Source organism: Vanellus vanellus (genome assembly GCF_965231255.1).
Source record: "Vanellus vanellus genome assembly, chromosome: 1".
Classification (NCBI taxonomy): domain Eukaryota; kingdom Metazoa; phylum Chordata; class Aves; order Charadriiformes; family Charadriidae; genus Vanellus; species Vanellus vanellus.
The window spans coordinates 54,863,753-54,932,690 of NC_138905.1; the positions used below are offsets into that span (position 1 = coordinate 54,863,753).

At 46.3% G+C, this 68,938-nt stretch overlaps 4 protein-coding genes across 4 annotated transcripts; 1 reads left to right on the plus strand and 3 right to left on the minus strand.

Annotated features, from left to right (window-relative positions):
* Nucleotides 1-1,217: 1,217 nt before the first annotated feature.
* On the minus strand, nucleotides 1,218-5,584 carry HEBP1 (heme binding protein 1). The gene is made up of 4 exons (XM_082479193.1): nucleotides 5,499-5,584; nucleotides 5,175-5,313; nucleotides 2,822-3,002; nucleotides 1,218-1,479 (listed from the first exon to the last, which is right to left on the minus strand). The coding sequence occupies exons 1-4, from the start codon at nucleotides 5,574-5,576 to the stop codon at nucleotides 1,308-1,310; spliced, it is 570 nt and encodes a 189-aa protein (XP_082335319.1). The 5' UTR covers nucleotides 5,577-5,584; the 3' UTR covers nucleotides 1,218-1,307.
* Nucleotides 5,585-7,846: 2,262 nt separating this feature from the next.
* Nucleotides 7,847-17,511, minus strand: LOC309670756 (uncharacterized protein). The gene is made up of 4 exons (XM_082481837.1): nucleotides 17,408-17,511; nucleotides 11,834-11,971; nucleotides 11,300-11,429; nucleotides 7,847-9,484 (listed from the first exon to the last, which is right to left on the minus strand). The coding sequence occupies exons 2-4, from the start codon at nucleotides 11,934-11,936 to the stop codon at nucleotides 9,262-9,264; spliced, it is 456 nt and encodes a 151-aa protein (XP_082337963.1). The 5' UTR covers nucleotides 11,937-11,971; nucleotides 17,408-17,511; the 3' UTR covers nucleotides 7,847-9,261.
* A 7,320-nt stretch (nucleotides 17,512-24,831) lies between these two features.
* Nucleotides 24,832-46,312, plus strand: FAM234B (family with sequence similarity 234 member B; the record flags this gene model as incomplete). The annotated part of the gene is made up of 13 exons (XM_082484493.1): nucleotides 24,832-24,868; nucleotides 31,725-32,117; nucleotides 33,073-33,171; nucleotides 35,753-35,941; nucleotides 37,453-37,583; nucleotides 38,261-38,408; nucleotides 38,750-38,891; nucleotides 39,534-39,677; nucleotides 43,153-43,234; nucleotides 43,469-43,624; nucleotides 44,225-44,342; nucleotides 45,487-45,713; nucleotides 46,109-46,312. 13 exons carry the CDS (start codon nucleotides 24,832-24,834, stop codon nucleotides 46,112-46,114), a joined length of 1,872 nt encoding a protein of 623 aa, XP_082340619.1. The 3' UTR covers nucleotides 46,115-46,312.
* A 2,622-nt stretch (nucleotides 46,313-48,934) lies between these two features.
* Nucleotides 48,935-56,491, minus strand: GSG1 (germ cell associated 1; the record flags this gene model as incomplete). Its single annotated transcript, XM_082498239.1, has 5 exons — nucleotides 48,935-49,373; nucleotides 50,451-50,562; nucleotides 50,686-50,838; nucleotides 53,602-53,649; nucleotides 56,173-56,491. 5 exons carry the CDS (start codon nucleotides 56,489-56,491, stop codon nucleotides 49,058-49,060), a joined length of 948 nt encoding a protein of 315 aa, XP_082354365.1. The 3' UTR covers nucleotides 48,935-49,057.
* Between the last annotated feature and the right edge of the window lie 12,447 nt (nucleotides 56,492-68,938).

The following is a 68,938-nucleotide window of genomic DNA, read 5'->3' on the forward strand; positions in this document are numbered from 1 at the left end:
CCATCTGACAGATCTCTCTTTCAGCTCCAGGGGAAAATTGGCTTTGGGGAGTGCCTGAACTTTGGGGCACTTAAGCACCAGAGGAGCACACCTCTTTTAGCGGAGGTGATGAATTATACAGGCACCCACATGGTGTGCAAGGGTGTTCCCACCGCAGGCATTCTGCTGCCTCCCTGGCAGAGCTGATAGCTAAAATGCTGGTTTGATGCCTAACAGTTAAACATTGCCAGTCTTCCTAAAACAAGACCCACCCTTACTATTGTATTTGAAGTTTCTGAAAGGCTGCTCATTATTGGACATAAATCCCTGTTCTCCAGAACAGCCAGGTTTTCCTCCTCCTTTAAAGAAGACAGCTGCTCTGAGTAGCCCTTCAGAAACTAACGCCATTTAAGAGAGGTTTTTTTAAAGATCTGCACCCACAGTAGTTCCACCAGGTGCCCACCATTCTTCAAATGCACCCTCAGAACACAAGTAATTGGCACCTGCTTTTTTGCACAGCCTCTATTTTTCTAATTCAGTTAGATTACCACACACATTTCAGCTTTGGCCCTTGTGTAGGCTACTTTTAAAGAAATGTTAGTCACAAGTAACAGGAAAGTGAGGAAATTATCTTGGGGTCTCCACATCACATTGTCCAGCTGCTAGCTGAGATCCGGACATAATACACCCCAAAACGTCTCACCTCAAACAGAAGGACACCTGCAAACAGAAACCTGGATCTTCCTCTAAATGACATTTCTCCGTCAGATGACAGAAGCGTTGCTCTCCTGCACACACTGAGTCAATGTAAAGGATGGGTATTTTCACCGTGCCCTGTTGGTAGCAACGCCCATGTCCCTTTAGACTGCTTTTGGAACGGCACAGATAAAAGCAGCATTTTACAGCTGCAGCAAGCTCAAGAAGATAAAAAAGTCCCTGTACACACTTTCCCCTGCCTGCTTCAGGTGAGACTAACAGTCTGCCAGCACTTGGACGCGACTCTTGTCAAGCACCAGTCTTGCTAATTAAGTACTTTTGGCTGTCTCAGCATTGAACTCTGGGAGCAGGAGGGAGATAAAAGCAAGCCAGCGAGAGATCTCGAAAGTCTGTGTGGTTGAGGACCTGGTCCAGAACGAAGGAGCAGGATCATCAGGGGGCTCTGCAGCATTCTTCTAAAATGGTTGGTCGATAAAAGACCAAGGCATAGGTGTGGAGGGAGGAAATTACCATTTTCTGCCTCTGCCAAATTGTTAGTTTATTTTGAAGAGGACAGGAACATAGTGTGGGGAGGTTATCAGTGCAAGCCAGCACCACAGGAAGCCAGATGCTCACTCTTTCACAAACCAGACCTCATTGCGTCGCCCATAAGGCTTCATAGGGGGGTCGTACCCATTGCAGAAGTAGAAATCCTTGCGGTATGCAGCTTCGCTCCCCAGAGCAGACTTCAGCTTGGCGGCATAGTTCACGTAATCCACCTCTTTGGCATAGCCACCAAACTGCCTGCAAAGAAATCAGACACAGAGAGGTGCTGAGCAGTCCTGGCAGAGCACAGAAAGGACGAGAGGGAGAACAATATACAGCCACGATATATTTAGCCATGTATTTTATATCCAGGTCCCGGCAGCGTGCACTCACGCAGGCGCTCTTCTTTGTGAACCAGCACACTTTGTCTGTGACAGATTAAATCTCAAGGGTTACAAAGCCAGGGTGCAGTCAGCCATTGGCAGACCCCAAACAGACACCCCCCCCCGAAACAGACCCATGTATATCTGTCAGCAGAGTGGCCCAGCCCTTTGAATCAATGCCAAATCAGGGGAACAGCTTCCTCGAGCACCAAGTTTTCTCCAAGTCTGCTCAGCCCACAGTTCTTACAGCGATGCTGTCAACAGCCATGTTCACTGTGGTGTGAACAACCATCTGCTGGAAGCCAAATCATGAAGGGAAGCCAAACTCTAGTGAGCCCAAGGAAAAGAAGGGGGGGTGGGGTGGGGTAGGAACAGAGATGTCAGCAATTACAGCCCACAATGCTCTTTAAAAGGGGTGGGCTGTAATTGGTCTGTTTTATGTTGACCTCCCATCAACAGGAACTGTTTCCACATCAGCCTGCACCTCCCCACCTTGTCTTAGGGCCAAGGTTTGAGAGAAAACAGCCTGTTCTTGCAGAAGGAGCCCACACCCGCAGCAAAGGCCAGGCAGCAGTCACAGGCAGGGAGGAACCAGACAGTTTAGAGTCAGCCAAAACAGTTCAAGCAAGGAGGCAGGGGAATATTCAAGGGGTTAAAAACAGGGTGAAGAGCTTATCGCTATTGTGATGCTGGTTTGAGTACAGTTTGTCAGTCATCAGCCAAAGACATTCAAAGGCTCTTTGAAGCAATGGCTGCTTGTTTCCATGATGGACTATGGCATGAGTCCATCTAAATCAGGCTTCAGCTGGCACCTGTTGTTTGATGCAAACCACACCAAAGGACCTTCTTGATGACTAAGAACCATCTTGATCCCAGAAGGTGGGGAAAACAATAGTTTTCAGAGATTAGGAATGACTTATTACCTTCATATTCACCCTCCCTTGCTCTTCATCTCCCCACGTGAAACAGGCTTTCGGAGCTAACATGTACACTTGTTTTCCCAATGAAGAAAAAATCCATATTCCAAATGGGTGCAGCATGACCAATGATAAGAAATGCCATAAAACAGCTGTCTTCAGTCTAGAAAGACCCCTCCATTTCCTTCTACAACATGCACCCATTATCCAGCAAGTCACCTGGTAAAACCAATACTGCTCTTCAGAGCACACTAGAGACCTCAGCACTTGGGATTGGAAATCCCAGGATGCGTTCCTTACGTGGAATAAATGGTCATCCCCTGTCTCTCTTCAATCTTAATGCTTTCATCGCTAGGACAAGGAGGGTTGGCTTGATACTGGCTCGGAATCCGCAGAGAGACCTGAACTTTCTGCTGTAAGGAGCCATCTTCAGCGGGAAAAGCAGTGATGGAGACAGGAGCAGTCATGCCCATTCCAACCCCTGAAAGAGACACACAGACATTACTAAAGAAGTCTAGGTTCTCGGGAACTCACAGAATTAACAGGGGATTCACAAAAGCTAATTCTAGTTTCCAAAAACTCCTCACACTGAAGTCCTTGTATAGTCAGTCAAGAGTAGGGTCCTCTGGGGCATGCAGAACAGAACATTAAGCTTTCGCTTGGGCCAAACTTCACTCTCCACACAAGGACTCTGGGAGATAAGGGCCCCAGATGACTTCTGGATGTCTTTTTATTAGTGGCCCTGTTTCTGTTGCTCTCAACCATATAGCTCATGCCACTGAGACACTCTGTTCTTCTGACAAAAGACCTCTAATACAACAGGGTCTATAGATCCGGGGCAGGTCAGTGGCACATGTAAATATATATCAGTATTTAAATTGTCATCATCTGCACTTAGTGGTGAGCTCATAGGCAAGACTGGGTGACAGAAGCTTTCTCCTAAAGCATTCCAAATGCTTCCAGACATCCTACAAGTTCCAGTGCCCCAAAACTCAGAGCTGCTCTGGCTTTCAGCAGGACTGTCCATGTTGTCCACCACTCCAGAAACAAATGCTTCTTTTCTGCTCATTACTGCTGAGACATACCCCATGGCAGTGAAGAACATTTTTCTTCCCTTTTCTTCTTTCAGCAGTAGGGAACCTCCAACCCTCAGGATCAGGTAGCCACAGAACCAGGTGGGATTAAGCCATCTTTCTCATTTATTTTCCTTTGATATGATACCTGTCTCTGTGGCATATGTTATAGAATCATAGAATCATAGAAAGGTTTAGGTTGGAAGGGACCTTGAAGATCATCAAGTTCCAACCCCCCAGCCACAGGCAGGGACACCTCCCACTAGACCAGGTTGCTCAAAACCCCATCCAGCCTGGCCTTGAACACCTCCAGGGATGGAGCTTATAGAAGGCACCCTTTCTCCTACAGCAACAGTGATCATCACTTTTCCAAAACATGCTGCTATAAATGCCATTTCCCTCTGCATCCAGCTCCTGTACCCACACAAACTATACAAGTCCCTTTAACAGATGCCTGAGAAAGGTGTGAAAGCAAATGTATATGCCTCAGAACCACTCTGTGGTCTTCTCCTCTTGTCACGGATGATTATCGATGCGCATACTTTAGTAAATTCAGAATTAGAAGCAATCACCTGGAAGCACCCTTATAAAACATTACAAAATACCGTTAAAAAGGAAGCTCATTGTTCATTACCCTTTCATGAATAAAAATAACCAGAGTATATGATAAAATATCAAGGTCATAAAAGTTGTTTCACTGTCTATAAGGACACACCACAGAGCCAAAGTGCCCCAGATGCCCTGGATTTCATCAGCCACCGCTCACCCGGGGAGCTGTGATAGAATCATAGAATCATAGAATGGTTTAGGCTGGAAGGGACCTTGAAGATTGTCGAGTTCCAACCCCCCTGCCATGGGCAGGGACACCTCCCACTAGACCAGGTTGCCCAAGGCCACGTCCAGCCTGGCCTTGAACACTTCCAGGGATGGGGCATCCACAACTCCTCTGGGCAGGCAACTTGTTCCAGTGCCTTACCACCCTTAAAGTGAAAAATTTCTTCCTAATGTTTAATCTAAACCTGCCCTCTTCCAGTTTAAAGCCATTCCCCCTCATCCTATCACTACATGCCCTAGTAAAAAGTCCTTCCCCAGCTCTCCTGTAGATCCCCTTTAGGTACTGGAAGGCTGCTATAAGGTCTCCCCAGAGCCTTCTCTTCTCCAGGCTGAAAAACCCCAACTCTCTCAGCCTGTCCTCATAGGAGAGGTGCTCCAGCCCTTGGATCATCTTCATGACCCTTCATGATAGATATACTCATGACCGTCCTCACGTTATCCCAGCTGCAAGTTAACCCATTCCTGCAAGATAACCCATTAAACACATAATTTTTGAGATTTTACAGCGATGGGTTAGGAGTGGACTCATAGCATGACTTGGCTGAGCACGCTCTAACAGGTGGTAAGTTTAGTTTTCCCAGCACGGAACCATCCCCATCACGGACCCCTGGTGCTGGGACCCGCAAGCCAGGCGGGCCCATGATGCTGTTGCTTCCATCCATCCATCTGGCTTTTGCCAAGCCTCTGCCAGAGGCAGTCAACCACAAACATCCGCCAAGCCCCGCGGGACGGGCAGCACCTCTCACCCTTGTCGTTGGTTCCTCCGACGTACTTGAGGAGCTTGAGCACCCCTTCCTTCGAGGCTTCGTCGAACGGCTTCCCCTCTACCTCCACCACCGCGAAACACCCACCCTCGCACGCCCTCTCCTCGTAGCTGAGCTGCTCCTGGGGAAGGGGAAGATGGGGATGGAGAAGCTGCAGCTGCCAGGCCGGGCTGGGAGGAGAGCGCTGCCCGAAGGACACCGGCTCCCCCGGGGCAGCCGTTCCCCACCTCCCAGCGCCTTATCCAGCCCGGCCCCCGCGGAAACCTGTGGGGGAAGCAAGCCCCGACCGCCCACCCCACCACCTACCTTCTCCCCCTTGCTCAGCACCCGGTGGGGCCATGCCTCCACCGTGCTCAGCAGGGAGTTCTTGATCATGCCCAGCATGGTGCCGCTCGGCTCGGCTCGGCCTCGCTCGGCTCGGCTCGGCTCGGCTCGGCTCGGCTCGGCTCGGCTCGGCCCCGCTCGGCTCGGCTCGGCTCGGCTCGGCCCCGCTCGGCTGGGGCGAGGTGGGAGGGCCCGGCGGGCGCCCCGCCGCCTGCAGCGCAGCGCACTGCCCCCAGGGGGCGCCCAAGGGCCGCCGGCGCGGCGGCGGCGGGCGGGGGGGGAGCGGGGCCGGGGGGACCGGGCCGGGGGTGGCGGGGGGGAGATGCGGCGACGGCGGCGGGGTGTGGGAGCGGAGAGCCGGCGGTGAATCATGGATGGACCCCGGGAAGTGTGAAGTGTAGCGAAGGTGGTGTTCGTCTGGGGGAGAGAGGAAATCCGAAGGAAAGAAAATCGCAGGGAGGAGAAGTACGGACAACGGTGTGGAATACACAGCGTGGAGGGGCACCGCTCTCCTGAAGTTGCAAATCATAAAGTTTATTATTACTTAATTATGTTAATTATAATTATTATTATCCCCCAGCTAAAATGGGGGGTCACAGTGGCTTTCTTTTAAGACCCTGAATTTGAGGCAGTGCTCCGTGGCTCTGCGGATGTTGTACCCCATCGGGAAGGGGCAGATCTTAGAAGCCACCGATGATATTTGCTCTCCCTCCGCTGCCCTCTGCATGCGTTCACAGCCCAGCCCGTCCAATCCATTTAAAACTCCAGCCAGGTCCCTTCCCAGAAATACATGTAAAAAAGCACAACGGGCTTAGGCAGCTTATATAGGTGGGTCTATCTATGGGCATGGAAGACTTGGATCCTTCGTGATCACCAGTGGGTTTTAGCTGTATTAGCCATGTCAAAGGAAAAGTGCCAGGTAGAGAAAGATCATTTTAAGAAGAGGGTAGCAGAGGCAGGAATGGAGTACCGGTCCCTGGGGCAACCATGGACCAGACCAGCCTCCCCAGGGTAGAGGAGACAGCGGCACCTCAAGGTGCCTGCTCAGCTGGACTCCCGCCTCCTCAAATAGAAGGTGAGTGGCGCAAAAGCACGGTGATGAATAACTTTCCTATATTCTAAAAGAGCAAAAAAAGAAAATAATAAAAGAAATGTGACATTAAAGCGTTTCCATCTAGAGAGAGAGGGTTGCGCAAAGGCAAAGAAGTTAAAGCAGCTGGCCATGACCACCTGATCAAACAGGCCAAGTTTGGGCTGGGGAGCAGGGCTGGAGCCTGACACGGACTTTCACAGAGTGAATGACCAGGGCTGCTATCAGTGGGGACAAGGCCACAGACCTAATCATTTATTAACCATTTATATTATTTGGTTTATTCACCGTTATGCAAGAAATTGCAAAATTGTAATATACATTGTGTGCTGCAGCTTATTTGTTCTCTTTTAAAACAAACGGTGAGTTTCTCCATTCAGCCGAGGAGTTTTGCCAAAAATACCAACTTGCACATATCAGTATAGGAATACATGGACTGGGTCAGACCAGGGGTCCATCTTGCCCAATCCTCTGTCTTTGGCAAAAGCTGCTGGTGGACATCTAGATAAAAAGTAAAAGCATGCAGTGATCTGGTCTAGCGTCCCACCACCAGTCATCTGTGACTGGGGGAAGTCTCATCTTTCTGTTTCAACTGATTTTATACGAGTTCAGGTTGCCTGATAAAATGTTCATGTCTAAAATATGAACATGAAAGCTGACATTTCTGTTGTATTCTTCCTCCAGATAGGCCAAAATGACCAGCGGGCCCTACAGCCCCAAGCAAAGTGTGTAAAGCATCCCCTGGAGGGACCAGCAGCCTTTGCAAGCGTGCAGCTGATGCTACAGCACAGCCTAGTAGCTCTGAATGCAGAATAACGAGGAGGAAGTTGATGGGGCCTTTCTCTCTTGCTATTCCTTGTAATTTAGGTAAATTTATTCTGGGATCAAAATACATTACATTTCCTGAGAAATTATGATGACAATTTCACCAAAGGCACAACTTTTTATACCAGGCTTGATTTTTCCCTTGTCTCGTTAAGCAGTGTTTCAAATTCCCAAGCAAAAGCCAAAGAAAGACCTTCCAAGTTAGAGTTTTGTTGTTTTCTGAAAACCTGAACTAGGAGATTTACATCCGGGAAATATTTATCAAATTGTCTCATACGCTCCTCATACCTCCCCCACTCAACTCCCAGATAACAGCCAAAATGCTGACTGTGTTACTTCTTCTGGTTCATTTTGCAAGATTTCAGATGAAACTAGTTTTTCCCCTTTCCCTCTGGAGGTTATTGTAGTGTCACTGAGCTTCTTTCCATAAACTCAGGCCTTGGGAATCCTTAAATAGCTAGTCTGCATCCTCACTGTTTATGATTGAAGAGTGTTTGCAAAACAACAGTCATGCCAGCCTCCCCCACAACCATTTAGACATAATCCATTCTTTATTTTTGTTCTCATAGATTGCTTCATCCAGACCTTTAAAAAAAGAGGTTATTTTCCTCTCTGACTTTCCTGCCTATGTTTCAGCAGATTTCAGGTACGCAGTTGGATGCAACGTTGGATGGGAATCTCTGTATTGGATTTACCTTTAGAGACCTGAAGGGCAAGCCCACTCTATCTGTTATTGCAAAATTTGATTTCTGTACTGTTTTTTATCACCAGGTCTACCATCAGGAAGCCACAGGCAAAGACAAGCCAAAGGCAGAGCATTCTGGGTACTCCCTGAGGCACCAAAGTCCTTGAGTTGTGTAGTTATTCTTTTTTGACAGATCTTAATTGTGCTAAAGGATGCTGGAAAATGTCTGGAGGTCAGTGCTTGCATCTGGAGAAGATACTGTATGAATTAGACACCAATTGAACTATTACCTGTGATTTTGGAGACTGAACTGTCTCTTAAGCTATTTTGGAAAATCCTTCTAGACACCGATCTATGCCATTAGGTATCTAAATAGTTTTGCAAAAACATCCCCTGATTTCTAAGGGTCTTGGCAGAGGTCAATGCGATGTCTTTCAGAGTGCTGGAAATTCTGAACCTATCTGCTGGATAATGAAGTTTTGAGTGCCCAGTTCCAGGCAGCTGAAAAAAATCTCTTTGCAGAAGATACATGTTCAGATTTGGTCCCTAGAACCTGACACATCTTCAGTCTTGAAACATGATGTACGGACTAAGGTTATCAACCCTACACACCCTCTGAACATGTGAACGGGGCATTCTTTGTGCTGATGGAGAATAGGTTAAGGCTGTATTTTAAAACATAGCTCTCTCTCCCTATCCCTGCCCAGCTGGAAGTGCCAAGCACTAATCTATCTTTCTGCATTCATCAGGCGTTTAGCACTTTTGAATATCAAATTCCCCAGCTGTTTCAGATAGAGTGCTGTAAAAATAGGATAGAGAGAGAAATTCACCTGATCTTTATAGAAAGAACTTCCTCTGGCAAGCAGAATGAATGACTGTATGGCCTGAAGGTATTCACACTCAAGTAGACTGAGCTTGTCAACTCAGTCTGCTTGGGACACAAAACAGCCATCGCTGAAGAACGGGGTCAGATTTCGCCTACTGACCTAGGTTTGAAAGGCAGCAACAAAATGCAGAAGTTCCGGTCTCCTTAGTAAAGCTGACTTGTATGTGCTTTACTTTATTCTCTCTAGCAGCGTCCCATGGAGAAAGGCTTAAGCAGATTAAAAAAACATAAAGATTTCTCTTTTTTTTCTGGTAGAGAATTAACTCCTCTGAGGTCTCCTGCGAGCATACAACCTTCTCCTATGCATTGGAAGTCTCCGCAGCTGAGTATTTCCGCGCCTCTGGCTCTGCAGAGCATTCAGTCGGATGGGAAGGACGGTTTTGCTGATGACATTGAGGCGTTCGTTCAGTTCTTCGAGCCTTTTCCTTATTGACTGGACTTCCCTCACAAGATTGTCCACAGCTGCGGAGACAGGGCGGAGACTACAGAGAGAGTAATACAGGAGAATAATTCAGTGTGGGGAGTATTCCTGAGCACGCAAATGAATTTACCATGGCCTTGTGTTTGTTGGTGGGGAAGTTGCAAGGAACCATTAAAAGATGTTTCCAAAGCCACCATGACCCTTGGGTGGTGGGAACTCATTGGAGATCACAGTATCACAGTATCACAGTATGCTAGGGATTGGAAGGGACCTCAAAAGATCATCTAGTCCAATCCCCCAATGTCCCCGTCTGAACCCAGGAAGCCATAAGCTTCAGGGCCAGCATGAGCAACACACTCTTTCCACCGCCACCAAAGCACAGCTGGCTCGGTATAGAATGACAGCTGGTTTATGAGCTCCCAGAAGCACTTCACAGCACTCCTGCTTTAAGGGGGAGAGATGAAAACCATCCTGCGTGGCTGAAACCAGCAGGGGTAGAGAGGAAAGCAGCAATGCGTGGGATCGCCTACGAGGACTTCCCAACGAAGGGCAGGCTGCTGCGCGCCATGGTGCGGCTGTGGTTGCAGAGCTCTCTGGTCGCTCCAGGCTGTGTCTCTGCCTGAGCTGAGGGACGGGGAGACCCAGATTGAACATCAGGATTTGGCAAGGCGAAGGCTGCACTAATGCACCAGTGTGCTTGGGAGTAACCACATCCCTTCCCTTGCAGGGCTTCCTCTCCTCTCAGTCTCCCTTTGGGTGTTACGAAGCTCTGGTGATCATTTCATTTTACCTGATATTAATTAGTATGAATTAGCCTCACTGTTAACCAGGAGCAGACATGGAGGCTGGGCCAGTGGTTCCCATGGATTACTGTCAGTCCTCAGTATTTCTAATGGACTGGCCTGTGTCCTTACCAGCAAACCCTTAATTCACAGCCCTATGCAGGAAACACGGCTGGATAGTCTCATTACATCTCCCTGGACTAAAGTTAGAGCTTTCCAAATACATGACTTAATATCAGCCCTGGTAATCTTAGGCACCAATGAATTTCTGCACTGGCAGCGTGAAAGTTGTGATGAATTCAGCAGCCACCATGCAGTCAGGGAGAAACCCACTTGATGCTAAAGGCCAGCATATAATCTATCAACTATATCCTCTTGAAAAACTAATTAGTATATTATGTGTGATATTGTGTGACCTTCTGACTAGTGGCATTTTATTCTCCTAGCCTTTCCTCCTCAACTGGTTCAATGCTTAGCAGTTGTGGACAGATATTTTTTTCTTTTTCCTAAAGAGAAAGCTGAGTTATAGAAGAGGACCACTTGCTTTAGGAACAACTCTGATTTAAATGATATTTAGGTTTCTAGTATTCCCTAATCCTCTCTCTTTCGTTGCCTTTCCCACTGTGTTTCTGGAAATTTCAGATTCAATTAAATTTTGTGAGTGTGCTCAATTGTTAATATTTCCTGTAATGCAAAGGGGGAAATATGAGGACATGGACTACTGAATAGCTTTCTCTGATCTGGATCTTACAGAAATTGAAATCAAAAACATGACAGGCCAAATCAGCTGCTTCTCCCTGCTCTGTGGCCAAGTCCATGTGTGGATTTGTAGCACAATTCTCACAGGCTAAATTTTCTTCAGGATAATTCTTATAATACAGTCACGGCAATTGAGAATGTTTCTCAATAAACAGTCAGCAGAATATTCATTTTACAACAGTAATCTGAGTTGCTAGCACAACAGATACCAAGACAGTGGGATTCATCTCCCCACAACTGAGCAATCTGAAAGTTCATCTTAAAGAAGACGAATCCTGCTCAAGGAAGGATGCCCAGGAGATGACTGAATCCCACCTCCAGATGAAGGGAATTACCTGGAGAACTCAGGCAGTAAAGCATTCGGATTGTTCAGCAGGGTGTGTTTCATTTGCCAAAAGATGCCGTTTCCCCATTTCTCAAGTGTTTGAGTAATGCTGTTAATGCCTTCTATGTTGACGTTGTCAGCTAGGTTAGTAGGACATCCATGGAAGAGAGGAAAATAAACATGACAGAACAAGAAAACATGAGCCAGTGGTCTGAATTTGATTCCACTCCCATCACTTGAACTGAGTTGCAATGAAATGCCAAATATTAAACATATGGAGGACCTAAAATAAAAAGCGGATAACTCTCCCTCACAGTGTAATTCTCTGTCTCTGGTTGCCTGAATTTTCTTCTGCCACTAGATAACCCAGCTGATTATTCCTCAAACTGTTTTTCTCTCCAAAAATCTCAGCAGCTTCCCAGGAATCAAGAAAGAGCACTCATGAATGAGCGCTGTGTGTCTCACTCCAAGGACACAACAGGCAAATCTTCATCCCTGAGTTAGTGAACGGCTCCCAGACTCACACACCACCACCACCTCTTACCGCCTTCTCTGTAGTTCCATTTCTGGTGCTGGTCCAGAAAGTCCTCCCGGGATTTACTGCAGGGCAAGAGGACGAAGAAGAGGAAAAGTGGAAGAGTCACCATGATGGCTGTTCGTAGGACCTTGACTTTCCCTTGTTCTGCAGAGACAAAAAATGTGGCTAACTGCTTTATTTCTCTTCTTGCTCTCCTTCTCCACCTAGCACCTGTCACCCCAACACAAAATTTCTTTTTGATGATGTAATTCTTTAAAATGTTGTTTAAGTTGCTCAGCCTAGCTTTTACAGAAGCACAGGGACATTTCTTTTTCACAAATACAAGCCTCCTTAATTTTTTTCAAGCCATCGAGTGATACAGTGATGCTTCATCAACTGGCAGCAGCTAGGAAAATAGCTTTGCTTCATATGTAGGCATGTTGGGGTAGAACCTTGCAGCTATAAATGTTCTATGAATGTCAAGAGGAGGTACTATGAAGTACAGAAATAGCTGCATCCCCACTTTGCAATTAGAGAAAGCAAGGTGCAAACCAGTGAAGCAATTCATCAAGGATTTAATAGAGGCCAGAATAGGAAATTGTTCTTTTTGATCTGATCCACTGACCAGTGGTAATAACTGAGATGTTGCCCAGTGATGGAGCCTCAAAGACAACCCTACCCCCTCCATGTACTGTCTGTACCTTGCCCTGGTGTCAGGGGGGGCAGTAACTCCTGAGCAAATCTGCAGAGTAAGCAAGACAGACATATGAACTGGATGTGAGCATTTACCTAAGCTCCTCGTCTTCTTTTGAGTTTACCATCATTCCCAAGCCAATGAAAGTCAACCCTAACCTACAGACCCTCCTGGACAAGTATCATCTCTAAATGTAAGAGGATAGATCAGTGTCTCCACAGCTTACTCATGCTAATTTGTTATTCTGTCTTAATTAAGTAGTCTGTCAGTGTTGAATCTGATATTTTTATTTTTTTTAAATGTCATGAACAGCTGTTCTGGTAGAAACTGGCTGGAAATATCAATTATGCACATATTGCGCATAGCAAACAGAAAAAATGCATTGCCAAGTTCATGGGTTTTAGTGATGAATTCAGTCATCTGTAGTCACAGTGATAGAGGGGCTCATGTGAGAAACAGGCACATTGAGAAAATCCAAATTATTCCCCTGTTCAAGTACATGCATCAAAAGTCTCAGACCTCACTGCAAAATATGAGGGCATTAAATTGTTTTTTGAATATCATATAACCCTCATCTCCTAACCATCTGGGAAGAATTCAGCCACCTCAACACCTACTAGGAGCTGTAGCAGATAAAGCAGTACATAAATAAATCCTTTCACTTTGTGCCTTTTTACATTCAATCTCTAGTGTATTTTAATTGCAACTGCATTTATTTTTCCATATATTTAAAATAGCAGTATGAATATATTCATACTGATGGGAAATGTCATGCTACTTTAAAAATATTGCTTTCCACCTGTCAGGAGGTATTTTGTACTCAATATTCTTCTTCTAATTGCACTATTCATTTAAAGGGAAAAAAATAAATTACCTTCTTCCTATCTCACACATACATACACCTCTTCTTCCAACCCAGAGCTGCCAAAATGAGGATCTCTAAGGTTTGATGATATCACCGAGGGACATAATGAAAAGGTCTCCATGGACTTTCTTGAAACTATTTGCATTGACACCACAGCTCCTCTGCCTCTCTGCTTTTCCAGATAAATACTCCAGCCTTTAGATCTTTCTTTTTTTTTTTTTCCTCTTTCTTTTGATGACTGTGCAATGCACATGCCTTTTTAACCTTCCCTGATGGGAAAGGACTTAACAGCCGCCAACGTCTCTAATTGCAAATAATTTGAAAATGCTGCCAACATCAAGGAGGCAGTGTGGCTTCCCAGCTCATTTTAAAACATCCTGAAGAGATTGTCCGTTCCTTACCCTTTCCACCTCCCACCTGTTTCAGTACCCCAGGGCTGGGATACTTTGATCTTGCTGTATTTGCTAAAAGGAGGGTGGTGATAAATTCCACCTACATCTGATACTGAAAATCTACCCTACTTGATCTCAAGTCTTTTAAAACATCAGGTGTCCAAATGAATTGCAAGACCCACATGCTCTATTTGCAGGGCCCCTCACAGATCAGTTTCTTTGTAGCTTTGCCCTCTACATTCCTGAGGGCCTATTGTAATTTGTTATAGTAAACATCAGGTTATAACCATCTTTGAAACAGATTCCCATATCTCAGACACTTAGACAGAAACTGAGAAATCTTCCCTCTCTTAGGTGGAATTGTAGAAGGCAAAAGAACATTCACTAATTAGGTTTCTAGCAGAAAAAGTCTGCAGGGTCATCTGTAATAGGAACCAGATCCCAAGCCTGTTGTAAACGTGTCTTCAGATCCATTGCACTGTTGCACGGAACGATACTGTCAGGGTAGAACACGGATTGACAAGCAGGGAAAACTCTCTCGCACCCTTGGATGAAAGCTCTTTCCTAAATCTAGAGAATAACAATAACAACCTAGTAGCTTTGATATTGTTACTATTAATTACAAGAATATGGCATGCTCTCTGTCAGAAAATTGCATCATACTCTCTGCCCTTGGAGCAGGGTAGGCCCAGTGATTCACCAGAGAGTCCCTTCATCTGCAAGCAATGAAGACAGACATGTTTGTGTCATTATTATACAATATTTTTCTTCACCTTTTAACTTCTCAGTCCCTCGTTCTGACACGATAAAAGAGCTCTGCTAGCTCCATACCCTGAGCATCAGGTTGGGCGGTTGTGCCATTCAAGCCTGGATCCCTGCCCCAAAGCAAAGGAGCGCTGACAGGATTTGAACACCCATATCTGTCCCTCTCCCGTTCACCCTTTCTGTTTCTTGCTGCCCCAGCTTACTCCATTTCCAGTGCTTATCCCTCCTTGCATGCAGTGGGAAATGACAACAGAGCACTGAGATTTCACTGGTACCTGCCCCAGATTTTGCCATGCTGAAGGAAAACAGGTGATGACTTGAGTTCACAACTGCCCATGGGTTGTGCTGCCTGCTAGGATATCACAGAATCATAGAATGGTTTAGGCTGGAAGGGACCTTGAAGATCATCTAGTTCCAACCCCCCTGCCATAGGCAGTGACACCTCCCACTACACCAGGTTGCTCAAAGTGCCATCCAGCCTGGACTTGAATACCTCCAGGGATGGGGCCTCAACAACTTCTCTGGGCAACCTGTTCCACTGCCTTACCACCCTTAAAGTGAAAATTTCCTTCCTAATGTTTAATCTAAATCTACCATCTTCCAGTTTAAAGCCATTCCCCCTTGTCCTATCTCTACATGCCCTTGTAAAAAGTTCTTCCCCAGCTCTTCTGTAGGCCCCCTTTTAGGTACTGGAAGGCTGCTATAAGGTCTCCCCAGAGCCTTCTCTTCTCCAGGCTGAACAACCCCAACTCTCTCATCCTGTCCTCATAGGAGAGGTGCTCCAGCCCTCGGATCATCCTCGTGGCCCTCCTCTGGACCCGCTCCAACAAGTCCATGTCCTTCTTATGTTGAGGGCTCCAGAGCTGGACGCAGTACTCCAGGGGAATTGCCTAGGTTATCCTCTCCTAGTGCCAAACACAGCTTCATTTCAGAGAGTCCTCCCTCCCCTGAAGCCTGAGAAGAACACACTGTTCTATTGCAGACGTGTGATTTACTGCATTACAATTCAGAGCTTGCCTGCCCCTTATATATCAAGAGGGCTTGAAACCTCTCCCTCCACTTCTGACTGCTCTAAACACATACACTCTCCTGATGTACATGTACTTCCCGGTGTGTTAGCACAAACCTATACTTGCTTTGAGATGAGGATTTTTTTGATTAGAGTTAGCAATCACGGTAGTGATACCTAAAATGAAGGATTTTTTGCTGCAGTGTTGGACTGCAAGTGAATCAGCTTTGTGGTTTTCATTTGAGACTCTTTCTCCTCTCATAATTTTCCCAAGTTCCTTTCAAGCTACTTTCAAACTAAAGCTGAAGAGTGATATTGGGTTTTGGGTTATTTGCAGAGAAATAAAATACGCTTTTAAATGAATCAGGGAGTTTGGTCTCAGGTAAATCATAAATACATAAAATGTAGCTCTCACTCCAATGCTAATGGATATTTAAACATCAAAGTCAGTTTAAGATTCTCAATTTGGTAAAGGATCTCAATAGATAATAAAGTTATTTTTGCAGACTGTTGGAATTTCTCTGTCTTTATTTCCATATGCAATATTTTAAGAATACTTTAAGGTTACATTAGTTACACCCCCCCAACCAAAATGTTGTGTTTTATGTATAAAATCAAAGAAGGTTTAGGTGCTATAAACCAAACAGCTTCGCAGTAAAAAAACATATAGTAGCTGCACACAATTTGTCAGTTAATGCCAGTTCTGCCAGAGCTCCCAGGCTGGGATCCTGAGAAGAGTCTGAGCTTTTGGACGAGAAAGCTGCCAAGACTGCGAGTCCAGAACAATCAAAGAATTTGCAAGCTCTACTTGCAAAGCAGATGGCATTTGTTAGCTCTCTGAGCAAAAAATAAAAATAAAAAAAATCAGGGTAATATAAACATTAGCATATGTTTGTAGTATTATGAAATGGTGGAAAGATCAAGAAAAATGCCAAAAGCAATTTAAAAAATTAGATCCTACAGTATTAACCCAGTCACAGTGGTACAGCTAGAATATCACCTGTTTCAAAAGTCCTTGTTAAAAAAACATTGTATTGTATTATTCTTCAGTTCATATGTGTGTGGGTACAATGCTATATGTTGGTACATGCATACACCCAGCTTTGGGTTATGTAGGAATAACAGTATCTTGACTTTTTCAAGTTTGGCAACATATTCGAGTTAAATAGTGCTTTTGCATATAATTTAAGAGTTACACTGCTCATTTTCTACCTGGATGTTGTGTGAAAGCAAGGAGCGCCTCAATCCCTCAAATAGCCCGACCGTCCTGCTAAACAAAGGGATCTGATTGACAGTCCCGATGACTGACAGCTTGGGTGATGCTGTTGCCAGCAGGCAGGCATAGTGATGCTAAAGAAGGAGGGAAAAAAAAAAAAAAAAGCCATCCAGATGCAAAGCACACACCTACTGCAAATCACAACATTAGTAAAGTACTGTTGGTTTTGAGGAGGTAATATACACCTTCTGCCTCTTCTCCAGGTGTACCAGCTTTTTCAGGATATGTTTTATCTCCATCTGTCTCTCATTTAGAGCTTGGTGCTACCTCTTAAGAAGTTTCCTCTCTCTCCATGGATAGGCACCCATGGACCTTGCACTCTCTGTGTCTGCCTGTCTCCAAGGATTTGCTCACTCTTCCTTTCTCCCTCCTTCTTTCACTCTGCACACCCCTGTTCTCTGGAAATGTAGATAGCAATTCTCCAACCTCCAAGTCCGTGCCAGTCTGCATATGTTCCCTCCTCTCCTGGCTCTTCCCACAGGTGTCTTTAGAATCCCTCAACCCAAGAAGCTCTTTCCGAAGTGTATGGATGTGTGTCCTCCAGAGGAAGAAACAAAACATTCCTGGAAAAGAAGGCAGAGAATTGCATACAAGCATTACCTGTGCTCTTGAGGCCAGTCCTTCTGAGATGAGGCTTCCAAATCTCTGCCTCCCTGCTCCTCTTCTCACCACCCCCTCTGCATTTCAGCTCGCAATGAGTGACGTGTCCCTCTTCATTTCCCCGTTTCCACAGACTTTCCGTGGAGCCTCCTCCAGCTGTACCTCTCCTACCCCTCCCTCCCACTCCTGCGAGCGAGCCATCTCCCCCCACACATGGGAGCCTTATGGAAGGAGAGCCTGGGTGATGGAGCCCCTCTTGAAAGCAGCTCCGTCCGCAAGGACACCCGTATATCTTTGCCCCCGGTTCTTTTGGGCAGCTCTCAACCGCTGGCTCTCCCACACAGCTGTATGACTTCTCTTACTAGTCACAGTTTCCACTATGCAGCACTCCTCTCTGGCTGCTTGAACCCTCCGGCCATCCAGCCATGAATTTGTTCACCGCGTTGTTCCTGCCTTTTAACAAACATGCCAATTAATTCCCTGCTGATTAGTTCATTCCTGATGCGCTCTGCCAAATCTATTTCTGGTGGAATAAACAAGGAGGGGATGAATCGGCTGCAGTGTTGTTATTTTTTTGTCCCCCCTGCCCCCCTCCCCCAGGTCCGTGCCTGCCAAATCAAACAGGCTCAGGTCTGGTCAGTACTCGATAAAGGGATTTCTGAAGAAACACAAGGTGTTAAAGGGATGATTTTTTGTGAAGCAGGAGGTGGACCCCTATTTCCGTGTCAGACTGACATTTTGCCATGCTTTGAGAGGATGTGCAGCCGCCACAGCCCAAATCTGCACAACTGCTGCACACCCAGGCTCATGACTAGACCCATGGCACTGCTTGTGAGTGCCTTGGCCAAATCTGCATTCTTCCTGATATTACTTCTCCAGTATCAGCTGGCAACAACACCCTCTCTGTTTCCTGACCAGCCTATTCTTATTTAACTCCATTTTCCACGGCCAAAACGTCTGCACTCAACAGTGAGAAAAAAAGATGCTTCTCTCACAGGGCTGAAGGACTGTCCAGCCGCTCAGAATAAACACAAACACCCAGAATGAAGGAGCCAGACGATACGCGCAAGTGTCACAGACAGCGCAGTTACAAACACAGTATTATGATTGCAACAGAGCGATGCTGGTTTGCCCCAGGTGAGGAGCCGATCGGGAGGAAAGCTGAGTGGCATCCTTCTAAGCGCAGCCCATAAACATCAGCCAGCACTGTCATTTGGTCAGCCACTTAAATCCACTCAAGAGAAAAGTCCAACTGGGACCACACTCAGGGGTATCTCATTCTCTGACACCAGAAGCATGTGGTTTTGGCTGCTCCTGCTCCCCTAGTCCCGCTGGCTCTGTGGCAGGGAAATTTCTGAGAAGACCGCCTTGTTTATGGAGCCTTGCCACTGAAGCAGCAGGACACTCATTTGCAAAGTTATAAAACACCAGTTTTCAAAAGCAGCCCACAATATACGGGCTTAACACAGACCAGCCTCCGGAGGAACTGGAAACCTATTTTTTCAGGGCTCAAACAAGCAAACAAAATGTCCAGGCAACAGGCATAGAACCCAAACAATCATCAGTCTCCAGCTGTTCCCCATTCAGCACGCAGCAAAGAGTCCTGCTACGCTGCCGTCACAGCTCCCTGCGAAGAGGAAACGAACTGCTGATGGTCAGCGTGGGATGGGGGATGCTGGATAGGAGAACGCTCCGAGCAAGAAGCTGTCCACAGCATGGCCCAGAGACACCAGCTTAGCAAACCTGACAGGGAAACTCACACAGGCACAGCAACGCACTCCTGAAACCCCGGTCCAAATCCAACCGGTGCTGGTGAAGGGTCGCCATTGCGGACCCGATGTCCGGGTTTCGTGCTTGCGACGTGCTACCTCAGGAGCATGTACCACAGAAATTCCCCATACCCTGTGCCTCCTCCGGGATTAGTAGGGGGGGCAGAACAGGAGGGAGCTGTAGCACTTCTCTTCCCTGTCTCCTGCCTGCTACCATCCACATTCCCAGTGATGTGAAAGGAGCACTTCCCAGCTCACCATCACCACCGTGGCTGCAGATAGGGATGCCCAGAGCCCACATGCCATCACTAAGCAGAGACCGGGAACTTTAATACAACCAAATAACAAGAAACTCCCTTTTTTTTTTTGTTGTTGCCACATCTCCGTGACTGTGTTGTAAGCAACTGCAGGGTGTTCGATCTGCTCTCCTGCGTGAGGACTGCTGCTTGCAGTCCATTTTCTAAACTTGAGTAGCCTCAGCACAAAGCTCGCTTGTCATATGCAAACAGCATATGTCATATGCAAAAAACATACGTCTGTCTGTGGCCATCTCAGGACACACAAGAGTTCCAAGACAGCAAAATCCCCCTGGGCAAGAAAAACGTCTGCAGAAACTGTGCTCATTTTCCCAGACCCCGGTTTATCCTGCAGCCTTTGGGCAGGTGCAGATTTAGCGAGCTGAGGGCAAAAGGGGCGCAAAACCTCCCTGTAACCCCTTGTGCCTTGCAGGTTGTGTGTACCCAGGGCCATGTGGAATTGCAGCAGCTGTGAGGGTCTCCTCAATGCTGCTGCTGGGTCGGGCCCTGGCTGCCATATACACACTGAGCCAAAATACCCGCAGAGTGCAAAACTGGGTGCTGTGAGTGAGATGGAGCTGCAGAAGAATTCCTGACACCTCCCAGGGACAAGAGGGCAGGCTGGCTCTGAGATGTTAACAGCTGTAGGGCTGGAGACCTTTTAAAAGTACACACATGAGCCACCAGGGATTTCAGTAAAGCTCTGAAGTGCCACAAATGCTCCCGTGCAATTATTAGGATTATCAGTCTTTGGAGCTGCCTCACGAATGCTTCAGCCCCATGCACAAGCTGGAGAGCAGCCTGCCTGAAAGAGCTCCTCTCTCCCCAGCCTGGCCTATGGGGACGGTCACCTCCCCCACCACAGTGCCCGTTCCCCTGCCTGCCCCTGCACAAACTGCCATTGCTTCGAGGTCTTGCCCACGTGGCTGCAGCTACTTCTTTCTCACATCACACCAAGGCAAGCGCTGAGCACCTGTGAAGGTGCCTTCTGGTACCACCTCGTGCATATTCTGGGCTGCTGCAAATCAGCAAGCGAAATGTCTCTGCTGCGTGACGCTTCCTTCCTGGTCCAGCCGGGATGACACCAAGGGCTGTCTGTGTGTCACTGCTCCAGGCATGGGCACCTGAAGGAGGACTCAGATCGCCCGTGGCACGGCCATGAGCTCACGCGGGGAGGCAAAGATGTCAGGGGAGCCACAGAGAACAACAGGGGACACAGGCCTGGCACTGAGACCCTACACAGCACTTCACCGCACACATCTAACCAGGTGTAAGCCACCTGGTTAGAGGGAAGAGGTAACTCCCAAGGGTGCACCAAGGTGTATGGTTGGTGCTGGGCAGTTTGCAGGACTTTGCAACAGGAACTGCCTCTCCTTGTGCGTAACATATCCTCTCGGTATCTACCCTCTCCTCTTCATTTATTGCTCCTCCAGTTCACACTTCCCTCCAAGCTCACAGCCACAGCACTCCCAGCGCTGGCAGAGCAACACCGGGACTGGAAGAGTCTCTAGGGATGGACCCATCAGGGGTTTGGTTGGGGCAGCCCCCGCCATAGGAACTCCCTCAACTGACACACAGCGTGCCTGTCCTGTGACAGCACGTGGGCACACCACACAGCCTCGGGACTGCACAGCTGAAACCTTTGCAGAGCTCCAACCATCTTTTGGCCTTTTGCTTATGCTGGGGCACACAAAAGGCTGGCATTGGTTTTACTGCCTGGGCTCATTAGAAACTCTGCAATCATCTGCACTATTTAAAATTGCCTGGAGTGTGCTGGTTGTAGGTACCAGCAGACTTGGGAGTGTTTTGCACCTGCTAGAAATGTTATCGTGACTTTTCCTGGGTTTACTTGCTTGTGTTGTTTCTTCCTGTTATCCTCCACTGCTTGATAGAATTTTATTTTGTTGCTTGAACAAAAATTTCATATTTATTGCAATATCTGCTCCTGTGTGAGTCCTCAGTCATGGAGGGACTCAGACAGGCACGGGAGGAAAGAGGATAGTGCTCCTGGCCCTGTCCATGTAGCCATGCAAAGAAGAAAGGCAGGACAAGAAGAACAGGTAAAAGCATTAGCGTAACGCTAACAGAATTGCAAAGATGCAAGTTATTTCTTCCCTCCAGACACCTGGAGGAAGGGACAGCTGAGAATAGCTCCTGTCCCAGCAGCTCATCAGGAGGTGATTGCCCCTCTGATCTTGCGGCAGAACTGCCTGTGCAATCACTCCATCGTGCAGTTCTGCCCAAGTGACCTGCTCTAGCTTGAGGACCTTCAACAGCAGTGTTTAACATGGGCCGTTTCTGTATGAAGGAGCAACCAGAGGTGTTCTTGTGCGGGCAGGCTGGAGAAGGCTGTAATTTCTGGCAGAAAGGTGGCAAGAAGCGAGGCAGTGGGGTGTGGGGCCTTACCAGTTAACCCTTCCCCGTTGCAGCCCAACCCAGACCTCTTTCTCCATTTGTTCGCATTAGCCTCGTCTTTTACTAAGTGATTGGCAGCTGCACAAGGGGAATCAGCGTACAAAAAGGGCAGCACTTTTCACTTGTGGGACATTCAGTGTAGGCTGGTCCAGTGGCTAAAGTGGAAGAGAAATGAACAAACTGATTGCAAGGGAGGAGGGGCGTTATGCATGGCCTATCCCAGAAAGAAATAAAGGAGGGGGAAAAGAGAAGATAGCTGCAACCTGGGTGCAGGGCTAGAGTGTGTTATTTGGGTTTTCTGGACAAGGCAGATGCCCCCACATATTGTGTTCCTGCTGCTGTTCAAGGACATGACCCCTCTCCTTTTGAAAGAGGTGACACTGAAAAGGTTTCCTTATGGTGTGTCACACCATTTTTGAACCAAGCGCAGAGTCTTCTGTGCTGGCCCTATTACATGGACCCTGGATATCATTACAATTTGTGTAGGTCAGGTGAATATTGCATACCCATACGGCAACGCCAACACACTGGCATTTCAAAGGGCACGGGTCAGGTCAAAAAATCAGCCATCCAGCAGGGCACAGCAAATTTACCTCAGGCAGGGTCTTCACCCTACACAGGAGAGCAGATGCCAGTGTGGGCAGAGAGGGCTTGCACAGGCTTAATGCTGATGGGGGGTTGGTGACTGCAGATTTTCATGCTTTTTGGCTTGCAACGTTTTTCTCAACAATGGCTCTGCCAACCCAAAGCTCTCAGACTTCCAGGCTTAACCCCAAGTATCTCATTTTTCAGCATTGGCTATTTCAAACTGCTTTGGAAAAAATAAATAAGATGAACAGCAACATTCACATAAATGAATGATTTATTTGCAACTTCAGTTTTATTTTCATAGCTTTTTGATTGATATTAGTACACTTGACAGGTCCAATTTATATGTAAATCAGCTTACATTCACAATGTAAAGAAGGAAGACTTCATTTCTCACATTTTGCAAATCATTACACCCTCTGAACACTTTGCTTAGTCCTTAGTTCCTCAAAAGCATCAGTTTTCACCACAAATCACTTGTCCTTGCTATCCATTAACCTCACAGAGATCTCAGGGCTTGAGGAACAAGCCATTTCTGGTTGGAATGAGCTTGGAATTAAAAGTGGGCTATGCTGTACCGCAAACGTACATGCATTGTAAAGTATGGGCTCTTGCAGTGTATGTGTGTGTGCCAGATGTTAGAAGATCACAAATGAGGACACCAGATTTTCCAGTTCCCGCTTCTCACTGTTTTCTGCCATACCTTTGCTCCCAGCTCTAATTGGTGACAGAAGCATTTTCTTAGAAAGAGCTTCTCTTCTGGACAGCTCTTGTCCCTGTGTATCGCAGACTTTGCTAACTGAGACTTGAAAAGGATCCAGGATCTCTCCTGTAAATATTTACATAGATACAGGACTGTTACTGCTCTTAAATCAAAACGTGGAGGAGGGGAAATGCCATACAGAACAGAAAGCCTCTGTATTCAGAAAGTCCTGGAAAGGAAGGAAAAAGAATGACTCTGATGGCTTCTCCAGAGTTTGCCACCTGGGACTGCTCCCTCAAGTGCTGTGTTTTCAGGAAGGTCCTGATCTGAAGCCTGATGACATCAGTGGAAAAAATCCCTCTGGTACCAAAAGGTTTTGGATCAGGAACGACTCTCTCTCAGGTTCGCACCCAAAACCAAATTCTCTTCACGAGCTAGACCACTTGGTGTCTCTCTTCCACTCCTTTATTGTTATTATTTAAAGAGTTTCAGGGCAGACCTGGACAGGAAAGGGTAAGTACATTATTTGCAGGAACTGTGCCTGAAACAGGGGAAAGCAGCAGCAGCAGCAGAGGCTGAAGAAACATGTGTTCTTTAACCAATTGGACTATCTTTTGATGTATACAGCCAATACTCCTTTCTCTTCTTCTATGACAAAGGAATTGGCCTTGAGAGTTCTCACACAAATCATGACTTGAAGAAGTGATGGTGTTAGATGGACTGTGCATTGGCCTGGGAATCGGGAAGCTGATGCCTTATGGCTTTGGGGAAGCCACAAAACCCTCCTTGCTCAACTTCCCCATCGTGGGAAAGGGAGAGTTCACTTGTTCGCTTAACTCGGAAGGCTGTGGTGAAGATTGAGGATAGCTTTGGAAAACGCCCTGGCAGTCTCTTGTAATTAAGCAAAAAAAAACCCAAACCATTGCAAAACAAAACAAAATCAACAAATAAGGTTTCTTCCAACCAAAAACTTCCCAAGAATGAAGGCATGTATTTATACCAAGAACAACTTAAAGGACTGGCCCTTTCTGTGTGAACCACTTTGGACAACGAGGATATTTTTGCATGTGTCTGTGCCCAGCACAGTCACACAGGCTGTAGAAATCTGGGCCGTCCTTGGTCAGGTTTTGCTGCCACCACCCCCCAGCGCGTCTCTGCCCCTGTAAAAGAACCGGGAGGAAATGACGGGCGATGGAGCCAGTGAAAAGCTTTGGCTTTGGTGGCAATCCCAAAATTTACGCCAGGCGGGCAGCCAACCTTGCGGGAGAGCCGCACCTCCCGGGTGAAGGCCGCGGCGCCATTCCCCCCGGAGGCCTGCCCACCCCAGGCAGGGGCAGCCCCACGGGGAGAGGCCCTCAGGGCCCGGCGGCCTGCGCCCCTCACGCTCCCTCCCCCGCCTGCCCACCCACCGAGCGGCCCTCACCCGCAGCTCCCCCTGACAGGGAACTCCGGGGGTGCCCCCCGCCACCCCTCTCCCTCTTCCCCAGCGGCGTGAGGCAGCGGAGGCGAGGAGCGATGCGGCCTCCAGGCCCCCGCCGGGTTGGGGGGGAGGGCGAGAGGGGGGCCCGAGGCCGCTGAACTACAATTCCCAGCAGGCCTTGGGAAGGCGCGGTGCGGGAGGGGCGGAGCGCATGCGCACTGCGCATCTCCAGCATGGCTACGGTGCTGTCCCGGGCGCTGAAGCTGCCGGGTAAGGGGTCGGCACCCGCGGGAGGGAGGGAGCGTTGGGCCGAGCCGAGGCGAGCCGGACCGGGGCCTGCCACGTCCGGGTCTGCCCCCGACGGCAAGGCGGGGGAGGGGGCGCGGCTGCCGCTGCCCTGGGGGCGGTGGGGTGCGTTGCCATGGTGATGTGGCGATGTGGGGCCAGGCTGGGGCGAAGGGCAGGCCCGGCCCGGCCGCCCTGGGGCCGGTGGCGGTGGCGGGGTGGGGGGGAGGTCGGCGGCTTCTGCCCGGGTCTCGTGGCGGAGGGAGGGCTGCAGGGGACGGGGCAGTGCCTCGGGGCTCCGGGGGCGTCGCGTGTGGCGGCGGGGGGCCTGGGCTGGCGGCGGCCCTGTGAGGACCCGCGGCCGGGACTGCGCAGGAGGAGGCGCCGGGTCCCGCAGGCCGCACAGAAGCGAGCACAGGGCTCAAGGCAGCCGCCACCACCGTGAGAAAGCGTTAGTCCCTCTCTGATCCACTCCTGACGGGTTTTGCCCCCAAAAGCCAGGCCAGGAGTTCAGAAAGTGCCGCTGCAGTTACTGCATTTACCCAGGTAGATGTTTAAAATCTGGCTACCACGTCTGCGCACCTTTCAGCCAGAGATCTTCAGCGAGATGAGAGGATATTAAAGCATAAGGGACTATTGTGTCGAGGATCCAGATCTTCCAAAGATAAGGCAGTGAGCAGCAGTCCAACAACCGTTCTTTTCAGTGAGGAGATTAAAAGGGAATGAAAATACATTGCGAAACCAGATCTTGAGAGCATGCTAGTTGCTGTTGGATGGACTGGAGACGGTGCCAATGCACCTGGCTGCATTAACCCAATGGGAAAGTGCCTTGTTGCCCCTCCTGACCATGTCTTGCCTTCAGGACAACAGTGGGACAGAGACAGGGCCCAGCTGTGCACTGCTGAGGGAGGGCTCCTGCCCGGCACCACGCACCACTATGATCCTGCAATGCCTCGGTCTGTGAAACTGCAGTCAGAGGGCAGGTCATACTTTTCTCCTCCATCGGTCCATGAAGATCACAGTAATGTCTTGAGGGCCCTTCCTGCCAGCTTTTAGTAACCCATACCAGGAGTCATTATTTTTTAGTTTATGTAGTGCCTGTTATATCTCATTCAAAGAAGTTTTGTTTGCAATTCACTTTCTTCCTTGTTATATATATATATGTTTGTCTAGATGGGAGAGAGTACAACTTAAAGGTCCCTTCCAACCTAGATGATTCTGTGATTCTATGATTCTACGTTTTACATGAAGTTTATTTAGGAAAAGTGCTAACTGGTGGGTGTAAGTGTGTGTGTTGGGGTGTGACTACTGAGGAACTGTACAATAACAAGTACAGATCTCTTCTGGGACCTCTGGAACCAGCATGATCTATTTGATAGCTGCTGTTGGAAGGCACTGATTTGGAAAAGAGCATAGGCCTTGCATCTGCAGTTGAGAAAACAGTTCTTGCATCAGTCCTTAGGTTAAATTGCATATATCATACCTTGTTTGTGTGGTTAACTCTGGAAAAAATGCAGCTTTCAACAGCAATGAGAAAGCAGAAAGCTTATTGCTGTTTTTTTCTGCTGCATCTCATTAAATGAATTACATCAATATATGGCAACTTATCTCCCCCTGGGCTTAAAGATATGTCTGCAGTACCCAGTGACTGGTGCCTGCCAACTGCCAGCTGGGAAAAAAAAGAAAAATAAACAGAACATGAAGTGGGTACAAAGGATACTGGAACCATCATTGGAATAACGCACTAAAAATTTACTCGTCTAAAATCCAAGATTTGCTCTTTTCACTCCAAAGTGAGTGCAAAGAAAAGCCTTTCCAGTAAGTCAAAACCAGAAAAAAAGATTGCAATTAATATCTTTCAAGCCATCAGCACTAGAAATGAGTATTTCATTATGAGTGGGACCTGATTCCAACACAAATCACTTCACAGATGCCTCCTTTCCAAATTGTGATCACGATTCATCTTTTTTTTCTATGAGAGGTCACATTCTTTTACTGCAATAGTTGAAAGAGCTGCCTGTGCAAAAAGTACTATTATGAAAATGCACAGGGGATTTTCAGAGTCATAAAATGCAGTTTAGAGTCCAACTGCCCTTGAAAGTGGATAAGTTTGGGGCATTTTCTCTCTCTTCTGCCTTTGAAAACCTTCTTCTTTAGTTTTCTTTTTCTTCCAGTGGCTGCAAAAAAAAATCCAGGGTGACGTGACCAGTAACTAAGCCACAGACCACAAGCAGCGGTTCCTCAGATTGATTGTAACCACAGGCCACTGACTGGGAACTCCTGTTTTATCACTGGTGCCATGGAAAAAAATGGAATACAATTTAGAGCAGGTCAGAACAGAAGCAGTTTATTTGCTATACCCTTAGGAGAGAACACAGAGCAGCAGGGGAGCTGACTCTGCTGATACGAATTCCATCCCTGTAAAGTGAACGCAACGTTTATACACACTTAGAGATGCTATGCAAAGGACAGGTAACAGTATGTGAGTTATACAGATCTGTTACATACCCAAGGCCACAGAACTGCTCAATGTGGGTCTGGAGTCTGTTTTCTGTAGCACAGTGACTAATTTATCATGAAGGTTATGCAGTGATTATCGTTTCAAGAGGCAGTGTGAGAGTTTGACCAAGAGGCCGACTTGGGTCTTAGCATTTCTACTTCCACAATGTAAAGTTGAAAACTGCATGGAAGTATTGGATTTTCTGACAGCTGATGACTTGCAACTGAGGCAGTTTTAGCTTTCTCTTGAAGAACAAACTGTCTTCCCCCATCCTGAGCCTTGTTGCTGACCAGAAAGGAAAGAATTTGACTTCTGGAGCACTTCTCAATAAATCATAATTTTCTAAATGGTGTGAGACTGGCCTTGTTTTCACACGTTCTTTATTGCTGTTTCTGTCTCTCTATTAATGCTTTTCTGTTGAAAAATCATTTAGCAGTGATTAGTGGAAGCCAGGTGTGGTATTCCTCCTTTCCACAGCAAGTCACCTAATACTCAAATGAAGAGTCATGTGCCTTCTGCTCTCTCTCCAGCCAGGTGAATCATGAGTTACGTATTCTCTGCACTGCCAAACAGCCTCAGGAGGCTGGGCTGAGCACGTCCTCACCAGCTCTCCAAAGGCATTTCCAAAAGACCTACAGATCGATTGTTAGGGGCTCTCTTTGAACAGTGTCAGATAAGCATTTGAATCCTCTGAGTTTAGATACGCAATTGGGTTTCCTGTGTGCTAGGTGAGTACTCCAATAGCTGCTGTTAAAGGGCAGTGTCTTGCCTCCTTTTGGCTTAAAAAAAGATCATCAGGGTTTTTTATGCCTGACCTTAGACTGAATGGCTGTGCCTTATGAGAGTACCAGCTAATCTTTTGAGGAAAGACCGGGAGAAGGAATGCCAGTTTCTGGTTCCTGGTCAGGCTTAGATGTGGAATAAGGCTGAGCAGCTCTCAGCTTTGCAGCTTTCTGCTTTATAGCTCTCTTATAACTCAATAGATCCTTTCCTATGTAGATCACCAAAAGCCGTAAGTCATTACTGTGCAGTAGCTGTTTTCTAGCCTCTGATCGGTGGATTGGCATTCTTACCTGGTTCCCAGCAGGAAAGGTGTTCTTGTTACAGATCATCTGTTGGTGGATGACAACACTGTTGATGTTCCCAACATCTCAATCCCAGCCAGTTCAAGGAGTGGGTGACCCATAATTTTGAGGTCCTTTCTGTCTCTAGAAATTCAGAACAAAACTGTTCCAGATAAAGCTCATTCCTGTCAATGCTTTTAATTGCCCCAAGGATGAACCAAGGCAGGTTTCAGTCTTTTGGGTTGGCTGTCTGAAATTAAAATAATTAAACAAATCACAGTATATCTGAAGTGTAAGTATGCTGTTGAGTTGTTTTACTCAAAGCACACCAGTTTCCAAAACCGGGAGCAGTCTGGTTAACATAACTGTCTGACTTTGACTTCCCAGGCTAGATATCATTCACTCTTGGGCCAGCAGCATTTGCTTTTCGTACCACTCTGACCTGGCTTGAACTGGCACATCTGGATCTGTAGTGAAAAGCTGCAAATACCTGCCAGCAAGCCCTCTCAGGAATTTCTTCTTTTCACTGAGTAGTCTTTCAGCAACTTGTCAGCACAATCTACTGTATAGATATCTGAGAAATTCACGCTGTGCTGTCACTGTGATCTCTGAGCAGAGAGCTGCATGTGCCATGGAGGTCGGTGGCCTTCTGTGCTGCTCACGGGATGGAGCCAAGGTTGTCAAGACTTCCTGCAAAGCCCACACTTTGAACCCATGTTTAGGGCAGATCTGTGTGAAACAATGCAGTGTTACACAGGGGTCCACCGAACTGTCCCATAGGAATGTAGCATTTTTTAGCTGGGTGCTCTGCTGCCCCAAAAAAACAGCCTTTTAGAGTGTGTTTGTGCACCAGATTGTTTTGACGTGAGTCTTTTGTAGAAGTCTCTAGTTCAAAAAGGAAGGGTCTGATTTAGATACGTGATCTCATGGGAAATCTTTATTTCCTTCTGTTCAGTGTGGGTGGGTTGTCCTGGCTACTCCACCTAGTGTGAGGCATTTGGCCTTTAGTGGGATCGACAGTTTTTCTTAAATCCTAAAATTGACACTGAGTACCATTTATAAGTGATACAGAAAGTGGAAGTGAAGGTCCTTTCATGGGGTGAGAAATGAGAAAGAAATGAGATGCACATGCTGCAAAATAGGTAATAGGTGATGCAAAATAGGTGTGTTGCACTAACTAGATACTACAGTATGTCTGTAACTGTAAGTCTGCCTTTAAAAGGAAAACCAGAAATAAGGCATACTATCTTATGCAGGAAGAATAATCATGAAAGCCCTTAAATTTCCGCTCTGTAAAGCCTTCCCATCATCTTAGTGTCTGAGAGTGGTTACAGCTTGCGTATTTTTGCTTATTATTTATGCCTTGCGTGTATCTTCGGGCACAAGTTAGCTGCTGTCTCGGGTCAGCTTTAGGCAAAGGGAAATGAGGCAGATATCTGGGATAGAAAGATCCCACGTTGGAACAGGAGAGAGAAATAGACTGAGACCCTGCAGTCATCGGAGCAGTGGCCATGGCTCCATGCCCAGCCTGGTGGCACAGGGCAGCTCCCTGAGACGTGATCCTCCACTCGTAGCTCAGGGCAGTGAGTCTGCCTGATATTGCCTGGCCCCGTAAACAGATGGCCCTGGCCTTGCGCCAGTATGTACGACCAGGCTCTGCACCTGCCCTCATCACATTCCCCATGGCTGCCTAGGGCTTGGGGGAGAAGTTGTCCACATGCTAGGCATTTGTGAGGGAGACACCTAAAGCTAAGCTACTTTCTTGTACGACTGCTTGAAGGCATCAATAATAAGTTATCTATCTCAGCAAAGCTGAGCACAAGCTGTTGGCTCTGGTGGGAGCAGGAACGGAGCAGGAGCACTGTGGTTTCCTACAGCAGGGGCTGGAGCACTCCCTCTTGAAGTGCTGAGCCATGCAGAGAAGGTGGTGTCACAGACGGGCAGCCCTGATCCGTTCAGACATCATCATGTTACAGGCCCAAAAGGGCAAAATCACTTTTCCCTCTTATTCAGGTATTCGATACCCATTTTTACCAGTGCTGCAGAGAAATGGTGCATAGTGCTCTATCCCTTCTATCCCTCATGAAGCAGGATAGCAGATGCAGCACGCTAGAAGGCAGCAGTGCTGCTTGGACCAGGCAGGAGGAGCAGGGGAAAAATGAGTTTCAGAGGGAGGTCCCCTCAGGGAACACAGACTACAAATGAAGAGGGGCTGCATCGCAATTAGAAGTTGGCAGATGCTAAAGGAGTTCTGTCTGAAGTCAAGAGAGCTGTGGTTTAGGTACTTAGAGCGTTAAGCATGACTTCATGTCAGTGTGTCTCATTACCAAACAGGAAAGTATTAGAATTAAATCAGCCATGAATTCCATATTGTTATGATTTGAGAAACCCATAACAATTTATTGTCATTTAGACAATCATTCTATCACCTGATGACTTCTCCTCACCCAGGAAAGGGAATCGGGAAAAAACAAGGAAACCCGGGATTTGAAGTATAAACAGATTTAGTAGAGTAAGATTAGATAATTAACTTTAATAGCGCTAAAAAACCAATATTGATCCCGATACCAATACAGAATATGCAAAGATATAGTCAGCCAATTCTATCAGTAGGAAGCTGTGCACTCCCAGCAGCAGACAGCAGATGTCGGACACCGCGATAGCTACGGCTTCGGGAGGAAGGGAAGGCCTCAGGAGTCCAGCACCAGGGCACAAAGTTCTTTGCAGCAAACTTTCTAATTTGTAGTGAATGTGACATTGATGGTATGAAAGAATCCTGTTGGCCAACTTGGGTCAAGTGCTCAGGTCTTGCTCCTCCTCATCCCTGCACCTGGCGAGCTCGAAAACACTGAGACCTTGAAACCCACACACCATAGCTGGTAAAAGTAAATATTTTCACAAATTCAGACACTAGAGTCTTCTAAAAAGTGCAATCTTCCCAAATATTAGAAGAGAAATTAGTCCTGTGTCACTCAAACCAGGACACATGTATATACATACGTATGCGTGCATATATATATGTGTATAGATACTATATATATACACACATTTGTCTTGGGGAAGTAAGCTGTCAGCATCTTTTCTCCTGCAGCTGCTACTCTGAAACAGAGTGGACAGACCCTGTCTTTTCTCTCACACCTCTCATTTGGATCCATGCAGAATGCAGATTGCACTGTCCTCCCTTCTGTATCACTCTCTACTGCAGCCGTTTTTCCACTGAGATCCTGCAAAAGCGAGGATCTTATGCTTCATTGTCTCTCTTCATCTCTTTCCTCAGGGAAGAAGAGCCCAGACCTTGGGGAATACGATCCCCTCACTCAGGCTGACAGTGATGAAAGTGAAGATGACCTGGTACTCAACATCCAGAAGAACGGGGGGGTCAAGAACGGGAAGAGCCCCCCTGAGGAAATGCAGGACCTTGACTCTGACGTGGAGGTTGGGATGACAAAGCAGCACACATCAGAGAACGCGTCCGAGGGTTATCCTACAGAGACGGCTGGGAGTTTGGAGCAGAAGGCTGCTCCCTCCCTCATGCCATACCTGCGCACAGCGATCTTTTTGCTCACTGTGGTGATCTCGATGATTCTTGTATTGGTGTGCGCATTTCTAATTCCCTGTCCCCCTAGAGACTTGCATAACACCTGGAACCGCAACCTAGGTCAGGGAGCAGGTGAGAAAGCCCCAGGAACAGCATCTGGCATGGGGGAGGTGGCAGCTCCCAGGCTGGGCATCGGCGGGAGAGACCTATCTGGGAGAGCCAGCTCGGAGCAGAGGCCCTTCCTCACCACTGCAGATGCTCCGAGGTAATAGACAGGCGGCTGTGTCCTGCTCACTCTTCAAGCTGAGGCTTGTGAAATCTGGCGTCATTAGATAACAGTGCCACGAAATCTTCTTTCTGTTGACATCGAAAAGCATTTTGACCCTTCTCCCATCCTGCCTTTTTGTCCGGATGGTGCGCTCTGTTCCAGATGGAGATAGCCCAGCCCACTTTAAAACATAGTGACTGCCTCTCTACACCCTGGGTTTCACCAGCGCCTCCACGCTGAACTGTGTGGGTGCGTTCGGGAGGAGAGAGATAGAAGTCTTTGTGTCTTCTAACTAGCTTAACTAACCTTATTTCTTTTGTCTTCTTGCCCTGCTTGAATCCATAAATCAACATTCAGGATCTTTTGTCGTCCTATGCAGGCCACTGGTAACATTTCTAAAGTATCTCCCATTCTGACTTCTGCAGTAAAGAAACAGTGGTTTGTGAAATAATTTCTGCCAGGTCTAGATATGTCTCTCCCTCCTTGCTTTCTGCCCCTGGCTTCCAAATCTAAGCCTTTCATAAGATATGTGTCTCCCACATCACCTCAGAAAGTGAAGTGGGAAGCAGAAATCTTTTTCTGTTAACTCTTCCATTTTTCCCTTTTCTTTCTTTGACCCAAATGCTACATTTCTGCCTTTCCATGCAATTCAAGATCTTGCGGTGGTGGGAGCTGCCTGGCATTGGTGGTTCCCTAGCAGACTCTGTGAGGCTTGGCTGTCCATGAGTATTTTCTGGGCCAGCCCTCCTCTCCAAGTGTGGAAAATGGGCTGGGTGGCCTTTTTGACAACAGTGTGGTGATTCTTTTTGACTGTTGCAGGTGGTGTGTTATCCCCACTGGAGCTGTGTGATGTGAATGGTGATGGGCTCCCTGACATCCTCATTGTCTTCACTGCCTTGATGAATGCTAGTGTCATGGGTAAGCACTGCAACTTCTTTCCATTCCTCTTTCTGTATTGTCATTACGGACTTTTGTGTGTTTGTCTTGCACATGGGAAGTATTCCTGCCACTGCTAATCCATTGCATTGCTCTTTTCAGAGTTCCTTGAAATGGCTGACTTACTGTGCTTGTGTCATGCTGCTTATAATTTTCATTGCAAGCCTGCGCTCCCATGCCTGTTGGGTCAATGTCATCTGTTTTCCCTTATCTCATCTTGGGGCGAGTCCATCTCTGTCCTGTATTTGTCCACACTTGGTTTGGGGGCAGAGATGAAGCAACCAGAAAGCACTGCTCTACAAATAGCAATTGGAAATAAGGTGGGGTTTTTTTCCCCCTTATGTCTCAGAGCCCTTCACAAAAGAGCTGTCTGTCTGCCTCCATTTTACAGGCACAGAGGTGGAAGCACAGAGAAGGGAAGCAGCTTGACAAAGGTCACAGATGAGATTCAGTAGTAGAGTCTGGACTTACTCCTGATTTGTGGTCCAGTGTCCTGGTTGTTACCAAGGGTAGCTGGCGACAAGAACAGCGATGGCAGAGCTGTCTGTTGGAGTGCTCTGGTTCTTCTGAACTAGCCAGATGCTTGCCAACAGGGAGCATTATGGATTTTTTTAGAGCAGCCATAGGTCAGTGTTGCAGAAAACATCCTCACCTTGCTGCCTTTTTCTCCAGGTCACTCCATATCCTTGTCAGGCTGCAAATCGTTGCTAATTCAAAGATAATAGACTGGCTGGTGGTGGGGAAGCTACTGTGCCTGGCTGTTTAGGAGGTATCACTCTGCGTCCTCCTCATAGCTGCTCTTGCTTTCTCTGTTAACCCTCATACCCCTCAGGTAACAAACATAGCAGCCTACTGATACTGGCCATTGTTGTACAGGGGCTGCCAAGTCCGGTAGCATCCTGTTGCACTGGGCTTCTGAAGTCCTGGACGTTCCCAGCTGCCTGCTGTACAGCATCTGCCCAGCCTGGCATCACCTAAGGTTACGTGAACCTGTTCAGTCTCAGATACGTATTCAGGGAGCAAGCGTATGTTGTACAGCCTGAAGACAACTCTTGTGAGAGCAAAATGCCTTGGTTCCTCAAAGAGTAGGATAATAAAAATATAGTTAGAAGATAGGGAAAATGCTGCTTCTCCCTAGCCGAAGCAAAGCCCTCGGTATTTCACAGCAAGTCCTATAGAAATAAGCCTATAAGCAGGGAGAAAACTACAGTAAGTTAAAGAAGAAAGTGAGAGAGGGAGATACTGTTGATGTAAAGGCTACATTCAGTTTGTAGAGGTTGTCCTTGTGTTCTGTATTTTGCCATTGCATTTTATTGATCTTTCATTGTAGACACACGTACAGTTCTCAGCATGCTCTGAACAGAAATAATCATACCTAACTGCACCCTGGGCTATAGCTATGCTGGAAGACAAAAACCAGGCACTAAAGCAGATGTAAGCATGTCACAAGTCTGTACTCCAGTAGCTGGACATCACCCCTCCTGTAGCTTTTACTCAGAGCATTCACACAGTGTCCAGTAGAGGTAAGCTCTGGAGAGTTACCTGATGGAGTTAGCTGTGATATCGTTAGCTGTTTCTCCAGCTTCTACACACAATAGCTGTGAGCTGCATTCAGGAGCTAGTTGTACCTGGTCCTTGCGAAGCCAATGAAGAGAACTTGGCCTGGGGCAACCCCTTAGTGTAAGCCAGCTGATTTTCAGTTAGAGAACAGAGTGAGTTTGTTTTAGAGATTGGGCTCAGACTTGCTTTTAGCCAGTGGCCTAGATACGCCCTTCTTGTAGTCAAGTCACATGTTGTTTTGCCAGTAAGACAAGTTATCTTGAGATGTATAGGAGTTCATCTTAAATTGTGATATGAGCATATCAGGTGGAGATTACAGTAACCGCAGTTATGTCTGAGGGCAGGCTGAACTAAAGGTTGCACAGAATTATAATCAGAGCACCTTTTCTCACAATTGTTTTGTGCTAATGGGTAAATCAGGAAAAGACCCCTGAGTTACACCAATTGGTTGCATTCAGTCTGTTTTTTACAACAGTAAAGCTCATTTGGAAAACAAAGGAAAAAAGCTCTCAGATTGCCAGTCACCTTCTGCTGACCCAAAATTACAGACAACTCGGGACTTTCACATGGGTGGCAACTGCCTTGGGAATCAAGGCTTCGCCTCTGTGTCTTTGAGGGAGGGGGGATCAGAAGCATCAGTCTGATTTGACAGCAGTACGTTTCACACGAGCAAGTCGGTACAACTGACCGGGTAGTCCCCAGAATCTTGGTTCCTCTGTGCCCAGCTGACCATATTTCTTGCTGTGAGCTCAGGTCCAACCTGATTGTCTGTGCTGTTGGTTGACAGCCCAGCTTGTCTGAAGATTGCTGCTAGGCTCTGCAAGCTGAGAGACTCAGCCTTGGGGTGGGATTTGACCTTTGCTTTCAGGCAATGTGGATGTGGCCGGCTTGAGCCAGTCAGCTCCAGGAGCTCAAGCTGGAACTCAAGTGCAAAGACTAAAGGCAGCATGGACATAACTTCTGATGCCAGGGGATTTCACTCTCTCTCTCCTGCCTCTTCCAGGTGTCTCTAGGCCCTCCGTAACTGTGGTGGCCCTTTCTGGTATGAATGGCAGCACCCTATGGTCCATCCAACTTCCAGAGGAGACTCGGAGTGTGCAGTGCAAAGGGCTGTCACTGGGGGCAACTGCAGAGCCCGTCTGCCTTGTTACAGGAACACTGAAATTCCTCAGCCTTCTCAGTGCCTCTACAGGTAGAGTCAACTACCAGCATATTAGAAATATGCTACTGATTTTTTGTTTTCTTTAAAGGACTAGTAAGGATGAATGATTCAGTGCTGGCACTTTGCGGTGGCAGTTATCTAGTGACACACAGGAAAGGGTCAAAGCATTAATGAGTTTCTAGTTGCACAGGGTAAAAGAGAATCCAAACCATTGCTGCTCTGTGGCAGCACCTACATCCTACCATCTCAGAACAGTTCAAAGGGTTAATCTTATCCTGTAGCATCCCCATGGCATAAAGGATATGTAGGGTCTGTTCTCATTAACATTGAGCTGTTAGTAGAACTCAGCACCTACCTAACAACACTGAAAAGCTGAACACCATTCTTGGAGAAGTTATATAAGGATGTATGCTACAGCCAGTAAACCTTCCAGAAAAATTAGGCCCACAGAAGAGTTGATTAGTTGTGAATGAATATTGTCTTTTTAATCACTTGATCATGTGTATCTCCATTCCCTGATTGCTGTCTGTTCTACCATGTTTATTCACTAGCAGAAATACTTACAGGTAGGTGTAAGGCTGGTTTTGGAATCAGAACAGAGAATGGAGAGATACAAGAAACCTTGGGTTAAGTGACAGATCCAGTCAATAAGCAGTATCACTTACCTTTCAAATGTTTTTAGAGACCGGATTGCTGGCACAGTATTTGCATGGACTGTAGGCTGTCTCTTTTACCAGCAGTAGTAGTGTTACTAGTGTGTGCAAGTGTTTGCAAGTCTGGCCTTTGGTTTCCTTTTTCATGCAGGGGAAAAACCCTGTTCTACACAACAGCAGCAGGAAAACATTTTTAAACTCTGATTGAAAAAACAGGAGCGTTGGCAAAAGAATCATGGAGAAGTTAAAGCACTGAATTTCATTTTGCTTTTTAAAAGTTTTTTTTTTGCCAATTTGCAAGTCAGGTTTTATGGAGTTTCCAGCTGGGTCCATGCTGGACTGCTGAACCAATTGACATCACGTCTGCTAACATGCTTTCACCCCGAGGTGGAGTGAGCATGCCATGCTGGAGTGGCTATTTGCTGCTGGGAATTTAACTGAGACACAGAGTTGCACTTTGAACATCAGAACTGCCCATCTGTTCCCTTTCCTTGCATCTACCTACAGGCTTTACTGCTGGCTGAGGAAAACAACTGCTGTCCTGCCGAGCAGCACTCTCATTTAGGTTCTCCTTCAAAGAGTGAACCTCAAATATTCTCTGCTATTTCAGCAAGTGTTTTGGGCTCAGGTCTTTCTAGAGAGATGCAAAGAAGGTAGCACAGCAGGACTTGAGGCATGACTCAAAGACCATCTCAAGAAATGCTGGGGGAGGAACTTTGCTTCTCACTGCAGCTTGCCCCAGTTTGTAGGCTTGTCTTTCCTCTTCTCAGATAATGGTGGAAACAACCTCTCTTGCTCCTTCCTTCAAGAAGGTTTTGTGGAACCTTATGGGGATGCCCAGTGGTTCCCCAAGTGCTGCAGGTTTATTTCATCCTATTCTTCCCACAGGCAAGACCATCTGGACGCTGAACTCCATCCACCTTTCAAGTGGAATCCTGGCTGCACCAGCTGCCACTCTTCCGGATGTAGATGGAGATGGGATTAGGGATATTGTTGTTCTGGCACTCAAAGAGACACAGGTACAGCATATACCTGCTCAAGGTCTGACAGGGCCTTGACCATGTAGAGGAAGAACAGGGAGCCTGATGTGGAAAGGCTGTAACAAGAACTGCAAGAGCCCCTAATTTTTGTTCCCTTAGATTTCCCTGAAAAGCACCATTTTTCTTTCAGTAGGTCAGAGCGGCGAGATTAAGCAATAATGACACTACCTGCATTTCTTGTCAGCTGTGAATGAGCAGAAGGGTCATTATTTACCCCTGGCTGAGACTTGAGAATTATCTGTTTCTGTTCAATGAATGCTTGGTTTGAAGTGAGTGTTTAGCAGCAGTGCAGGGAGCCATGTTGAGATAGATCTCTGGAGAAAGGAGCATTCAGATTATCCAGAAGAAAGAAATACGTGTGTGATTAATTCAGATGCAGATTTCCTCTATGCTCATCCCTCCCCACAATTCTAGCATTAATGTTGTTAGAGGAGTTCGCATTTTTGAAGTCCCTTCCATCTTTGATGTGTTTGCATCAAAGCATGAATGTAAGACTCCCAGGAAGCCAAACTGAGCAAAGAGAAAAAGACCACTAGCTAGACCTTGCTGGGGGGGAAAAGAGCAGTGCAGCTTCATGCTGTGGGGACCAGGGAAGATTCTGAGAGCACAAGTGCATGAAAGCACTGCTAAAAATCTCTACATCTGTCTCTTTACAGCCTGATGTGTTTTTCATCTTGGTGTCAGGAAAGACTGGGACTGCTTTGGGTGGGCCTGTGAAGTACAGCACCAATGGAGAAGGGAAAGTGATTGGCCCCCAAGTCCACATCACCAGCCGGGGAGCCATCTACATCCTGTTCGGTTTTGGTGAGATGCACCTTGCCTCTCCTTACTGAGAAAACATTCATTTTACCTCAAATGACCCAGTATGTCCCTGGGATATCTCTGCCATTCCTTTTGCTTTGAAAGCTAGAAGTAAAGGGCATGGGAACAAGTCTTACTGCCATGGTGTGGAAAAGTGCAGGAGCACCGATACTTGCTAGCCTGGAATACCTTGGACTTTCCCAAAGGCACATCATGCCAGGGAAGTTCCAGCTCTGCGGATTTCTTTGCCTTCTTCCACAACCACAGTGGTCCCAAGAACCCTGCATGCTGCTAGGGATTTAACTTTTGCAGGCAGGACTCTTCATGTTTACTCTTTCTGGCAGGTAATGTTCAAGCGGTTGCCCTGAGGGATATCTTTACCCAAGCCAGAAACCGGGACAGCTTTCCTGCAATGCTGCAGCAGGAGGAGCCGGAGTGGGAAAAGCGCAGATCTGTCAACCTGTCAGAGCTCATTGACATTTACAGGTAGGAGACGGACTTGTCATCTTGCTTCTGCTGGGAGAGGATGAGGAGGGTAGGCACCTCTTGGTACTCCTAGAGATGGTCCTTCCTACATCAATACTGTCCTTCTTTTCATTCCCAGTTGATAACTGTACTCTGGGGAGGTCATTGTTTCCTCCCTGTCCTGTGGTTGTCCTAGCCAAAGAAATGCAGAATATGGTAAAAAGGAGTCCTTTACTTCTCCTGTTCCTTGTTCCCTTTTTCCACCCTGTATGCATACCTAGAGGGAAAAAAAAAACCCAGTGTTCCCAACTAATGGAGTCACTCTGGGAAGCTCAGTCTGTTTCCAGCATTGCGGGCCTGGATTTCTCAGCTTTTTCTTCTTTACTGCCAAATTGTGGCCTAGCCTGCATAGGAATAAAGGGGGGGAACCCCCCCCACACTATGCTTTTAATAGTAACGCAAGATATTCAGAAGAGCCCACACTTGAATTTAACCCACTTAACTGATGAACCCCCAAAGGAAGCTAAGCTCCATCACAGGGGAAAAGATGGTCTTCTCCAAGAACAGTTCCAATCTTAGGCAGGATGAATTGCCATGCGGACAGGCAGCTAGTGCTGAGATGTGCAGATACAAGCTTCAGAATCTCCTTTCTATTTGTTCCAGTGGGGGTGTTGACTTCCTGCAGATTTTGAAAGCACCTGACACAAACTGCAGCAACCTGCTTATCACAACCAAAGAGGGCTTGATCCTACTGCGGGGACAGGACCTGGAGCCCCGCTGGACCCTGGAACTGCAGAACATCAGCAGGTTACATACTGGGAACATTTTTGTGTCCTGTTTCTTCCTGTACCATTTCCTGCCTTTCACTTTTAAGCACATGGGCTCCTTAGAAAGCAAGTGAGAAGAATTCTCCATGTCTGCAGAGAAATATAAGAACTGAAGGTGTGCAGATGCTTTGCTGAGCAAGTGAGGAGCGCAGGGGTGGGGGAAGCAAGGAACAGAAGGCTGGAAAGCTGAGCTGTGTGCTTGTGAGTGATCACAAATAAGGGTCTTGATTCAGGTACCCAACATTGATGTCATGACTACTGTGGCATTGGAATTCGGGGGATTACTGGTGTGTGATTCAGCCCATCTGTTGTCCAGGGCTGCCACTTGCCAGCTTAGTGGAGAGGAGCAGTTGCATTAGTGATGTTAAGTATTTAGAGAAAGTGTCTGAGTATGGTCCACAGGTCTTAATGTTCCTTGAAAGTTGAAAATGAGCACTCTGATGGCAGTTAGCACACCATCTATACTAAATGTAAACCTTAAAATAATACTGCTCATCATCTAATTTCACACATGGAAATGAAGTAATTTGCCAGATCTCGTGGGTTGATAATAATTAGCAATTTCAGCTTGCCCAGTATTAAATATTTGCAAAGGGCAGTTGGGCACAGTTGAGGGAAATTATGTGGGAAATAAATTGCTTGCTCTGCTAACTAGAGGAAAGAAAGCAGCTCTCAGCTCAATGTTACCTGACTGTCAAAAGCATTATAACTTCATTAAGCAAAAAAATATCAGTGTTCATTGGATACTCAGTTTGAGTATCAGGTTTGATACTCAGTTACTTCCACGTTTTTGAGGGCTGATGGGTGACATAAGAAATCACTTTAGGAATGGCTTATGGCTAGTTGATCTTGCTATGTGGAAAGGAGATGGACTGAAAGTGTTATGGGTCCAGAGTCTGCAGACTTGTGGATGTGTCTGGGGTCTAGTTCAAAGGGTAAATGTGTACCAACTAAGCAAAGCCAGTTCATAGATGCTGTAAAATCAGTTATATGCAAGAAATTTCTAAATGGACGCACAAATTAATTGGAAAATTTCTATGGGTTCAAATCAAGAAAGGCTGAAAACTGCTTTACCTGTTCCATTCACAGAATCATAGTATGGTTGAGGTTGGAAGGCATCTCTGGAGATTGCCTAGTCCAACCTACCTGATCAAGCAGTCTCAGCTAAAGCAAGTTGCTCAGGGCTGTGTGCTGTCAGGTTTTAAATATCTCCAAGGATGGAGACTCTCCAGCCTCTCTGGGCAACTAGTATTCCAGGTTGCTGCACTCCCACCCTGATTTTTCTGGTTCCGTGACCTCCCAAAGGACAGAGTACAACACGTGTTCAGGAGCTGCCAGATAGGCATTGAAAAATAATTAAAGCAATCCTTGGTCAAGGCCACTGTGCTAAAGTCCTGGACTTCCTGTTTTCTCAGAGTTAAGAGATGAGATCTGGTAGACTGAATATATTGTGGACAAGCATTTATTTAAGAGGTTGGTTTTTTTTTTAGGACTTAGAGAAGTTCTGCTTAAGCAACACTAGCTGGGGGACAGATTCAGCTCAGGGGCGTCACCAGATAAACAGACCCAAACCCTCATCAGACAAAACTTACAGAGCCAGCTGAGCTCCCCTTTTCCTGGGTTAACCTGCCTCAAGCACACCACTCCAGATGGGCAGACTGAGTCCAGCCCTTTGGGAACAGACTCCGAGAAAAACAGCCTGGCTGCTGCAGATGTGCTGCATTTCCAGATAGCTTTTGACAAGATCCCTAGAAAACTATAAAGAAGAATCAGTAGTCATAAAACAAGGGTGAAGTTCAGAGACCATGAAATTGAGTAAGCAGTTGAAAATTGTGTTGAAAATGGATGTTTCAGATGAGAGAGGATTAATAGCAGGTTGCTGGGGGGATTACTGTTGGGCAGGAATAATTACTAGCCTTCTGGTTCATTTGAGACAGTGCTCAGGGGATTTTTCAGTTGATTGTAGCATCTAAAATACATATGCCTGCCTCCATTCAGTTTGTGGGATCTGCCACTGACTGTAACCCATAAGGGACATGAGAAGAAACACCTTAGGAGAGGTTTTAAGTTTATGCCCATGGGATGGAACTATCTACTAGTTCCTATTGCTACTGGAGAGTTTTCAAGCTATAGGAATGTTCCATGATATTGACTTGAAAGCATTGGTTCTGCTTGCCAAATGTGTCTGTAAAGTGAATGACATTGTTTGATGCATTAAGTAACAACAGTCAAGCCAGTGCTGTACTGTGGCATTGCTGTTCAGAAGCCATTTTGGTGTGCGCATTTTAAAGGGGAAGCTGGGAAAAAATGGAGAAAAGGGTTGGAAAAAATGCTTTAGCATGGAAGATTTAAGCCAGTGCATTTATATGATCAAAGAGAAGCCTGAGAGGTGAGTTTATAAGCGTGTGTAAGTAATGGGAGCTAACAGGCATTTTAATCTTGCCATAGCAAGAACAAGTGCCTTGGAGCAAAAGCCATTCATGTTCAAGAAAATTAAAATGCAGGCATGTTTCTGTGGGTGAGATTAATCATTAGAACTGACAGTCACGAGAAGTGATGAATTCATCTCATCTTTGTATTTCCGTAGCAAGCCTCATGGCTGGTAGATCTACTCAAACTCAGCCTACTGATACTTGGTTAATTGGGTGAAATATAGCAATCTGTCATAAACAGGAGGCGGGAGGACATGTTCTGATGATCCTGCCTTGCCATAAAATTTCTGATTCTGTGAATTTTGAGGAATCATTTGTGCTTATTTAGAACCTTGTGTCTAGCTGTGTTGAATTTAAGGAAGGTAGAGATAAGACTCAGAAAGCCAAAGGCAAGCAAGATGGTTAGAAAACAGTTACAATGAGAGATATTCAAGTAATAGTGTTATGTCACCCAGAAGGGAGAGGATGAGAGGGGACTTCATTTAAACTGCTGAAGCTTATAAAAAGGCTTGTAAAACTGCCAGCAGTAAGAAAACAAAGAATCATGGGCTGACATTAATGGTGAGTATATTAAGAGCCGTTTCACACAGCTAAGGCGGCCTGGGAAATACACTTTTAGCAGGAGGTCAAATCTGCCGATGCATTTTGAAAGGGCTGGGTAATTTTTTATGACCATAGCAAAACTGTACAGGTTCTCATGCTAAGGAAAGAATAATACAGTTGTGTCACAGGGTGATAAACAGATATCTACACAGCCCAGCAACAGATGCCTCCCGCACAGACAACTCTGAAGAATGGCTAAGCAGCACCATGGGATGCTTGATCATTTTTCACTTTTCTGATCCACCAACAAATGGCTCCTGCCAGTCAGAACAGTTCTGAGTGGATGAAAGGTTCTATTTAGTATGGCAAATTCTGCCTTTTTAAGAGGCAGAATGGAGGACGAAAGCAACTGTGCTGCCTCCATCTGAAATCCTTGCTTTTCTGCCATGGGGCTGAGTGTTTCTTTTTCCAAATTTGCAGCCAGCCTGTACCAGGTTACTTTGGTGCTGACCAAACTCTGGACTTCATGCTGCAAGCACAGACCGGAGATGGCAACAAAAAGGTAAAACAAGTGAAGACACGGAGGGCAGTGGTAGCATAGGAGCGAGGGAGGTTGGGTTGAAAGGGACAATCATTCCCTGCTCCTTGCTTTTCCCATTTCTGTGGCTGACGCTCATCACTGTGTGGCCATCAGCATGAAAGGGAACAGCACAGGCCATACCACTCACTGCGAGGGGGCTGTCTGTACACCCACACCTGGACACCTGTTAATGCTAAATCTCTCCCCTTCCTTGAGGTGGTGGTGGTAGATGGAAAATCCGGCCTCCCTGTTTGGAACCAGGAACTCCCATGGCAGAAGCAACAGCTCGATGCACTGTCAGTCATGACTTTGGACAAGAAGTCTGTTTTTCTCTTCTGGGCTGATGAAGCACAGCCTGTGTTGCAAAGTTTGGTGAGCAAGCATCTTTTCTTCTCTTTGAGGTTTCTCTGTGAGGCACATGCAGTCTCTGTCTTTTATTCCTAATGTAATTGAACTTCAAACCTGCCATATAAGAAGGGTGTCAGGGACATCTTTTCCTCTTTCTCTGATATTGACTTCTCTGAGCCTGAACACAGGAGTCTTTCTGTGCAAATTCTTCACCAGAAAGCTTTATTGACAGAAAATTCCTGTCCACAAAACCAAAACATCCTGAGTTAATTTTTTCTGAAACACTGAGATAGTTTTACTGCAGATTTGTTCCCAGACCCAGAGTGCTGCTTCTCTGCATGAAGGCACAGAAATCAGCATGGAGACTCAAACTTGCAGACTCTCCCATCAGGCTGGCTTTGAGAGAGCCAGATCTCAACCTTACCAAACAGAAGTTGTGGAGCAAATTTTGTTTTAGAAAAAAAAGCTTTGCAGGATTTCATCTCTGTAAAACTATAGAGGTTTTGATTCTCTGATCCATGTAAAGACAGCATAGTGTCAGAAAACTTTTTTTTTTTTTTGGCAATGCTAGACTCCTCTTTGTCAGCCAGCTGTAACATTTTTGTCTGTCCTTCATTCCAACAGCAACCTGGTCTCAGACCTGAGCGTCCAGGACTGCACCACCTCTATCTCCTCCATCCTGTTTTTCCTACAGTCCTTCTGGACCTCACCAATGCAACAGACAAAGTCATTGCTTCAGCAGGTGAGTACAAATGGAAGAGAAACTACCTAGGCTAAAAGAGATATGGAGGCAGAGGTAGCTGTGAGAAACAGTGGGGTGTAGTTGTGGCTTTAAAGGTAGCAGCTGAGGGCCAGCAATGGGAAATAAGATTCATCTTAGTCCTGAGGGAAGGTCCTGTCCAACTTCTGCTTTGCAAATAAAAGACCTATGAAGTTTCTTGCATATGTTTAAGCAAGGAAAGGTCTGAGTTTGACTTCATTCACGTTTTACACCACAGAAGTTCCCTTGTTCTCCATGGAGCTATTTATGATTTAAGGCGGTGCATGAAGAATCACTGTGAAACTTTCTCTGTCACCTCAGATACACTTCTGCATTTATTGGGCATCTTCTCCTGCTCTCTGGGATAGCAGCTGTGCTGTTTCTTCCTGTTTCTTTCTGAAAGGGGGAATCCAAAATATTTATACGTGTGTTTTCAGGGAAAGGTAGTTCTGCGTTTAACATCTGTACAGGATTGCGCAGTCGCTATTGGATTTCCTTGCTCTTTCTAAAGCAGTTCAACCAACAGCCAGCCTGTTGAGCACGGCAGGATGTGGCATAAAAGATCCGTTCATCCAACACTGAGTCCAGTAGGCCAGGAAGCATAGAAAAGCTGCTACATAGTGATACATCGTATTGGATTTGTATCAAAACCACAGATCAGTTGAGAACAAATAAAAAATCATTTTTAGAGGGGTTTATTAGAAACTGGGATTTCTGAGGTCTGTACAGATCATTCTGCAGTGACTGGAGTTAACTGACTTGCCAGTGCCTTACAAATTTCTTCTTCTACAGAGGTAGAATAATATCTGCTAACACCTGTGGGAAGGAAAGCTCTCTGAAAGTGAACTGCATTATTAAAATATGTGCATCTCTTATGTCAAGCTCAAAAACATCACCTGGAACCAACCCGTTCCATTTCTGATCTGAATTTCAGTCTGTTTATTTCGATGGAAAATTTTTAACTTAAAATTATTTTTCCTGATTAAATAAGGTACGTGCAATTGTAAAGTCAGACTGAATATACCAGTGGATGTTTTGACTGAGTAAAGAGTGTAAGATTTCTTTTGGAAGAAACATAATCATTTACTCCTCACTGATATTGTCTCTCCCTTTTCTGATGCACCAGTTGGAATTAATGATCTCCAGAAGGATGCATTTCACATCACTGTGACAACAACTGCAACCTCTGAAAAACAGCCAGGATTTCTCTCGGTCAGCAAGCTGGGCCTGAAGTGGGCCATGATGAGTCAAGGTCGAATGGTGTGGCTAAAGGACACCACGACTCCCAAAATCAGCCGTGGAGAAGTGAGGCGGTTTCTTGCCCGAATGAAATTTGTTGACTTTCCTCAGAAGGTGAGATTGTGCAGGAATCCCTAATGAAATCCAGGCCCTTGAAAACATCTGATCTCTTCCCAACAGACATGGTTAGTGCTCTTTGGGATGCAAAGAGACTGTTTGTAAGATGACTGGCTGCCCGTTTGGGCATAGGCTGGACAGATTGTGGGGCCCAGCTGTACTTTGGCAGTTGGACAAGGAGGAGTAACTTAGAAAGAACCAGGGATGATGATTATAAGGGACTGAGAAACTCCAAGAGGGAACGGAGAGGTGGGACAGAGATCACTTGTTTTGACATGGGCAAACGAGGTTCCTCCATATTCAGTTGCTGACCTGTGAATTACCACTTTTCTCTACCAGACTGAATGTTAATAGGTTTTGGCTCTAGTTTTTGTTTGCTTTTCCTTCTCCAGCTCTAGCCTGGTGGTTCTTCAGATTTTGGTTGGACCTGTGGCCTGTATGGGGAATACAGGAAGCTGCTCTGTGGATCTTCAGGAAGACTGCTGTGTAGAGGGAATGGGGGCTAAAAGCAGTTCCCCTTTCTTCAGCTCTCTGGGGAATGCTGCTAGAGACAGGTTTGTCCTAGGCAGACCTGTCCTGTACCAGAGGAACCTTGTTCAGCGTCTCCCCCTCCATATGCTGTTCTTGCATGCTTCCTTACAGGTAACACAGAAATGTGAATTTAGAATTTATACACATACATATACATATATATATAAAACCAGGTTATATATATATGTGTCAATTTATACAATATATGTATATTTTTTGTATGTTTAATTTATGAATGAGATTTAGGACACTCCTTTTTATGTCCAAATAGTATTCCCAGGCAGTCAAACAAGCTCTAGGCCTACAGTGGGCCATGACTCAAGGCAAATGGTGGGGCTAAAGGACACTACCTGCTTTAATCTTTATATTTTTGGAAAGAAGCCTCTGTCTTGTTCCTGCAGGGCTAGTCTTGTCTGCAGCCTTTCCTGTGCTCTCAGCCCTCTTCTCCTTTCTGTCCCCAAATGCACAAACAAACTAATTCTCTGGCTGAATTACCTGATCTGGAGAAAGATGGTCCCCACAGCACTTGCCAGCCCTTGCACTTGTATATTTCTTTCCCCAGTCCCAAGTTCAGGACAGGTTCATGTCGGTGACGTAGAAGCAAAAGGTTCACATCTTATTTCTATCCATCCCTAAGGTTTTTATGAACCCAAAGTGTCACTGTAACATCACGCTGCAGTCCAATGGGCAGAGTACCCCTTTGCAAATACATCACAGCCGTTTTGGGATAGATTCCCAGCAGATCCCCACTGGCACTGTAAAGTTCACACTAGATCCAGTCACAGCAAAGCGGATTCTCACACCACTGCTTTTCAGGGTTTAGAGGCTCAGACAGAGGCACAACTGGAAAGCTTTTCTGTGCATTTTACTCTTATTCTGGGCTAAACTTTACCGTTCTCTTACCAGCCCAGCCCTGTGTGCAGTTCCAGGAGGAACGGACTACCACCAGGGCATATTTGCTCACAGTATGTTTAGTGCTTTGAACTGTGTCTCTGAGTGTGCCTTCAGTCTCCTGTGTTGTAGTTGCAGAGCATCTAAATGAATTTTCCTGTAATAGAAATGACCATATTACAAAGGAACCGCTTTGGTGCCCCAGCAGCTCCCCACAGCGCAGGCCAACAACATAGGAACTGTTTTCCCAGTATGCCTTTTTAGGTCTGACCTTTGACATGAGGCAGAGCCAGGCTGAGGTGAGGATTGCAATGGACTCCTCTGTCCTCCTGCTGGCACGTGCCCTTCCAGCCTCGTTGCCCTCCCCTGTGAGCGGTGAGCTGATAGCAGGACTTTGACCCTCCCTCCAGATGGATACATCTACCACGCTGTACCTGGGCTCTTGACACCTCTCCTTGTTATGTCACCCTCTCTCTTCTCCTTCCCTGCATCTCCATATAAAGTTTCCAGGATAGCCCTTCAGGATTAGCTGCAAGCTCCAAGGCTGGTCCTTGGGCCCTGCTCTCTTTATGTCAGAGCCTGTGAACAGTTTGTATAGGTTTAATGGTATTTTTGTGTATATAGCTTTGTATATATTAGCACAACTGTAGCAATGGCTCTAGGCCTGGCATTTTCCTCCAGACAGGGGTTAGTGTTTATAATATATAGTCAGTTAATACAGCAGCATAATAAGGACGGAATTAACAATTGTACTTCATGATCTTAAAGGTCTTTTCCAACCTAAACGATTCTATTATTCTATGATTCTATGAACGTGTGAGGACCAGTAACGTATGAGGATTAAACAGGAGTGTCCCTTCCCTTCTGTATAGCCACCACCTTGCTGGGAAAGGTGAGGCAGCTGTTAGCTGAAATAGTTACTCTCCTGAGGTTCTTCCTGAGAGAACTGATACTCAAGTGCAGTGACTTTTGCTCCTCCATAATGTGAATTCACCCTGCCCGCACACACGCACATCCCCACTGTGAATAAAGAGTCTGTCTGTATATTGTTGGGAAAATGTATTTGAACTGTGAACTGCAGTGGCGCAAATAAATACTGTGTACAACATCAGCGTGTCATGTGAACCAGTGTTTCACCTTTGAGAGGTTATGAGTTTGCTTGATTTGGGGATTGTTTGCGATATTTTTACAATGGGGAAAAGGGGACAGATGAAGAGAAACAAAGAAAAAAGCAAAAGCCCAGCCAAGGATTCTTAAAGGTTGTAGAGAAGCACAGTAGAAAGATACAGACAGGAAGGTGCCTCAGAATGGGAGATTTTGGGGGGAAAAGCAAGAAGGGAGCATGTAGGAGTCATTACAGGTAGGAAAGAGGAGAGAGATGTCTGAAAGCAACCCCCCATTCCTACTGCAGCAGCCCTTTTAATCTGGGGGCAGGGAGAAGAGGAGGTTGGGCCTGGAAATGAATAAATAGGGTGTTCAGAGGGATTACAACCAATGAGTATGAGCACCGATGCCCTTCACTGTAACACTGAACCAGTGGGGTTGCTGGAAGGTCAATGTGACACCACCCAAAGAGGCCGAGCACTGCAATTTATCAGCTGGATGGCGCTGGCTATCTATTCCCTAGTGCAATATTGCTCGGATGAGGACAACTGCCTCAACTCTGCCTGAAACGGCTTGGAGACAGCTGACACCAACATGTCCCTCCATTTTTAACCTTCCCCGCTGAGAACACCCTTCAAACTGTGATCAGGGAGGACCCATCCTGCCACTGTAGGCACTGCTGTTGCCCTGGCCCACTGCCCACCTTCTCTTCTCACTCCCTAAACGGTAGAGGAAGGAAGAGCTCCCCAAGAACTTGCTGACAGTGGTGCTAATGTTTGGTTCAGAGCTCTCGTGCTTCCCAAACCCCCTCATCCCTAACAGCGATCCTCCCCGATCGTCTGTCCCAAGACCTCATCCAGTTCCAACTCTGGTTCCCGCTGTAGCACTTTCTGCTGCAGCTCAGAGTAGAAGTCGACTCCCTCAGAGACTGAATGGAGGGGTTTGTCTTGGGGCTCGTAGTAGCTGCTTATTTGCTGCTGTATGAAGCACTGGTGATGCTGAGGTTGATCCTTGAAGCTCCCATCATAGCCCTTGATGTGGTTCCTTTTAAACTCCAGCACCGTCTTGGTGTAGGTGTTGAGAGTGGTGACAGCAGAGGCCATGCAGCAGGTGAAGGAGGCCCAGGCCATACTACAGGAGAGACACAAGAATAGCACATGCTGTGAGAAGCTGAGTAGGGTAAGAAATCGAACTGCATGCGCTGTGGGGCACCCTGATTCACCAGGCAGAAACTGCTGGGCATGGACATGGACTAGAAAGACTAGAAGTGTCAGGCTTATAACATTACAGTTCTTAGGGGTTAGCCCACCACAAGATCCTTCTTAGAGTGGTGGGGTAAGGGAGGGATATTGGGAAAATAAAAAGGGCAGCAGGAAAGTCTACAACGGGTCAGAGCAGGACAGCACGGTTTGGAAGCAAGTTCTGTATCGCAGGGCTGCTCAGTGTGTTCTTGGATATGAGGCATGTCAATGGGCATAACCAGATGGCCGTGCTGACATTTGATGTCCACAGCTGGCACATGGCACTGGAGTGTTTAAGTCTTAAAAATCAATGTCGTCATCTTCAGTATAGCATTGCAAATTGAGCCTGCACTTTCCATGGGCGCTGGCAAGGCTCATCCAGCTGTTTTTCAAGTTAGTTATGGCTTATCAGCTGCCGTTGGCTTCTTTAGCCTTTAGAGAAAGGAACCCTGAGCCACCTGCTTTTTGCAGCTGCTCTTCCTGGCTACAGCATCCACATCTTTAAATATCTGTCTAGGCTTGGTGGTGTAGCAATAGGCCATTTGGACATCAGTTAATGAAGATGCCAAACCAGAGTGCAACTTACTTAAACTGCAGAAAAACAAGGCATGTTTAGAGCATCATCCCAGGTGTGACACTGGCCTCTGCGCACAGGGAAGAGCTGAGACCAAACAGGGCAAACCAGCACCCGGGCAGACCTGGTGAGTCAGCAGGGTTGAAGGTACTTGTTTAGGTGTGACCCCCTTATTTTGCCAGTTCTTGGTAGCTACTCGTTTAAGTAAGTCAACAACTCTTTGTTAAAACAGGGGATGAGGCAAAGACAGGAGATTAGCAGTGGAAGAACTGTAGTACACCTGTCTTGGGAAACACAGAAGGTCAAGGAGGGAGGAGGTGGGTTTTGGCAGAGTGTAGCATGGCTGAAGCCCAAAAGGCTGGGGAGGTGAAGATGGCTTCAGAGCTCACGTACTAGTATGCCCAGCCATAGTCCCATGAGTGTGGTCTCCAGTCCTCTGGTCCCAGACTAACCGTTGCCTGGAAGACTTGAGTGTACATCATGTGTGCCACCATCCCAAGGAGACCTGGACACAAAAGGCAAAAAAGAAAAGGAGTTACAGCAGGAGCCAGAGCAGCATACTTCAGCCTTGTGCAGGAGAGGAAGCTCTCCTGCTGCTGTGACTCCAAGCCTGCAGTAATACACTTACCTGACAACACCGAGGAGACAGCAGCAAAGGCGTTGAGCTTCAACCCGCAGACAGGATTGCCCGTATGCAGAATTTCCACCATCATGAGGATGAAGCTGATGAGCAGCAAGCTGATGTACAGCATCTCTGATCCCAGCGACAGCCACAGGATTCCTGCCAGGAACCAGAGACTCCTCACATAAATATAGGGTGGCTTGTTCAAGGGAGAGTACTCCCTCTACCCAACCCAATCCTGAAAGGATGTCCTTTGGAAAGAAGGAAAACAACAAACACCCAGAAGCAAAATCCCCCAGCCTGTGAGTAAGGGCTCAAAGGATGCTGAAGGGGACAGAGAGTCTGTCTCAGAAGATGGCTTGGATGGTCCGGCACTGCAAAAGCTGAGAGGAACTAAAAGAGCTGTCTGTAAACAAGCCATCATTATTTGTAAACAACAAAGAAGAAGACATGGGGGAAAAGGCAGAGGGAAAGCTGTTGGGTATCAACACAAGACCTAGTGGTCATAGGTTGGCCATGAGCACATCTGAGCTGGATGTTAGAAGGTTCTTACCTATTAGCGTAGTGATGTTAAGAGTAGGTTTCTAGTCACAACAATGGAAGAAAATTACTTTTAACCTGGGACTCAACTGGTTAAGAAAAGAACTGTGTGGTTCATCTATGGCAGCGGCTAGGACCCGGCCTCTGGAATTCAAGCGGCCCCTTGCAGGCCTGCGTTCCTTGGGGTGGATATCCAGCTACTACAACACCACTCACCACTCTCCCTGCTGCTTGAACAGAGTACAGGTACTTTCACGCTGGGATTATTAGCGGGATTTAAGTGATATCACAGTCCTTAGCTGAGCTCACAGTGCAGCAGGACTCAGAGGAGGATGAGAAAAGGCACTCTGTAATGCTGGGCTGTGGAAGGGCACAGGATTCACTGAGGAAGAAATATTAATCTGCCAAATGAAGCAGCACCGTGAACACTACCGTTAGCAACTATTAATGGCCATAGAGGAGACATTCAACTGGGGAAAAGGAGTGTGAAGAAAACCCTCATTAACGTGGCACTGACTTGACTTCTCAACGTCATTAGTGCCATAGTCACCCAGTTCTTTAGCAGGAACTGATGAGCTGCATTCCCTGCTTAAAGGAGCTGGTCTGCCAGCTGCAGCACCATCAGGGAGACTATTTCATTAGAGGTCAGACTGTTGGAAGTATCCTGGAGGCTGCATGCACCACACGTGCACAGAGGTCTCTGCATCACTTTCCCTGTGAGTCCAGGCTCACCGCGCACGCTGTGTAATCTGGTCTTGTCGTGCTGCCTGTGTCATGTGGGGCTGCTCCGCACACACCCAGCTCAGCCAGCCCAGCCTGCAATCAGCAGTCACGCCACCTGCTCCAGTGCTGGCCCAACCTCATAACGGCAGCTGCACTGGAGGCCGAGGTCACCTTAAGATGATGCTATACGCAGGAAGGGGTGAAAGCGGGTGATAGAGCTGTTAAGACCACAGTGTCTCTGTGAGTGTCACGATTAAGCTCACAGCGACCTTCCAATTAATTTGTAGAAGCTCAACATCTTACGGAACGCGGCCTTTCTATCAATGTTGGGCTGTAATTAGGAAAGGAGCAGTAGGAGGAGAGTGCGGCGGGACAGACAGAAAGATTTACACATAATCTGGTTGCATAAACCTCCTTTCCTGGGAAAGCAGCCTATAAGGAAGACATTGGAAGCAACAGAGCCCGAGGCCTGGGCAGGGAATGAAGCACAAGAAGGTGAGAAAGCAGAAAAATGCATTGCTGCTCTCTGTGAAGTGAGCGTTTTGTGGTAGATTCAAGAGTTATTCCGTAAATGCAGTGAAGGTATTCATTATATGACAAAGTGGAGATCTGCATGACTTCGAAAGGATCTTGTAACGCCTGCATTATTTGAATTGTGTGAATACTGCTTCCCAAAAGAATAAGCAGGGGAGGTTTTTCTACCCTGCTGTTGTGCCAAGAGCGACACAGGTTAATCTGCACCGCGATGCCACTGTACGCCTCTTGCGCCGGGCCCCTCACCTAGGAATGCTCATCGCTTTACAAAAGCAGGTCAGCAGTCTTTGCCAGTGTTTTGAAAATAGGACAAACAAGGCAGAAAAAGAAGTTGAGATCCCCGAAAGTACTCATCTCCCTGCTGCATGTTGCGATTCCCCAGCTTTTGTTCCAATCCTTGCTCTCATGGCTTTAATGCTGACATGGGCTCTGCACCCCAGGCCCTACCCTTCACATAAGAACATCCTCTCAAATGTCTTGCCTCCAGCCTCCACCTCAGGGAAGCCCACAACAATTGAAAAGCTTTTACTCAATAAAATCTCCATTGCATATGTACATGTATATCCAGGTATACTGAAGTTATCCCCAGGATAATTTGAAACATGTGACAATGACAAGAGGGGTGAGTTCTCCAACTCAAAAGAAGTTTTCTATTTGATGAGGCAAGGACTTCACCCTGAAAGTGTAACTTTCGGATGTCCTGATCACTTACCACAAAGTAAAAGGAGGTTCAGCTTCCAGAGTCATCACATTATACCCCAAAACTGACGCACTGAGTCAACATGTAGCATATGCGGGAGGGAATGCTCTCAGGTGGCATCCATCCCGTTCTCGCTGACTACAGCAAGAGGACAAGCTCAAACTGGGCAACTTATTAGATTAGATGAATCCTACTTCATATGGGAGGGGGTCTGAGGTTTCCAGCACTGACCTCAGAGATGGCAGTGGTTTAGGCAAACATCTGGGAGGAAATCTTTGCTCTTTTAGCAACCATGAAGCCGGGATTTCATGCCTGGCTCTTTGGGGACCCACCCTGCTGTCCTCACACAGGTGAAATATTGCAGGTCCCCCATCCCAAGGAGGTGCACTGGGCAGCTACAGTGAGGTATGGGGGTTTGCTCTTACCTCTCTCTGCTGGTGGTGAAAGTTCAATAAAGCTACGGCATTTCTCTTCTGAAACACAAAACCAAAGGTATTCGTTTATAAAACAATGCAGGGTACATAAGGGAAAAGAAAATCTCTTCCTCTCACTCTCTTTTCACTGCATAGCTCCAGCCATTCGTGAGTCTACCCATCATATCTTCTCACCTCTGCTCTCTTTCTGACCATATTTCCAGACCTTCACTAGGGGAAGGCAGCATCTGCCTGGAAAACTAGAAGTGGCCTTTCCAGAAAAAAAAACTTCAGCAATTTGTAAGCCTCTGCTGAATATAAGAATCTGTTGCTACTCATTCACACACATAGGTTGGTCAGACCTATTAAGGGTGTAGCTTATAACAGACTGTAGACCCACCACTTCTGCTGAGGATGTGAATTCCCACTCGTTCCAGTCCCAGCAGAGCAGCTCTAGCACTGCTTCCCAAAGAAGAAAGCAAAAAAAAAATATCTTCCCAAGTGAAATGCTGCATGACAGAGATGTGAGTCCCTCTTCTGTGGCAGAGAATCACACAGAAATACGGTTTTCTGTCCTCACATTTTAGGCATGCTATTTGGACAAATGGTGTTCATATTTGCTTTGGCTTTTTATGTTGGACAGATGCAAACTATTGTCTCAGCTGAGGGCCCATCATTATTATCTGTAAGTCTCTCTTGCTGCATACTGCATCACTGCATTTGAGGGTTCTCTCCTCTATTTGGCACAGTATTTTCTCCCAGAAGTATCAGCCTGCCGCTTTTCATGTAAGAATCTCATTTTCTTAATTTTTATCCCCAGTTCTAATCTCTCCCAATCTCCTGTATTACTTCTGTCATCCACAGCTCTAAGGACGCTACCCAGTTTAGTGCCATCTGCAGTCCTCATTAACTTGCAGTTTGCTACTTCACCTAGAACTTTAATGAGGTTATTCCGTAATGGCTCATCTAAACTGATCCCAAGATTAGTCTGAATAATGAAATCCTTTCTCCAGCTCAATTCAAAGTCCTTTTGCTCATAGTAGCCCCTTTTTTTTTTTTTCGGTTGTTGTTGTCTATGCACTTGCTTCAAAGACCCACAGCAGTGGGTGGGTTGTACTCGATTTACAGGAAGCAGGGGACTGAGATTGACTATGCGCTCTACCATGTGCTCTGCTGCAATCCAGATGTAATGCGCTCTCTGCATTCCTTCAGGCATCGGGGTTATTTCAGGACTGCCCAGTGGCCAGACAAGTCTTTCAGAGAAAGCTGTCAAGGGATGTAGCCCCATTCCCACAAGCACCATGGAAACACACCCCAACCCAAACTAGTCCCAAATAAACACGTCTCCTCCAGCAGCATGTCTGGAAATGCTCATAACGAAGCGTTCCTCTCATTAGGACATGAGAGTTTCAAGCACATTCCCTCCTGCTCCCACCCCCATTCTGTCTGCTTTTATTCACCAGTTCCTTATTTTCAAACTCTGACAGCAACAGATAAGAAAATGAGAAATGCTATACTAGAACTTAGTCAAAGGTGAGGTGTTTGTGCTTGGGGAGAGCTGAAGGGAGGGTGGTGGGCTCAGGGGAATGGGCCTGATGAGGGCTACTTTCATCACTGTATCTTTTGATACAAAACTCCCTGTTGGCCACTTTTGGGGTCAGTTCTCATCCTTGATGAGTGTGCCAGGCTGTAAAGAGCATCTATGCACTGCAGAGCATCCACCTGTGCTAGGGTGGCACAGGTTTTGGGAGAAGGATTTCAGCAGGGCTAGGCAGGAGCAAGTCAAGGGTGAAGGGAGGCACTAAAGGGGTCTAGGACAGGTTGTACAACCAGCTCCTGGCACTCCAAGGTTTACAGTGCCAGTCTCTCATGGTCAAAAATCACAAATGAAACCCATAACAATATCACAAACCCAACTAAAAAATTATAATACTGCAGTTCTAATCTTCAGGTCAACTTGACTCCTAGCTTTAGTTCCTCTGGGTTCAGGTCCTCCTGGTTTTCTCCGTATCTATAAAGCAGTACTTCTCTTTCTCTATTTATTTTATTATTTTTTTTTTTTTTTAAGAAAAGCCCAGTCCCTCTTCAATTCACAAAACCTCTCAGTTTGGTGATTTAAGGAGAACCAACTACTGCAGTCCTCACAGTGATAACTACAAATTGACAACCCTGCATAAAATGTCCCTGCTTAGATTTCTGAGGGGACATGCGCAAATGTGCCCTGGAGAGCATGAAGCTTTGTGTAGGAATGGAGATATGGGGAAAGGGAATGGAGGCTCACTCCAGTTCACACCAGGATGAACAATGCCATTACAAAGTCACTGTCACCACCACTTGCACTTCACAGCCCCTATTCCAGACTGAGGGGCACGCCAGAGACAACCATTCTCCCTTGACCCCCTCTGTAAACATCTCAATAAAGGACAGAAATATAATGACCACAGCAGTGCACAGGGCCAATGCCATCTAGGAAAATGAAGAAGGCTTTTCTCCCAAGTGTTGTCAGCTTCCCGCCTTTCATTTCCAAACTCCTGTGGAGTAAATACAAGGGAAGAAGTTGTGGCTGCCTGGGCAAGACGCTACCTGGCCCTTCCATGCTCTCTTCACAGGAAAGCCACATCCCCGTGTGGAAGTATCTGAAGGCAAAGCGGTCATCCCCAGTCTCCCAGCTGTAGTGCACCTCTTCTGGGGTTGAAATATTGCCAGCACTTCCATCAGGTGGCATGGGGACACCGATGCAGTTGGTGGCTTTGGTCTTCCCACACAAAGGCTTGGGCACTTTCTGGGTCCCGGTGCACCAGTAGCTGCCGAGCAAGGCAGTGGTGGAGAGGCTGAGAGCCAGCAGGTTCAGGATGACAGCCAACAAAGCACGGCCCCATGGCAATCCCTTCAGCAGCTCCATCTACAACACACAAATAGGAGGGACTGTCACACCAGCCACTTGTCCCACCTAACCTTACAAATCCCAGATCTTCCCAGCGTGCACTTGTGGGAAGGGGATATGAGCACTGTGCCCTCCTCACAATATCCCAACATCTCACCCAGCACAGAAGCCAGAGCTGTGGACCAATAGGTCAGCTTCAACCATTTCAAAGTACACTGAATATCTGTAACGGGGAAGAGGGGGTGACCCAGTAGACATAGCAGGGCCGAGTGCATCGGGGGGTGTGACAACATGAGCAAAAAAAAGGGACATCATATTCACTCCGTCTGAGAGGTGGTAGGGAAAAACTGTTAACCAACTTCCTCAAATACCATGTGTTGCCCTTAGATGGGGCATGACAAATGCTTCGTCCGCTAGATGAGAATTCTCACTGCCAAGTGTCCCAAAACACTTTTTCAAGCAGTTCATTACTGTACCTACAGAGGTAGGGAGAGTATTGGTTTCACAGTGGGGAAAGGCAGGAAAATGTCCCCAGATCACTGAAGGTCACACATCAAAGCAGTGACCTGCTCAGAAGGGACACCCAGCTATCCAGACCTGGCAGCTCCAGTTTGAGCCCCAGAGCAGCACCTCCCACCTGAGCAAGCACTGCTCTGCACATCAGCAATTTGGTAGGGTAGCGGGATGACAGCGTCTCTGCTTTCACACAAAGTGCCAAAGGGACTTTTTTTGAGAGCAAACATTGCCACAAACAATCTTCCTGGTTTCATCTCATCAGAAAAAGTAATTCACAAAGCAGTTTGTGTACCAGGGTACTGGGGTCTTTCTCACTCAGAAGGAAGCTTAAGATTTTACGGTTCCTGCAAAACCCTGCACTGACTTCTGAGAACCCCAGCTTATCACTCCATGGATTGATTAGATGTCATCTACCCACACATCAACTTTCATGTAATCAACGCATGCCTCTTCCCACATGGCACTCCCTATGTTTGGCACAACTTCATCCAGATACTCCCACCCTTTCCTATTTATGACTCTCAAAATCTATTTGCCCATGAATAGATTCAGTTTGTACAGACATTGCCTGCTGCCCGTCCTCTTCACATAACTTCGGTTGACTCACCCAACGTTGAACGTGTGAGAAAGGCCCAGCACGCTGTGGACACTACTATAAATAAACGATATGAGACTGAGCTTTTGCATTGTCTGTGACTGCACCACAGCTAAAAGTGGTACAATTAGAAGCATTTGTTCTGCTAACCAGCAAGCTTGGAAATGTGGTCAATAAAGATGGTGCTGAAGCTCCTTCTGGAAAGCAGGACTTCATTAGCATCTCATCACACTAAGAAAACAGTGCCTGATCCAGAACACTCTCATCGAAGGCAAGAAATACCCAGGTCCTGAAAAATTCCTGTATTGTTTTGTGCTCTGGCTTCTTTTGTCTCTTCACCAGAGCATTTCTTTCTTTCACCAATGGAGATGTTGCACCCTGGAGATGGCAACCTCTTAATCATACTGTATCTAGTGACTTCCATCTCTGCAGGCATGTTGGATATCACCTTTTTCACAGAGGAGATACCTACTAGGAACACTTAATTATGTGAAGGTTTCTGGCTAATGTTGGTGGCAAATTCCTCACTGATATTTTTTTTCAGTGGGAAGTTCAGCTTACGACTGGAAAGGAAATTATAGATAAAATTACTCTCCTCAAAAACATCATTTTTCATCAGAAAATAGAAACTTGTAGCACACAAAGGTTTTCAGTTTTTCATCAATGCTTGATTAGATGATTTTCTGTCATCAGGTTTCGGTTTGCTCATGCTTTTATTTAAAAAAAAATAATCTTTCCACTCATAATATTGACAAAAATAATTTTTCTAATTTAAATCTTCAATAGTGGGACTAATATTCTCTCTAGTTGATTGTGATAGTAGCTGAAAGGCCATATAATTTCAGAACAAGTGATAAGGAAAAAGACAAAAAAAATATAAGAAACAAATGAGCCAGAAGGAGGAACTGGATCAAGGATGCAGAGGACATAGAAAATAAGAAGCAAATCTGAACTACTCCTTCATGAGAACGTTGACAGAAAAGTTTCCCTCCATAAAAGCCAAGCCCTTACTGACAATAACTGACCATAGTATCTAGATAGCCCCAAAAGGAAAGAGAGTTGAATTTACCTTGGCAGCAAGTCCTTGGAGTCCTGTAAATTTGGAGGCACGATACAGAATTGGGACTCACGCTTTGTCTGTTGTTTTGCTCATCTCTAGATCCTTCAAGAAACCCAATTGCTTCAAAACCCCTTTCTCCTTTGTCTCCTCCCCTCCTCCTTCACCCCCCTCCTCGTGATTATTAAATGCTATCCCTCCAGCCAGCAGCTGTTTTGTGGAAAATGGTCATTTTGTAATCCACAATGCAATCACAGCACAGCTGTTCTGGGAGATTATATGGGAAGCGATTGGTGCTGCCGCCTGGGATTAAGTGCAGAAGGGTGACCTGTATTGACTGAGTAGAAAGTTTCCATAAAACACGGAAAGATCCCAGCCACCTCCATGCGGTGGCTGTTTGGGAGCTTGTATGGAGCAAGCTGGCAGCTCTCTGGCCAATGCTTCAGGGGACAAGTGACCTTAGCTGAGAAACCACCAGCACCCTCGGTGTCCGGTCACCCCTTGCCCTGTGCACTGTCTCAGCAGAATGACAAAGGCCACAAGCCCCCCAGCCCTGGGGCATCTTCCCAGCCAGAGCTGGAAGTCACAGAAAAGAGAGAAGGAAAAAAAATGGGGAGAGGAAAGTTTATGCAACTGTCTGCTCTGAGGACTGAGGATTTCGGACCCTGAAGAGATGCCAGCCCAGCTCTCCCCATGGGCACCGGAGATTTTAAATGACAGAAGGAGCCCCTTAGCAGAAGCGCTGCTGAGTGGCAGACTGGCACCATGGCATCACCACCATGACAGGTATGTGAAACTGTGCTGAGTCAAAGAAGTCCAGTACTCAAAGGATGGGAGCATGGGGAACACTGTCAGTGTGCCTCGTAGTGGCAGCCTTTACCAAGGCGCAAAGTTCACCAGGAATCCCAGCTCCCAGCATCTTCACATCGGATGAGTTTGGGAAGCTAGTAAGGAGAGACAGAAAGATTCACACTCACCCAAAGTCCCCTCTGAGCTCATGTCTTGAAAGTTTAAAGGCTCTCACAATACCTGAGGGTGTTGATACACCTCGTTTGGTGATACACCTCGCACAGTGAAAATTAAGAATGGTATCACCTCTCACGAGAACAAACTTTCACTAGAGGGCATGGAGCAGCGCCGCATTGAATCAAATTGCAAAGGAGAGGAGCATCCCAAAGGTACGCACCCCGTCTTCCCCACAAAGGCTTTGCCCAGTGCCAAGCGGGGGAGGCTCCCACTACCCACCGGCAGGGAGCGAGGCAGATTCCCTGCACACCTGCCCTGCTGCTCTGCCGGGACAGAGGAAACCAGTGGTCCACCTGCTCTCATCCCCAGCTTCCACCACCGGAGCCCGGAGGCTGGGATGCGGGTGTACCGCTGGCTCTGGGTGACAGCAGAGCACAGGCAGCAGATGCAGCCGACAGGTTCACGGTCCCCTACGTGGGCTCTGCCGTCGCGGGCCCCTGACCTTTCCTGCCCTGAGCAGAACGGTCGGTAGCTCTGCAGTTATTTTAATCCTGGTCACTGCATAAGCTCCTCTAATATAGATAAGCATTTCTAAGAGAGGCTAACTGAGAGCAATGCTGTGTGTTTCCGAGCTCCATGGACTGTCTGCAGGCTTTTTGATTAATAACAAGGTTCTGTTTGACACAGATGTACTTAATTCAGTGAAGTAGGTAGAATAATCACTGATGCTGTTTAAGAGGAGAGTGGTAATTTATTTATTTTTTTTTTCATTGTTCAGTATCTTTGCATCTAGACACCTTAAGTTTGCCTTCTAAATGCTCAGTAGAAAAAAAAAGCCTGGTTTTCAGGCTCAATAATAAAGTCCATCTTTTTACTGGTAATCCTTAATGTTAACATGTTCCTAATTTTAAGCTTGATGAGAGTCTTATTAAAATCCAGGATACTATGTCAGTTTCTAAAGCTGGGATCAAAGAATATATATTGATGAAATGAGACTGAATTAGATTTATATGGATAAGAATTCAGATTTTAAAATAAATTTATTGGAGATATGCTATGGTTTCAAAAATATACATAGATCAGATTTAGGATTCTGAATAATGGCAGATATTTATCCTTCCAGAAGATGGCAATCTTACTCTAGTCTTCTTCTTGGGAGTCTCTGCTGCTCACGTGTGTACTGGGGTGAAGCAACACCAAAGTTCCGACTTCTGTCCTTTCCCTTTAAGTTTTTTGCCCCCTTTATCTTCCTCTTTTTTTTCCATTTCTATGAACACAACCTCTTTACTTCACCTGGGACTACGGGGGGGGGGTTGAGTTATCTTGGAGTTATCTGAGCCTGGGGAGACTTCTGAAATCACTGGGGAAATTAAAAAGGAGGAATGATTGGAGAAGCATAGCAGGGCATTTGCTCCACCTTCTGCCCTGCACGGAACTATTCTTTCTAATAAATTTTCTAATATTTTGTCAAGTGCCACATTAACTTTTTCAATGTGTTTCCATCCCCAGATTATTGCACACAGCTCATAGAACATAAAGACCCGAGCATGTTTCCTGATGTTTGACAAACTTCTCTTAGCAAAATCTTATGTTGGTTTTTTTTTGTTTGTTTGTTTTGGTTTGGTTTGTATTTTTTTTTTTTAAATGTCCATTCCAACCTTGCCTTAAGCTGACCAATTATGGACAGGAAAAGCAAGCTGTATCTGTCTTTCACCCTACGATGCCTTCCAGTTTTCTCCTCTTTGTATCTGATATTTCCCACCATAACTTGGCTTGGCTAGAGGTTTTGGATGTCTCTTTCTCTTTGAACTCAGCAGCAGCCAGTCCCTGGTGACTCGTTTAAAATTTGCCCATTGAAGTGAATGCCCATAGCAGTTGATTTCCTGCGCAATCAGCCAAGCACTTGGCTTAGAGAAACAAAACAAGGAAACAAAATGCAAACCACAGTCTCAGCACACCACCTCTGTGGAGATTGCCAACTCTAAAAAAGCCCGGGCATTTTCAAGTGATGCATTTTTATTCTGGCTGTATCACATACGTACTTAGGGTGTATCCTGCCCCAAAGCGACACCCTCTACTCCCAAGGGTGTTGGTGGAAAAGAAGGGTGAGGAGCCCGTACCAGATGGTAGGGCCCCAAAATTGCAGTACTTAACTGGCAGGTCTCAAGAGGCACACGGCTCTTCATAGCCCTCCGTGCAGCTCTCCTCCCCGGGGATAACAGGGATCACACGCTGTCCTGACATGGGCTCTTCAGCTGTCCTGAAGAGGAAAAGAGAGGAGGAAGAGCAGCTATTTACACCCGTAACTCCGCTCTCTGAAACCTGGACAAAGACGGGCTCATACTCACCCCTCATTCCACACATTCCTCACACATGACACTTCCCACCGCTCCTGTTTTTGCTGGTTTTACAGGAAAACCGTCCAGTGCTGCAGTCCCCTCCCTTACTGCCACACTGAAAGCAGGACACCTCCGGGTGGCAGGGACACTGAGAGAGCCAGGCTTCTCAAAGCCAGTGACAGACTGCAAATGCCAGATTTCTCCCTGAGCTCTGAATAATTCCACTCAGATTGTAACCTTTATTTAGCTGTTTGCATGATGCATTAACTCTTGCTCTGCAAATGACCTCACCAGCCATATTTTTTCCAGTCTACGCACATTTAAAGGTGAATTCTGTTTTTAAACATGAACAGCTTACACTGCTAGACATCAAGTCTGTGGCAGAACAGAAATAAACAGAAATAAAGATTGAATTGAAATAAATAAATGCAGCTTGACGATGAACAAAGAAGCTTGCCTTCAGTTTGGACCTAACTACTTTTTTTTCTTTCTTCTTTACTTTCTCAAAACAAGTCTTACTTGGCTGGATTTTTTTTCCTAATCTTTATGGTTACGAACCATGCAAAACCACATAAAAAGAAGACACGAAAAGAAAAACAATCAAATGCAGCAACACAGACTTTGAGAACCCACTAGAGATTCTAGATGCCTCAATTTCTAGATAGGCAACATAAGACTATTTAAAGAGGGTTGCTTTTCACAGACTACTTAAACTCTGGTGACTCTAGAAGGTGTTCACCTGAGCACACAGAAAAAAAATGTTATTTATGACATTTAGCCAACCATAAACTGTAAGCAAACAAGAAAAAGAAAACTTCTTATACAGGTCTATAAGGATATTAAAGAGGACTCAGTCCAGAAAAGGGTCCATACAAACCCCCAAGTAGATAAAAGCTTACCTTATCCACTGCTCACTATCCCCATCTGCTCTTCTGAGGCATACAGTGAAATACCACAAGGTGATCATGGACTGTCCCCACTCTTTCTTCCTCTCTAACTGAACATGTAGCAGCCAAGAAATTCCATGAGATCTGACCAGATGCTTTGAAATGTACCAAGTCTGTCATTTTATTGATTGGTTAATTCTTTCTGAGCTCGCTAATTCATCACGGTATATTATATCAGCCGCAGGATTGGCAGGGCGTCCACTTCTGCAGAATGTGTGTTTGTAATGTGGTATTCTCTCCTTTATGAAAATTGTTGCCAGTTTTAAATCTACCACTTATGGGATCTCAGTCTGTTACTCCACAGAATCACAAACACCCAGACTCAATGGCTGTCACGGGCTCATGGGGTTTTTTATTGTCAAGAGGGACCATCACAACAACATAGTCTCATCTTTGGTGTTACAGAACCCAAAGAACTTCAGACAATCATTTCTAGCGATACATAGAGCTCCTGCTGAAGCTATGCACTTATTTCAGACAGTTAACTAGTATCGACTGTGCAACAGGATATGATGGAAAACCCATCACATCCTTAGAAAAATTATTCCAACGGTTAATTAACCTCATCCTTTAAAATTTCTCTCTTGATTTGTAAGCACAGTTTCTGCTTTAGTTTTCCAACCTCACCAGGCTGCTCCACCACACAAATAAATAGCCAGTGAAATGATTTCCTAAAAATGTTATTGTAAGAGTCACAAATCAATGCATTTCATTAGAGGCACACAGTGTGATCTAACAAGCTGGCTGATGGCCCAAATTCCTGGTTATGTACTTGGCTCTGACACGTAATTTTCCCCTCCCATCGGCCAAGTCATTAGTGGTGCGTTTACACTGCAGTCAAAGCAGTGGCAGTGATGGGGAGTAAACAATCAGTGCTTGTTTTAATTGGGTGTTGCTAGCAATTTCTCTCCAGCAATACGGAGCACAGTGCAGGGTACAAACCTCAGTCCAGAAACAGAGTCGGGTAAGCTGTGCTGAACTCCACATTACTGTAGCTGGACTGATAGTTCAAAAATAGTTCTTGTTTCCCTACGCTATAAAGTTGGGTCTTCATAGTCATTCCCACAGACACAAATCTACAGCACAGCTGATCCTTGTTGATGTTGGAATCAGCACAAAACCAGTGGGAAAGAGACCCTTTGTTTTGATAATGACAAAACTCGAGGATCTTAAATTAATCTGTGCAAAGAGTACATCGCATATGCAGGTGATTCAGGAGTCAAAGAAATGTTTAGTATCGGTTTTAAAGCAAAAAAAAAAAAATTGAAACAGTACAGTCAAACCACACTGCACTTTGGTTTCATGTATGGAAATGAGTAAGTCAAAGCAATTGTTCTTTGCTTCAATTTATCTTTTCCTCCATTTCATTATGGTGAATCAGAATAAGTACAGCCGGAGGAAACCTCCAAAGATTATCTAGTCAATCCACCTGCATCAATACGACCTAGGCACCCTGAAGATTTTCAAGCCTACTGCTAAAATTTTCGGCAAGGCAGATACTATTTCATCCCGGATTGAAGGCAGTATATTCTCTTGTAAGATCTTGTTTCCAACCAAATCACAATATCCAACAGAAAACTTTTCCATCTCTGCTCAATGCCATGGTCTCCATCCCACATCTGAATTATTTACTCACGTGGATTGTCCCCTTGAGCCCATTGGAACTACAGAGTTTACTGAAGTTATACTCACGCGTGAATGTTTGGGGAACCAGTTCTTCAAAGGAAGACTCTAAGCTAGCAGGAGAGGTTTGGAAATCAAAAAGAGTGAGTAAGACAGAGAGTTAGCTTTTTTGAGGTGAGGCGTGGGAGGTGTTTTCGTTCTTTAGCTATTAAAAACTCCTTGCTTTGGCAAGCAAAAAAAAAGGGGGGGTGGCGAGAGAAAACTGGGAGGGGAAGGATTCATGAATAAAGAGGCAGCATGGCAAGAGGTACGGCAACCAGGGTGGCCAGCAGGCACAAGAGAGTTCCTCAGGCTGCCTTCCCTGCCGGAGCAGAGACAGTAGCAAGCACAGGTCAGAGGAGCTAAGATCTAACACACTGGTCTAAAGGGAACAATAAAACTAGCTTTCTTTATAGTGCTGAGCAGAAGGCTTATCTTACAGTGGGTGCTTTGAAAACAACGGTGCTAGGTATTATAATTGCACCTTTTATCTTTCTGGATGTACTGGTAATTATCCAGGATTGAGGCCATCTCCTTTTTTTCCCAGATTTAATGAGGATTTCGGATTCCTTTCCATTCCTTCATGGCATTTTGGAGCTGTGGCTTCACGGAAGGTCCTGCTGACGAGTGGCATCCCTGGTGCTCATACCTCCCCATGGCCTTGCACGCTGCGGTGGGCAGTCCAACAGGGCTGCCTGTATGATGGGGAGAGGACAGGTCAGGACAGGGCAGCGGTGACACAAATTTGGAGGCCCAGTGGGAGCAGGCGACATTGGGAGCAGGCGGTGTCGCAGCCACGAGCGCGGGGCAGTTGCAGCACGTGTGTTGGTGGCCAGGGAGCTGCAGGGTGCCCGGGCTTCCCTACATGTCCTGGGGGAAGGGAGGGCCCCATCAGTGGAAACGGAAACGAGAAATATTTTGGAGACTGCCTGCAGAGAACTTGGGCGTCTCCATCTCTTCGGCATTTTTTTAATGTTGGCTTTTCTTTCTCCATTGCTTTTTTTTTTTTTTTTTCTTTTCTTTTGTCTCTCCTCCTCTCTCGGCAACTCCCTGTTCCCTTGCAGCCAGGTTTCCGCTTGCCTGGGCAACCCCAGTCCTACGCGTGCAGCAGGGACACCTCTTCACCAGGGTGGCCCCATCCACAGGCGGGAGGGTTCCAGGAGCTGTGACACCATCCTGGCCCAGGGGAGGCCGAGCGAAGTGATCCTGGAGCCACAGCCGGGGCCCTTTGTGCAAGTGCATTTTAACCTGGGCCTTAATGGCAAAATCATGTGTTATTATTTCCATCAGTCCCACAGTTAAAAAAAGTAATAATAAACAACTGTCCTTCCTGGCCCCCGTTATTTTTTTTCTGAGCAGGCTCAAGCTGTAATTACTCAAAGACTCATTATTTAGCCAAATTCGGGGGAGATTTTGTCAAAATGCAAAAAGCATGTTCCTGACAGAAAAACTGTGATTTATTTTAAAGCAATACACTGCTCAGAGGGTGTTTTTTGAAAAGAAAAAGTCATCAAGATTTTTTTTTAAATATGGATAAAACAGAATATTCCCCTGCTAGCCTTGTTCTCAGAAACAGCTAAGTGGTTTTGACTGAAATTAAAAGCAAAACCAAAAAGAAACCTATAAAACAGCTGAAGCAGACGTGAGCTAGAAGAAGCTGGCTCCGAATTTGGCAAAGTCAAAAGCAACCAAAGCCAAACCTTGTGATGGGATGTGTCAAGTAACTATTATAATAAAGACGCAACGCTACTAGCAACGTCTTCTATGTTCTGCGCACCCATTAACATGCTAATCTCAACATTAGTCTTTCCCAGGTAGCCAAGGATTATAATTGCTGAGCTTTACAACTAAGTATTAAGCATCGTGGCTAAACAGCTTGACTGAACAAGAATTATTTGCCATCACCTGAACAGGGCAAGCATGAAGGAAGGAGAACATTTGGCTAGCGTGTTACCACGGGCAGAGCTTAGAGAAATTAGGTCAGGCAGAATGGAAAAAAAAAATTCAGAAATCTCTTCCAAACAGTGAAAAGTAACTGTCTGCAGAAGTCTCTCATGGGAAGTAAAGGATGCCCATTGCTTAAATCACACACAACCAGACTGGATAATGCACTGGAAAATGTACTGTAGGCAAGAATCTTGCAGGAACTGGGCTGGGCTAGAATGTGAAAAGATGCACTGGATGAGCTAGCAAGATTTTCCCATCTCCAGTTTCTATGATTTTTTTTTTTTTTTAATTGGCTGTAGTTTGCATTGCTTGAAATTCCTTCACATAAGCTACAGAATCTCTAAGCGAGGCAGGAGATGGGGCTGGAGAAAGAGAGGTGGGTGTGTTTCCTGGATGACACAAAAAAAAAAAAAAAAGAAAGAAAAAGCAGCCTGCAGGCTCCCAGAAGCTGTGGAACTAGAAAGACTGGCTGGAGAGAAGAGGAGGGAACACAGCTCAGAGGGGCTGCTCCCACCGAGCTGATGCATGTGCAGGTGAGCTATGCTGAGGGCACCGTGGATGAGGATTAGGGGTTAGGTCAATGGTAAAGAGGGTGGCTTCGAGAGAGCCATGACCCTACTTAAGCATGCTGCGGTCACTCGTGGTCAGTCTTCAGCACTGGGCAAGAAGTGGGAAGGCTCAGTTCTGCCTCTCTGAATGACTCTTCCCTGCTAGTTTTCACCAAAGGATTTTTGAGTTAGCAGAACATTTGATTAGGGGCTTTTCTCCCACCCTCCTTTTTTTTTTTTAAGCAAGAGTTTTCTGGTTTGCTTTGGTTTGAAATCAGCTTTCAGAGGGTTGGATTAAAACAGAGATTGCAGAGCTGGTCTTGCACTCCTTCATTAATCCAGTGCTGGACACAACAAACATCCTTAATTACTCCCATCAGTCCTGAAGCCTCACACGCAGCTTTAACCAATGCACCACAATCTCGAATTTCAAAATGCCTAGAATTTCAGTTCATGACTGGATGCATTCACAGGTCAACCACTCCCCTTTCATGAGGCTCAAAGAAGGTCACTGGCCTGTGCTACAGCCTTTTACCACTCCAGCTAAGTCTGCCTGTGTTGCAATCCTAAGGATGCCCCAGGACTCTGCTGATGGGTACCTGAAGTCCAACCTGTACTGAGCAATCCTCAATCAGCACTAGGAAAGTCCATCCGTCTTACTGTACCACATGTTTTACTATTCCAGCTTTGGAACACCTCTGGGTTTGGGCTAACACAGCAGTCCAGGGTAACACCTCCCCCTGCAATCGTCATGCACCGGCTTTGGGATGACGGTGATGTTTGAAGTGCAATATTGCTGAGATTCTCAACAAAGCCATCCTGGAATTTACTGGTGTTTCTTTCCACCCACAGTCTGTTACAGACCTTAAATGTGTGCTTCACAGCTTTGCTGGAGCAGATCTGCTGTTCAATTCTCCAGAGCTTAAAATGTATTTAATAATTATTAAATGAAAATTAAACACTGAAGTGATTGAACTTCCCCACAATCCTTCAGAGCTACTTTTACAGCTGGCTTAACCTCTGCACTGAAGATCTGGAGACTGTTCTAAAAGCTCAAATGGGGTCCTCAAGAAGCTTTGAGATCCTCTAGGACAGAAAAGCTACTGAAGTCATTTTGTTGTTGCTAAAGAAAAAAAACTGTGGTTCATAGATGAAATCATGTAAGGCACAAGGTGTCCCAGACAACACTAATTGCTGTTTTGGGGATGTATCCTGGCGAGCGGAGGCAGGGATGTCAGAGGAGCCGTACCTCCAATCTGGCCTCCTTTACTGTATTTCCTAACGGAAAGATTCCTGTCCTATTCCTTCTCCACCTCCTCACTCCCAGGCTTTCAGTGGGGCCCTGACTCAGACACCCGGCTCACTAGCACATAACCAAAATGTACATCCAGGGAAAATGACTTGGCGCCTGCAGAATCTCAGCCAGCTTATTCCATCACTGCTTGGAAAACGGCCATGGCTTGGAATGCCAATGTCCACCCCCAAAAACCTTCTCTCTCTTTTTCTGAGCCCCCACAGCCCCTCTCGGCTACTAGGTTATGTGTAGGCACTGAGACTTCCCACAGAAGAGAGCAGCAGGGAGTGCCACTTCCATCTCCTACCTTGGAGGCGAAGAGATTTAATCAAGTGATTTCCACAGAGCTTAGGGCTCTTAGCAGTGATGATGGAGAATAATGAGTTTCTTTCCAATCATTAGGAGGTTCTCACAGAGGCTTTCCTTGTAGTGATCACACCCTTCAGGGATACAGGTGCATCTGCTGGACACTGCAGATACCTGCACAGCATCCACCTTTGGGGTCTCTCCTGCCTGCACTAATGCCATGGTTTCTCTTACATCTGTCTTTTTGGAATGACATCCAAGCTGGACTGAAAGACTTCAAATGACAAG

What these genes read in the sequence shown, in the direction of transcription:
- HEBP1 (XM_082479193.1), bottom strand. Translation starts at nt 5,576, where the DNA reads ATGCTGGGCATGATCAAGAACTCCCTGCTGAGCACGGTGGAGGCATGG. An exon ending in TGCTGAGCAAGGGGGAGAAG is followed by an intron (nt 5,314 to 5,498) that starts GTAGGTGGTGGG and finishes CCCCTTCCCCAG; the next exon opens with GAGCAGCTCAGCTACGAGGA. An exon ending in GGGATGACCATTTATTCCAC is followed by an intron (nt 1,480 to 2,821) that starts GTAAGGAACGCA and finishes ATTTCTTTGCAG; the next exon opens with GCAGTTTGGTGGCTATGCCA.
- LOC309670756 (XM_082481837.1), bottom strand. Translation starts at nt 11,936, where the DNA reads ATGGTGACTCTTCCACTTTTCCTCTTCTTCGTCCTCTTGCCCTGCAGT. An exon ending in ATGGAACTACAGAGAAGGCG is followed by an intron (nt 11,430 to 11,833) that starts GTAAGAGGTGGT and finishes CTACTAACCTAG; the next exon opens with CTGACAACGTCAACATAGAA. An exon ending in TTACTGCCTGAGTTCTCCAG is followed by an intron (nt 9,485 to 11,299) that starts GTAATTCCCTTC and finishes CTCTCTCTGTAG; the next exon opens with TCTCCGCCCTGTCTCCGCAG.